General features: G+C 40.8%; 1 protein-coding gene across 1 annotated transcript; it reads right to left on the reverse strand.

The window, feature by feature from the left end:
• Positions 1-9,110: 9,110 nt before the first annotated feature.
• Positions 9,111-51,280, reverse strand: UGCG (UDP-glucose ceramide glucosyltransferase). Its single transcript, XM_066367433.1, has 9 exons — positions 50,760-51,280; positions 27,279-27,420; positions 17,963-18,065; positions 17,153-17,254; positions 15,583-15,695; positions 13,745-13,923; positions 12,702-12,788; positions 12,016-12,205; positions 9,111-11,633 (listed from the first exon to the last, which is right to left on the reverse strand). The coding sequence occupies exons 1-9, from the start codon at positions 50,855-50,857 to the stop codon at positions 11,463-11,465; spliced, it is 1,185 nt and encodes a 394-aa protein (XP_066223530.1). The 5' UTR covers positions 50,858-51,280; the 3' UTR covers positions 9,111-11,462.
• Between the last annotated feature and the right edge of the window lie 20,809 nt (positions 51,281-72,089).

Raw genomic sequence — 72,089 nt, forward strand, 5'->3', positions numbered from 1 at the left:
ATGCAAGCATCATTTACTTAGATCCTGACTAGTAAGTATAAGGTGCATTCTTCACCACGGCTTTCTTGTGTTGTCTTCTCTCATGCAGAAATGTTTGTTTGTGGTTATTTTCTTGAGTACTTTCTTTACCTACTTCTACAAGTAGAGTAAGTACATGGGTGGTGGACTTTCTGAGGCCCTCCATGTCCAAAAATGCCTTCTTTTTGCCCTCATATAATAATGTTTTGACTGGTTATGAGATTTTGAAATCATAATCCATTTTTGCCCTAATAGCCTGTAAATATCATTCCTTTATCTTCCAAGAGGACTCAGTATTGCTGACAGGGCTTTGATGTTCTGATTTTCTTTCTTTTTCCAATACACTGTTCTTTCTGGCTGATGAGCATTAGAATTACCCTGGAAGCACAGAAATTTCACCAGGACACGCTTTGTGTGAGTGAGAGTCTTTTCATTACACCCACCTGGGACTAGGGAGTCCTGTACCAAAGTCGCTGTCTTTCTTTCGTTCTCTTTTATCTCCTCCTTCCTCTTTCTGGAACTTCTATTAGTAAGACGATTCCATCTCCAGCTAATTGGTTCATTATGTCTTGTATCTGTGCATTTTTCTTCACGTGTAGTGTGTTCTGTTTTGCTCTGAAGTATTGGGACACTCCCCACAAACGCGCATTTAGTTTTCAGAAAAGTGATCATTCTCTTTAATTTCTACATTGAACTTCTACATTTTGAAGTCATGCTTTTTAGTTCTATAATTTCATTTTTTATGCTCTAATTCTGTCTTAAAAGTTCTCTGTTTTTGCCCTCTGTTATATTTTAATTGAGTTTCTCTTCTGCATCTCCTATTAATTCTGCCTCATTAATATCTCCTGGTCATTCAGTTTGGCCTCTTTGCTGAAAATGACATGTTCCCTTTGTTTGTAATCTCTTTTGCCTGATAACTTGGCAAGTCAGCTGTTGGAAGCCCTCAAGCAGTGGTGGCCCGACTGCCGCTGTCATATGGGCCTGCTGTAATGGGACAGGAAACAGGGACTTTTCTGTTGAGGTTTCTGGGGGCGAGGTCGATGTTCTCAGATGCAAGAAAATGAAACCTTCTTTGTAGTGTTGCTGGCGTCAGTGGGATTATGTCAGTTTCCCCAGAGGTGATCACAGCAAACAGAAAGGCAGCCAGCTCTGGGTCCTCACCCTGTGTCTGGACTCTTCCTTTGGTGCCGAGTTATCCTAGCTGGGACGGATGGAGAGCTGGGGTGACCATATAGGTTGTCATTTTCCCAGAATTCCCTACGGATGGGAAGTACAGATCTGCCGGCCCCCACGAGTAGAGACTCGAGAACAGAGACTGCTTCCTGCATTCACTTGGCAATTTTGGTGCAATCTCATGAGACACAACAATGGGACTCCTCCACACAACTCCCCCACCCTTGGGCTAACCCAGGAAAACAAAGTAAAAAATTTCAGTTCCAGTTACCCTGGTGACGAAGTTCAAAAATGGCAGTTCCTAAGAAAAAAGAATGTTTAAAAAGGAAACTCTGTTAACTTTCCAACCAGTTTTCCTCTGCCTTCATTTCCCCCTGGTACCAGATCTTTTGCTTGCCAATCGACACTCGCTGCTCCGTGTGGCCAGCTCTGCAGATTCCTTCATGTTGCCGCAACTTCTGGTGATCACACTCCTATGGGGCCACTAGTTGGCTCCTGATAGAAATTCCAACATGCGAAGGCCTAGGAGGATTCCCCTCATGCCACTAAGCAATGCTCAGGGGTATCCAAGAGTTCAACTCATTTCTGACACTATCTGCCTGAAGGACAGCACAGGTTCAGGGTTCAGTCAGATAAGACTGCACCCCTCCCCCCACTTCAGATGTCATTGCATCTGAAGTCCAGGTTGTCACCTGTAGTTTTGACAGACCGGCTATGTCTATAGTAGGTTGGAGTTTCTCATATATCCTAAATCAGCTCACGGAACTCAAACATTTTATTTACTAGAATATTGGCTTACTACCAAAGGATGTAACTGGGGGACAGCCAGATGAAAGAAACGCATAGGGCAAGGCGTGCGGGAAACATCGCACAGCTTCCGGGCCCTCTGCAGAGGGGCCGCTCCCCCCAGACCTCAATGTGTCCACCGTCACCGACCTGCGGGAAACATCGCACAGCTTCCGGGCCCTCTGCAGAGGGGCCGCTCCCCCTATACCTCAATGCGTCCACCATCACCGACCTGCGGGAAACATCGCACAGCTTCCGGGCCCTCTGCAGAGGGGCCGCTACCCCCAGACCTCAATGTGTCCACCGTCACCGACCTGCGGGAAACATCGCACAGCTTCCGGGCCCTCTGCAGAGGGGCCGCTCCCCCAGACCTCAATGCGTCCACCGGAAACATCGCACAGCTTCCGGGCCCTCTGCAGAGGGGCCGCTCCCCCAGACCTCAATGCGTCCACCGGAAACATCGCACAGCTTCCGGGCCCTCTGCAGAGGGGCCGCTACCCCCAGACCTCAGTGTATCCACCGTCACCGACCTGCGGGAAACATCGCACAGCTTCCGGGCCCTCTGCAGAGGGGCCGCTCCCCCAGACCTCAATGCGTCCACCGGAAACATCGCACAGCTTCCGGGCCCTCTGCAGAGGGGCCGCTCCCCCAGACCTCAATGCGTCCACCGGAAACATCGCACAGCTTCCGGGCCCTCTGCAGAGGGGCCGCTCCCCCAGACCTCAATGCGTCCACCGGAAACATCGCACAGCTTCCGGGCCCTCTGCAGAGGGGCCGCTCCCCCAGACCTCAATGCGTCCACCGGAAACATCGCACAGCTTCCGGGCCCTCTGCAGAGGGGCCGCTCCCCCCAGACCTCAATGTGTCCACCGTCACCGACCTGCGGGAAACATCGCACAGCTTCCGGGCCCTCTGCAGAGGGGCCGCTCCCCCCAGATCTCGACGTCTTCACCGTCGCCGACCTGGAAGCTCTCCGAACCACATCCTTTTAGGTTTTGTGGAGGCTTCATTACATAGGCACGACTGATCGATCATTGGCCATTGGTGGTGGACTCAACCTCCTGCCCTCCTCCTGTCCCCAGAGGCCAGGTGGGTTCCAATCCTTTAATCACATGGTAGGCTCTCCTGGCAATTAGCTTACATCTTAGGTGCAGCCCAAAGTCACCTCGTTAACTTAACAAAAGACATCTTTCTTGCTCTCATCATTTAGGAAATTCTAAGGGTTTCTGGAGCTCTGTGCCAAAAAGGAGACAAACACTAAATATGTTTTTTTCATCATAAATCACACTATCACAGCCACCATGAGATATAATTCACATGCTATAAAATTCACCTTTTAAAATGTACAGTTGTTTTTTTACTATGACCATGAGGTTGTGCAATCATTTCCACTAGCTGCAAAATATTTTCATCACTCAAAAACAAAACAAAACAAAAACAGACAAACAAATAACACCCCAAACATCTTATCTGTCTGCATCTGTTAGGAGTCACTCCCCATTCCTTCTAGCCTTCGGCCTCTGGCAACCACTGCTCTCCGCAGGTCTTCATGGGTGTGCCTATTCTAGACATTTTATACAAATGCAGTCACGCACTATGCAGCCTTTTGTATCTGGCTTCTTTTACTGAGCACGTTTTCAAGGTTGTATCGTGATATGTATCAGCACTTCATTCCCTTCTTAGGGCCGAATAATATTCCATTTTGTGGATATACCAAATTTTTATTCATTCTTCCATTGATGAACATTTCAGCTGTTTCCACTTTTTGAGTATGATGAATAATAATGCTATGAACATTCACGTACAAGTTTTTGTGTTGATGTATGTTTATTCCCCATTTCCAATTCTTTTGGATGTATAACTAGGAGTGTTTTTATTCATGTTTCAGGTCTTCTATAGTAAATACATACTATGACTTGCCATGGTCACTTCTAATTCCTTCCAATATCCACTGGCTTCTTGAAGTAAACAAAGAAACAAAAATCAGAACCAGAAGATTCCCGAAGAAACAAAAATGTATGATTTTACTCATATGCAGATAAGTCCTTTTGTTAAGCAGAAGGAATGAAATAGCAAATATATTTCTAAGATAATGAACAGGTGAAAAGTGTTACACAGCATTTAAACCAGAATGAATGCGTTCCTCTTTGACCAGCAATTAAAAACATAGTCTGTGGAGTGGCTGTTATGTAAAAGCAGTGGAGGGCCAGGAGGAAGGAAGAGATAAAAAGGCACAGAAGCGACTACAAAGGTGTGCCAAGTCTGGGCCCTGAAGGAGCTGGAAATGTAACCAATGTTACTTACATCAATGAGGTCAAATGAAATGAGAAAAGGAAAGACTACCTCTGGTGGGACTTTGAGTGATGCTGAGGAACATGACACGGGACCAGGAGGAGAAGCCAGTCAGAGGTTAAGCTCTAGGTCCATGTAGAGTCAAAGCAGAAAGCAAAGGAAGAATAAAATAAAAAGGTGCAGACGGTGGGAGGGCTCTGGGGCCCCAGACTTCGTGTGGAATGCAGATCATGGCCTAGGCCAGGGGTCCCCAAACTACGGCCTGCAGGCCACATGCGGCCCCCTTAGGCCATTTATCCGGCCCCCGCCGCACTTCTGGAAGGGGTACCTCTTTCATTGGTGGTCAGTGAGAGGAGCATAGTTCCCATTGAAATATTGGTCAGTTTGTTGATTTAAATTTACTTGTTCTTTATTTTAAATATTGTATTTGTTCCCGTTTTGTTTTTTTACTTTAAAATAAGATATGTGCAGTGTGCATAGGAATTTGTTCATAGTTTTTTTTATAGTCCGGCCCTCCAACGGTCTGAGGGACAGTGAACTGGCCCCCTGTGTAAAAAGTTTGGGGTCCCCTGGCCTAGGTTAAAGTCACAGAACTTGAAGACTGGGATGGACAATACGCTTTCATTGTCTCTTCCCTTTTTTTTTTTTTTTAATAGTGAAATTTATTTTAATAACAAACATTGAAAGCTACTGGAAATAGAATACATGGCACCCTGTCAACTCAGCTTCCATGAAGGGGCCTTTCTTCCCAGGAAGAACAGGACTTCAGCCTCTGAACTGGCCCATAGTGACCTGCTGCTGAGCATAAGAAATTCTGCATGAGTGTGCTGGCCCATTAGGCTCACCACTGTATCAGTCCCCGCACACAGAACTGACGCGATACCTCCCGAGTGACAGGTTGACCACCTCTGGGGACTGACTGCCAGTTTTCCAACTCATGAGGTGGCTGTAATGTCATTCCTGAGACACTAAGAGACACAACGAAGAGGCCATCTTGTTACAGAGGAAAGGTTTGTGTGCTTCCCAGAAAAAAGGCCAATATTCAATAGGTTAGTTTTGGAGTAAGAAGAGGTTTATGAATTGAGAAGACCTAACTCAGGATGATGGGAGACTTAATTCTCAAACCCACTTTCCTGACTTGAATTTTTGAGAAGTTCTTTATAGCCTAGAATGACTGAGACCTTGGGTGGGATTGCATTCCTGTTGCAGTTTCCAAATATCTGTACCTTTAGCTTTCATTTCTTCTTCATGTGCTCCTTAAACCCAAAGAATATGATTTCTGCCCCTTATTCTCTATTGAACTGCCTTCCTAGGCTTTTTTTTTTTAATTAAAAAAAATTCTTTAAAACATTGATTTTTGGCCCTGGCGGGTTGACTCAGTGGTAGAACAATGTGGAAGTCTCGGGTTCAATTCCTGGTCAGGACACACATGAGAAGTAACCATCTGCTTCTCCAGCCCTTCCCCTCCCCCCTCCTGTCTTTGGCTCTTCTCCTCCCACAGCCATGGCTTCTTTCGAGTGCATCGACCCCAGGTGCTGAGGATTGCTCTGCGGAGCCTCTGCTTCTGCTAAAAATAGCTTGCTTGAGAGCATGGCCCCAGATGGGGGCTGCCAGGGGGATCCCAGTTGGGATACATGTGGGAGTCTATCTCCCATTCTTTCACTTGGAAAAAAAAAGTTTTTTAATTTACTGATTTTAGAGAAAAGGAGAGAGAAACATTGATCCACTGTTCCATCCATTTATGCATTCATTGGTGGATTTTTATGTGCCATGACCAGGGGTCCAACTTGCAACCTTGGCATATCAGGATGACATTCTAATCAACTGAGCTACCCGGCCAGGGCAGAGCAGCCATTCTTAAAACATTTTCCTTGCACAAGAGCCTGATGGGCAATCTCAGGGTCAGAAACAATTTCTGGCTCTACCTGAAAGTCCCACTCCTTTCTCTTTCACTGAAAATATACCATAATGTAAAAGAAGACACTCATTCATAAAGAAGCCGCTTCACCTATCAGTTCTGAGACAGATCCCAATAGACTGAGGTCTTGCAACACAGGTATCACCGCAGGGGGTATGTCTGCTCCCGAATCCACCAGCCTTTCATTATTGTCCATGACACCTCTCCTGACCATTTCCTTTCCTTCATGAAATCTGTCCAAGACTCCTGTGGCACTCATGTGACTTCTTTCTTTGAAAGGGGAAAGGACCTAACCATCACTATACATTATATACATTACTTCCCCATTCCACATGGTTACTGACTGAGGCTCAGATTAAGCTGTTCCGAATCCCACAGCTAATCAAAGGCCACGTGACCCTAGGCGCGGCGGGCTCATTTTCTGCTTTTCTCCCACTCTTATCTCTAAATAGGCCCCCAAGATTCTGTTCCTTGGCTCTCCTCAGTTTACACTGTCTTTAACTATCACATTTACTGTCACCTACAGTGTGTCCGTAAAGTCGTAAAGTCATGGTGCACTTTTGACCAGTCACAGGAAAGCAACAAAAGACGACAGAAATGTGAAATCTGCACCAAATAAAAGGAAAACTCTCCCAGTTTCATACCTATTCAGTGCAGTTCGATGTGGGCTCACACACAGATTTTTTAGGGCTCCTTAGGTAGCTATCCCATATAGCCTCTACAGACTTGTCACTGATGGCCTACCAGAACAGGGTTTCTCCACCAAACTGCCGTTTCCTTCAACTGCTTATCCCACCAAGTAATGTTATTCCTATGTGGTGGCGCTTTGTTATAAACGCGCCGATATTCACATTGCACTTTGGTCATGGATTCGAATTTAGCAAGCCACAGAACACCCTGAACTTTCCTCTGTACCGTTCACATCTTGACTGGCAGGGCCGTGGGCTGCTCCGCTGTATACAGTGTTACATCATCATCCGCGCATGCACACATGCTGCCACATCATCCTACAGAAACTGGGAGGGTTTTCCTTTTATTTGGTGCAGATTTCACATTTCTATCATCTTTTGTTGCTTTCCTGTGACCGGTCAAAAGTGCACCATGACTTGACGGACACACTGTATATAGAAATCACTCCCAAGTCCCCACTTCTAAACCCACTCCATTCTGTGCTCCACAACCGCACGGCGTCTGCCGGACTTCTTCAGCATTCTGCCTGTGCTCCCGTGGCCAGCCAGCTGTTGGTCAGTCCCAAAGGCAGATGACATACGTTCCAGGGCTGATGACAAGGGTAAGAAAACAAAGTAAAAATCCAGATGACAGTGGGAGGTAGGGAGGAAGCAGGGGAGGGAGGTACAGATACTTGAGTCCTAGAAAGAAACAATATCCTCAAATTGTCCTGATAATTTCAAGTCCATGCTGATGACTAATAGTCTAAACAGCAGAACCACATAAACTCATTTCACACGTACTCACAGTCTCTGCCGATCGCTCCCGGGACTGGGACGGGCCGTGCGAAGCGTTTAGCACAGTTTGGTTCTCAGGCAATGAGTTGCTTAAGAAACTGTTCGATCTGTCTTTTTTTTTTGTTTTTAGAATATGTGGTGATAGTGATTTTAAATTACCTTGCAGATATATTTATTTAGGTAAATGACTCAATGAAAAGCAGCTCTGTAGGGATCACTGCTCACCATTTTGCAATGTTGGTTTTCTTTCCAACAAAATGAAGTTGATATAGTCACACTGTCACTTGAATAAGTAATAATTCAAACAATATAGTGTACTAAACTTCAGAAAGAAATGAACTGTTTTTATCCATGCAAACACATTAAATACTAATCTTCTCTATCATATAAGTCCATCCTACATATAAAGAATTTTACCTTAAACTACATTTGTCATCATTTACATTGTTGTTCTGCAGGTTTGAATCTGGTTTTGTAGAAGAATTTTTTAAGAGTTAGAATACAGATGGTTACTAAAAATATGGACTTCCTTTTGAAATGGAGGGTTTATAACAAGTGGTAACGCTGCTGCAGGCAGAACTTTAAAGCAGTATAACATTCAGCATTGGCACCTGAGATGCGGCGGGCCACTCCCAGCTCTCCGGGAATTGTCAACCCCACCCATGACGTGATCACAGCTTTCACCACGGCCAAGGGCCCTTTGAGGTTTGCCCTAGCTATAACATTCTCAGACTGAACAACTCAAATTTTTGTCGATCACCTCTTGAACACTAGGGCTAGAGGCACACTTTACTGAGTGGGATGGCTGGGTCGCGGTGCCCCTGGGCTGGGTCTCCGGTGAGGAGCATCCTTCTTTCACAGACAGGTGGCGCAGCAGAGGAGCCAGGCAAGGTCAGAGTGAGGGGGGCCACTGGGTCTGTCCGCACTGCGGTCTCCCCTCCACTCCTCTCCATGGACCTGCCTTTCTTGGCTACTGGAGCCGAGTTCAGGCTGTGAACCCAGGTGGGAGGGGGTCACAGGTGCGAATGGGTCTTTTCTAATTGTTTCATGGGCTAGTGCTTCTGTCTACTCAGTAAACCATGAGTGGAGTTCAGACCCCACCCTAGAATAATTAAACCAGAACCTCTGTGGGCGGGTCCCAGGCATCTATTAGTTTCAAAAATGTCCTCTGGATAATTCTAACATGCAACCTATGTCAGAAAGCTCAACTTCAAGTCACTGGTCTGCCTCTAGCACAGGGACATGGAAGATGTCAGAATGAACACCTCACAGAATTGTTCTAATAATTCTGATACAAATGGTGGAACACATTAAGATTACTGATAAAAATATAAAAGGAAAGACAGGAAACAAAAATACATTATTGCTAATGTATTGATTGTATTCAAATTTTTATTTTTTGAACAAAAAAACTTAAGGACAATGATTTTAAATAATAAAACATGATATATTCTAGATACTTCTTAAAAGACAGTTTATTAAATTTGGACGCCCTACAGTTCTGTTGTGATGTTTTCATCAACATTTATATTATTTCTTACCATTTTATCATCACTCTAAACTTGCTAAACAAACAAAAAAAATCACTCTGTCTGCGTAAGTGAAACTTCACTTTAAGGAAATACTCCACTATCACGTAAGACACACACACACAGAACAGTCATTTATTTTTTATATATACAAAACACAAGAAGTCTGTCCAGCCATTGTGGTTTCATTGTTCCCTTGCCCATACTGAGATCAGCAAAACAGCTAAGTAATAAGCAAGATTTCACTTCAGCAGTGCAAAGGATGGCATCAACCAAACTTCAGTAAACAAAACCAACAAAGTACAAACATGGTCAGCAAAGTTCAACTTGTAGAATAGTGATTTCAAAACATAAACACAGAGTGGGTCACAACTAGACTGATTTCACTGTGCAGCTTTCCTTAGGGAACAATACCACCCATTTCAGAGAAAGGGTTGTGCATCCAAGCCTTTGTTCATAAAGATGCCCTTCAAACAAATTCATCATAAGGCAAAAGGGGGGGGGGGGGGAGAAGAAGAATGCAGCGGTTTGGCCCAGAGAAAAGCTTATACAGAATGTGTATACACAGTTGATACACATTTATAGATGTGTCACAATTTAACCCATGTTGATAGTCATTCAACAATTAAATGAATTGGCTCAGTGCAGTGAAAAAAAACGTTCATCTTCTATAAATATGTAGTTATTTATTGCTAATATGCTACACATTATGGGCGGACGTGGAAATTGCGGTGACTGAGAGTTGAAGCCGCCATATTGCCGGGGTCAGCCCTGCAGCAGGCACTCATACGGACAACATGCCACCCAGTCCTAAAGGAAAAGCAAACATTCCACTACCCAAAAAAGAAAAAGAAAGAAAAAGAAAACAAAAGGCTTATGCACTGTCCCTTACATATTTGCCTATTTAAAAAATAAAACAAAACAGAAAATAAGTCCAGTTCACCACAAGTGAAGCACAACCTGACAAGCCAGCTCAGCGGCATGAGGGGAAGAGGGAAATAAAGCATGCGCTTACAGGGAGCATGATCTAGTCTAACTGTCAAACAAACTGGACTACAAAAACCCAATTTAAATAAGACTAGACTAACTGTAATAGAAAAAAAAATAAAATAAAAAACAACCCACACACACGGTAGACTTAGTTTGATACTGATTAATTTGAAGAGTAAAACTCATCCTGCACCCTCTTAATACCGTACTGCGATTTATTTATTGATGCTGGAATATTTCCTTACTTAAAAAAGATATTAAATACCTGTATCATGAAATTACATTCTTTTTAACAATAAGACATACTGTGTAAGAAAATAGCTCATGTGTGAAATGTGTCTGAAATGCATTTTTCCTTACAACTATTAAAACATCCACTCACACTACAACAAAACCACCCCAACCCTCCCCCCCGCCCAAAAAAAGTTCCGGAAAGATGGGGTGGGTCAGGGGAGGAGGAGGGAAGGAAAGGTTTACCAGCACAGTGATTAACAATGGTTCAAGACAGAACCAACGAGAGTTGGTCAAAAAGATGCCTTCAATGCATGGCTATGATTAAAAACCAAACTCAACCACTTTGGGTTCACTGCAGTGAGACCAAGAGAATCTCTCTCACAGATTCACAGAAATACTAGACTCCAGCTCTTTTATTATTATTTTTAAAGGTTTTGTTTGTTTTTGCAAGGCCTAGCTACCTTATTACGATTTATATCTGCTCTGCAACAACTACGAGAGGTAGGCATAAAGCATGAAAAAGTTTCCCAGTTAGTACCTCGCTGTGGCTTGACTGTTCACTGCCTAAGATTGTCCACTGTAGACGGGAACAGTGACTGCCTTCCAGTCTCTTCTCAACCCCCGAACGAAGCTGCTGCCATCCCACAGATGTTCCAAAACAGTGTACTCACAAATGAGAAACTTTCTCTACTGAAGGATACTGTCAGTGTTTGTTGCAGAGCACTTATGTATATATATATTTACATATACATACATATATATTTATTTTTTAAAAAAATAAACAAAAAAAAACCAAACCTAGGTTCTTAGAACCAATTCTCTTGATTTTCTACTTCCACAAAATAAAGTACACCATTTGGCCAAGACTACAGATATGTTGGTTTTGTTTTCTGTTTTTTTTTTCACAGATGCAAATGCCATGCAAAATAAATTAAAGAACAGATACCAAAACATACGTGTGATAAAACTACTGAAGGTAGATCTTTAAAAGCATTTATATAAACATAATTTATAATACTTCTCTTTTTTCCTGTATATACAGTCACAAAGCTGTAGCTATACGTCTAGGATTTCTTCTGCTGTGCCCCCACAGCGCAGTCTGTAGCGACCAGTTCTCCAGCTTATTGTAGGGTCCCATAATGCCGACAAAAAAATGTATATTGTCATGGATTCCCGGATGAACCAAGCTACTGCATAATCGAGTTTTGAAAAACACAGTGTGCCACCCTAGGAATTAAAAAAAAAAAAATCAATTACCGTCACACTGAAGTGTTAAAAAATAAAATTCTTGGAATTCACTCTATATTTGTAAAGAAAATGTTAATTGTGAGTAGATAAGAGCATTAAAAAAATGCTAGCCTAATATATTCTGAGTTCAAATACTTTTTGTTTTTTTTGGCATCTGAATAAAAGTGACTGCATGACCAACTGAAAGTTGAAAATCAAGTTAAGTTTTGAGGTCACATTCCATTAATGGAAGGAACATTTAAACCCGATCTTAATAGGAAGCTAAAGAATGGCTCAGACAGATTTTCCTTCCACATTTCCTAAATGAAAAGGTTTAAGTCCCATCAAATGACCGCCAACCTTTTCATGCCTAACCACATACCTGGACACCCCTGAGTTGAATGTAGTCAAATATAAACCATGCCAGGCAATGACACATGAAAAATACCATAATATCCCATCTGAATACATAGTGGGCTGCCCATCCAATAATTAAACTGGCAACAAAGCATTCCGAAATCGGCTCACAAATTATTGTAGCAGGAAGCATGTTAATTCGTAATTTGGTCCACCTTAAAAAACAACAAAAAACAATTTTCTTAAACAATAGCTTGGTTACAAGATGAAATCAATTTTCTTCCCCAAAATATTCAGTTCTTTACCCTATTATATAAAGGCCTGCCTCTTTTAAGAGTATTTAATGAATCCCTCTTCCACGTTTATTTAGGATGTCAAGGAAAATAGTCTAGAAATTCAATGTATGGTCTATACTTTGATGAATAAAAAGTATAATAAGTCAAAGTACAGAAAATGAGAAAATAGAGATGAACATAAAAACAGACAGTTTCAACACCTTTTCTTTTTAATGCTTTCAATGTTACATACTAAAGAAAATATATTGAGGCATTAAATTTATTTTAACAAAGATCAACTTTCTTTTCTGGAATGGAACAAAATCTGATTTTAGATTAAAAAAACAAAACACCACCACCAAGTTATGCCACATAAAAATTACCCCCTTCCTTTTTCTTTTAACAAAGTGTAAAAAGAAGAAAGCTGTTGATTCACCTGATCATTCTGGACTGAAACTGAGAAATTGAGTACGACCCAGAGTTCTGCATGGCGACCTGAGTGGACATCGCAAACCTCCAACCTCTGAAAACCAAGACAATTATACAGTGAGCTACGATGACGAACACAGGCCAGCACGACAGGTTACACATGTACTCGTCACTTGTACACAGTGACCGGGTGGGTCTAGGAAGCGGGATTAGCATCTTGTTTAGAGGACGTTGGACTGATGGTGTTTCACCACTCAGGCGAGTCCCTAATGGTGCCGCCTAAGAGCTGGAAGAAACTAGTTTTAGAAACTTAAAACACAGCCGTTCTCAAAGTTCTAAATGGAATGGGCTCTGTATTTAAAAGTTTAGTCTCTGTCCCTACTGATCAAAAAAGGGGGGGGGGCAACGTGTGTGTGGATGTTCAATAGGAAATGTAAGCAAAAAGTGACTTTCTGTATCTCTTGAAAAACACTGTGAAACCGTAAACCACATGAACACTACTGATGAGACAATTTTAAAAACATATGTCAATATTTAAAATCACATCTTTAGTAAATAATCACATAAGGCAAGGAGCCCCTTTAAAAGCAAACAGTACCGTTTTGTGATAGGGAAATGTTAAGTCTGTCATGCGAACCATTAGGTGGCTTCTTAACAAAACCATAAAGAAGCCGAAAATTTCAAAATTTGAAATTATCTTCATTAAATTTTCACCTACTGGCTTATGACTACGCTATTATTTTTAATTCTTCTAAAACACACAGAAATTTACAACCATAATAATAAACATTCACAATCACAGAGACACTTTTTTTAATCACTTCAAACCACATTAATGTGAAGAGTGTAGATGAATGAGAACATTTATTTGCTTCACTACTATAACATTACCTATGAATAATTAATAGAAATTACTTTCTAAAAATATTAACCTATTCTGTATTCACTAGCAAATAAAATAGTCGTTAATCCATGGGTTTAACAAAGAGAATAAATCAACAAAGTTAGGTACCAAATATACTGTAGCCTAATGTAATTTAGTTTTCTTACCGATCAGCTATTGCTTTGGCCATAAAGTAATCTTCAGCAATGTATTGAGCAAAAGCTATAAGGCCTCCTGCTTGATCTAACACATCCTTTCTCATTAAACAAGACATTCCTGTTACACATTTGAAACCAGTTACATTGGCAGAGATATAGGACCTTGGATGAGAAGTTCCAAAATATACCTGCCAAAAAACAAAACAAAACAAAACAAAACCCAAAAACATGTATACAATTAGAATTTTAGGTATGGTGCTTATAAACTTTTATTCCTAATGAATTTCCTTTAAGTATGGCTGGATAAATATCCCATTATTCTTATATAAACTACCTGAATAAAAATTGGTACAAAATAATGTTTATATACACACACACACACACACACACATATATATATATATATATATATATCAGGCTGTCTGTAATTTATTTGGTTGACTACTCTTGTTATTATAATAATCTTATTATTACTTCTAGGGGAAAGTATATTCTATTCTCAAATAAATATATCTTCCCTAAAACTGCAAGATTCAAAGATTTATCCAAATAAAACTTAACTTAGATATAAAATGAGTAAAAATATCACTCAATGTCATACAAAATATTAACAAATATTTAACCTCTTGCTTTCAGAATGTTCATGTAAATACACACACACCTACATATAATGGATGTCTGTATATGCATCCAGTGCATGCATGTATATACAAATACCACCTATAGTTATACTGACATACAGGACACTCATGTTTAACTCCTTTGCTGTGTCCTTTCATAGAGAGCTGCTTCCTGCCCCTGAGTCACTGAGCTGCTTCTCAATTTCCCCAATTTTACTTTTCAGTGTCTTTTTCATAAACAGGGCAGACACTAAAATTCTGCCTCTCAATTTACTGTCTTTTTCCTAGATATGCTTTGAAGTCATGAGATATGCAAGCTGCTACATTAATGGTCGAACAGGATGGTCATCGCCCTCCTTAGTAGGCACGGAATCCTATTTGTTATTTACATCTTAGATATGCTGCCTTTTCTACTCAGCCTGACAGAGAGAGAGGAGCAGTGATCTTTCTAACGGCAAGAGCTACACACAGAGACAGGAAATTAATAGGACAATTAAGAATGTGAGTGTGAATATGAAGGGAAAGAGACTGGTGAAATTATATATACATAACACAGCGTTATAGAGAGCAGAAAAGCAAATTCTGGAGGGAAGGGGGGAGGGCGTTAAGGGGATGTTGAGGGGAACACGGGGGTGGGGGGATGTATTTGGTGGGACACTTGAATCTATGTAAACACAATAAATTAAAAAAAATAAAATAAAATAAAAAAGAATGTGATTCTTGCTACCTACCCCACGACCACACTGTATTGAAGCCCTTTGTGGTACTGAATTGAACCAAACTTCTAAGATCAGAAACATACACTTAATTCCTTAAGGAGTTACTAAGTAAGGTCTGAGGAATGAGGTGGAACTAGGGACTTGTTGGGAGTCTCCAAAGACTTCTTTACAGAATAGAGTAATTCCTCTGGCTTAATTCCATTCACTGTAAGTACGGTAGATTAAACCTAAACCTACCCTAAACGATGGGGGTGGGTGCAATGTGGGAGATGTTTACCATTGACACATAAACCAACTGGGACATTTCTAAAAAATATAACATGGCATGTAAGAATAAAAAGTATTTTATTTTAGAGTAACCATTCACAGTTTCCTTTACTAAACAAAAATTTGATTAGCAGACAATTTGTCTTGCCCAAAATACCATCCCAACTCTCAGAATAGTCTCACGCTTCTGGGCGATGAGGAATCTGATAACAAGAATATTATTTACGACCGCTGTACTTACCTGCTCTAAGGTGGCGGCAAAGCCCTGCCTGTCTGCTACGTAAGGAAGTCCGTGAACCAGGCCTACCTTCTCTGTCATCTGGTTCACCATGTCAGTGAGTGTGTCTGGAATGACTACAATGAAAAAGACAAAGCGGTGGAAGGGAGAGAGAGCAAAGATATTCTTTTTAGCAAAATGCACACTACTATAAAGATATTTTGTAAGTTGTTAAATTATTTAAAAAATTAAATTCTTTTTTTATATTTGGATCTAATAAAATACATAAATCTCAATCGCCTCTCTGAGAATACAAAATTTCAATAAGGCATACTTTATGGTAAGTTAATTTACTTTATACATTTTTAGGGCAGAATATACCCCCTCTGGAGCAGAAGCAGGCTATACTTGAAAACCTTACTACCCTGACTTCAGATCCGCCAAACTGGAATAATGGACAATGTGTCTTAGTTGAAAGCTACCGGAGCAGAAGTCAAAGGACCTCAGTTCTTACGCTGGCTCCTCCATTCTTCAACCACAGGAAGTGAGCCTACACTTACCAGAGGGTAGGAGACCTCCTAGCTCTATTCATAAAACTGCTAACAGGAATTGAATAACATTACACTTGACAGAGATTCGCGCACTGAAAACCCCACCGGAGTATGACAGTACAGAGCTTCAGACGGTAACTGTGATAGGCACAATCTCTAAGAGACATGTGACAATCCTGACTAATTAATTAGGAGTGCTACACTTCTGTTCATTTCCAAAGCTGCATTGGAAAGCTAATAAAAAATGTAAAATCATTGCCCCACCTTTGTCTCATATTTTCACTTTTATTTCCTTCAAGTCTTTAAGAAATATCTCTGTGATATGAAAATGTATCTAGACCTTCAATACGCATATTCTGTGGTGGTGGCTCTGTTCTGCCACCCCGCAGGGGACACCTGGCACCACCTAGAAACCTTTCTGGTTGTCACACTGAGAGAGAGGAGCCACTGGCACCAGGTGGGGGGAGCCCAGGGGTGCTGCTAGACACCAAATGTCAACAGTGTGGAAGCTGAGACATTGAGGTAATTAACAGAACAGAACAGAATAGAATACTACAGAACACTGACATTACTGTAACTATACACATTTAACAATACAAATTATGTATTCAGTATATAAAAGGCTTCCCGTTAAAAATCATCTAAGTAAAAAGCTGTTTTCTAGTAAAACACTCACCTATTAACTGGTCCCTTTGTGTGAGACAGTATATTATGACACGGACCGATAAGTAAAAGATAAGAGTCACATGAACAAGGGTAAATTTACACCCATGAAAAGGCTTACAGAATGTACCATGGACCGTGGCTATTTTTCTTAATGGCTAGAAATTTCTCTTCAAAATGAAAACATTTTTGCATGTGTAAACTTACCAGGTTAGCATAAAAAAGTCAAAACCTTAGTATAACTTGACATATTATATGAAATAATAATGAAATGAGTTATTTTATTAGGCAAACAGAAAGGATTGATAGACTTATTTTTATATTGCTTTTGGCATTTTGTCGAATGAATAGTTTTATCAAATAAATAAGAAAAACCTCACCTCTTATTCCACTATCACAAATCCAGATAAGATCATACTTTGCAACTTCATATCCTGGCATTAGATTATTAATTTTAGGATTAATGCCAACCTTTTTGCCACCTAAAATTTTAAAGGTACAGCAGTGAAAAATTCATGCAACATTGGGAATATTTTCTATTATACAGATAGATGGTAGACAGAAGTGAAAAACACTTGCATATTTAAGAATTTAAACATACTTTAACATTGTTTTACATTCCTTATTATTCACAATGATATATGGTATTTAGAAAAAAACTGTTCATTCTCGAGAGAATTACAGCATTTATCTTTAAAAATTTACTAGTTTCAGTTTTCTAATTCTTAAGTTCTTTTATTAATAGTGAGCATGAATCAACATTTAATGGAAAATATACTTCTATAAAAGTCTTTAGACTAAGATAATAAGCTTTTGAAAAAATACTTCTTTTGCAATAAAAGTGAATTCTATTGCTAACTCCAAAGTACAGTGCAAGATACAGAACAGGCCCCACAGTAGAAACGTTTAAGAAGCAAAAATAAAAGATTCTTAGGTCTGATTGATGAGTTAAACATAATTTGGGGTTAGTTTTTGTTATTTTGTTAATCCCAGATATGGATTATTTTTATAACTTAAGTTTTCTCATAAAGAGAGAAACATCTTTTGCTGTTCCAACAAACACACATAAATTAAACACTTTAATGGGTGGCTAACACCTTAATCTATATATATATATATAGTTTTAAGCAAAGCTTACTGCCACCTAGTACAATGGAAGCCAAATGGTTATGCTGGAATTTGTTACTTACCTATAAACAACCTGGCATCAACATTGGGGTATTTTCCAAGAAGCTTCTTACACACATCAATGGCTGGATCGTCATGATCTTGTACACATAGGAGGACTTCATACTAGTCAAAGAACACGGTTTATGTAAATTAACCTCTTTTACAAAAAAGAAGCATTTGTTAGTATTTACCGATTGATCAAAAAGCATTAAGAAAAACAAGCAACTGTATATACACAGAGCTTAAAAGTTAAGCGGGCACTCATAATGGCTGTGAATACTTCTTTTTTTTTTTTTTTTTTGTATTTTTCAGAAGCTGGAAATGGGGAGGCAGTCAGACTCCCGCATGCGCCCGACTGGGATCCACCCGGCACGTCCACCAGGGGGCGATGCTCTGCCCCTCCGGGGCGTCGCTCTGTCGCGACCAGAGCCACTCTAGCGCCTGGGGCAGAGGCCAAGGAGCCATCCCCAGCGCCCAGGCCATCTTTTGCTCCAATGGAGCCTTGGCTGCGGGAGGGGAAGAGAGAGAGAGAGAGAAAAGAGAGGGGGAGGGGTGGAGAAGCAGATGGGCGCCTCTCCTGTGTGCCCTGGCTGGGAATCGAACCCAGGACTTCCACACACCAAGCCAACGCTCTACCACTGAGCCAACCGGCCAGGGCCTGTGCACACTTCTGATGTTGTGTTGGCTGTAAGTCACAGCAGCTTCTCTGGGAGAGGGACACGTGTGCAAGCAGAAGTGATCAGGACGAGAGTGGTGGTGCCCACAGTTAAGCCTTGCCATTCCCAGAGAGGCAAGGCCCGGTAAGGAAACGGCTCTCGAACTTCGCCGTGCCCTTCACCACCGAAGACGGACTAAAAGTTCGCACGGTGCCTGGCACTGAACTTCACTGGGGAAAGGGAACAGAACAGACACACCCTCTGTACTCTAGACCTCTGTCTCTGAACGTAACACTATTTCATGAAGGTGCAATAAAGTACATATTGAATCCCAATAAGGTCAGTTTCAAGGGTTCTGCTAAACTCTGCACGTGAACAGGACAAAGTGAGATTAATTTTCTGTATAATTTTTGAAATAAGACAGAATTTGATTTGATTCAAAATGTATCATCCTGAAAAGAATGCTTACATTTTTAATATGAAAATACTCAGGATTCCCCCCCCCCCCCAATGCTATGCTTACTCTTTGATAGTAAATTAAGGAAGTAATTTCTTAGCATTTAACTAGCGGTGTTCAAGCTACCCTGGCACATCTCTTTTACAAAGAGAATACTGGGCCCTGTTATCAGACTTTTGAACCAGAACCTCTGGGCTGACCTTGACATGTAACCAGGTTTATAATATCTTGAGCTCTAAGTTACCATGTAGTAAACTACTAAATTACAAAAAAGTTTGCTTTCACATATAAAAACGCTACTTTAGTATTTTGTGGGATATGTATTCTAAGTAGTAATTTTTTTTAAGTGATGATAAATTCATGCAGATTCAATAACAAATTTCCTACATATTCTCTTTCTGAAACAGGTTGGACATTTTTAAGCCAGAGAGGGAGGTTAATTATTTGCGCACGCACACACACCCCACAGAGCTATATGTTATAAAAGATAAAGAGCTAAGGACACAACTTTGAAAGTGTCTAACATACAGGGACTAACTCGGGTAAAGGGACGGCCAGTTTTATCTACTTCCATTGATAAGCATACACACACAAAAAGTGGAAATAAAATGTTTACAGTGCCCTGGAACACCATAATTACTGTTAGCCTAATAGACAGTATTTCAGCAAAAACTGGCACTACAGAAATTAGTGGTCTGAGCACAAAAGAGACAGGACTAATGTCCATGAAGAAGATAAAAGTAAAAAAAATTTTCAAGCGAAAAAAATGTTTTCTCATATATCCTATCCAGTATCTACCTTTAACACTGACTGACCAAACTGCCACTCAAAGAGGGGCTGAAACTGACTTTACAGCCACCTAGTTTCCAGAGACCAGATAACAATCTGAGACGGGGGAAGGCCTCATGCCCGCCATACCCCTGAAATTTCACAACAGGGGATGACTCTAAAACTTATAAAGTGTCAGTCATCATCCCAACTTGACTTTCAAAGCAATGTTTGGGTGAGCTGCCAAAAGGCATTGATCTTAACAATGATGGTTAGAAAGGTTAAGTGACTTTCTAAAGCAGGGGTCGGGAACCTTTTTGGCTGAGAGAGCCATGAACGCCACATATTTTAAAATGTAATTCCATGAGAGCCATACACCGACCTGAGTACGTTAGGCATCATCCAATAAAAATTTGGTGTTGTCCTGGAGGACAGCTGTGATTGGCTCCAGCCACCCGCAACCATGAACATGAGCGGTAGGAAATGAATGGATTGTAATACATGAGAATGTTTTATATTTTTAACGTTATTATTTTTTTTATTAAAGATTTGTCTGTGAGCCAGATGCAGTCATCAAATGAGCCACACCTGGCTCACGAGCCATAGGTTTCCGAGCCCTGTTCTAAAGGGTAAGAGAAACAATTAGCTTTCCTACTATAGCTAGCTGCTCAGCCAGGTTTGCTTTAAAAAGTTACTTTTTATCCAAACAGAGCATAGTTTCTTTAATGCTTTCATAAATTATGCTGTTTTACAGGTATATGAGTGAATATAGTGAAAGGAAATGTTTATTAATAATATAATTTCATAAATAAAAATTAAAAAGCTAATTTTAGCCTTTTTTCCCAGCAGAAAAATACTTTGTAAAATACAGTACTAGAAATACAACTTAATGGGAAGAAAGAAAGCCCTATTAGATTATAGCAAAATTTTTTGAGAAGTATATGGTATAGGCATGGTTTACCTTTATCCAAATTCAAGGTTTAAAGTTTTTGTTTTTATTGATTACACCCTTAAACTTAATTTCAAATAAAAACTAATACCTTCTGATTTGCCCAGGTGCAAATAAACATCTTCATATTATCAAAAATATGTTCAGACTTTTATTATAAAACATATAACTTCCACTTAATTGTTTCTGATATTGAAAATTACACCAAATTGGAGGTAGCATTCCAAATGTTTTCTCGAGTATTAGATTTTAAACCAGGAACCTTCATTTTTAAGCTATGATAATCACAGATCCGTGTCTTCACAGTTTGATCAAACATTTTATTTGCTAGGACTCTCTCTCTCTGTATTTGAATAGTTAAATGGTTCTAACAATTGGCAAAAACTAAATATTAAATTGGTTAAAGATTTTCTTAGCCCACACAATAATAATTTTTCAGATGCTTTAAACTATTCTAAAGAATTAGGCATAAATACATATGTTCAACAATAGTGTTTATTAAAATACTATACTTGACAAATATCTTAAGAAAACATTTACTTCATAAATCTGAAAGGGATATAAGGGATATAGTAAATTCCAGTATAATACAGTATGAATACAGAGGATCTAGAAATAAACCCCAGAGGACTTTAGGTAGGAAGGTTAACTTCCGTCAAATCTTTAGTAAGACTGCTATACAAATAGCTAAACTGACTAATTCCCCACCTTTTCCCCCAACAGTGAGATGACTTAACGGCTGAGAAACAGAGGTACAGAAACCCACAAACTATGATTCAGCCCTTTGATATTTAGGAACTGAATATCTGAAACCACAATAATCATGAATGCTTTTTCTGCTTTTGAATAAAAATATTAATAAAAATAACATTAGAAAAAAATGTCTTCTTTGATTTCACCCTGTAGACATTAGGAATGCAAAGTTTTTACTAAACAACATAAAACATCCTTTTAAAAATTGAAAATATTTTAATATATGTTAATCAGTTGTACTGCATATTGAGTAGGAACATCTTGAATTATGTAAAAATAACTCATGTTTACAGAAAAATCTTAAAACATATGGATTACAATAGAATATAAATTCTGCGACAGAGTGAACTTAGACCTCAAATGCCTAGAACATTCTCTGGCACAGAGTAGGCAATGAATGTATTTGTTAAACTATGGCACTTATTCTAGGGTAATTTTTGAGTGAAAGATGGATGCGAGGCAGGAAATGTTTTTTAAGAAAATCACTCTGAATTCAAAGTTCTGACAACATGAAATACTTACCAATTTTAAAGAATTAAGTTATACAGTTTTTGAAAATTATTTGAACAGTTCCTGACCTTTCTTACTTAGGTTCATTACATACATGTATTGTGCTTCATCTTTTGATAACTGATCTCACTTTTGGTCTTTAATCCTCTGTTGGAAGACTCTTCAGTGAAACAACATTTCCTCTTAAGGATAGCTACATCACTGGCAATAAAGAATTAAGCATGCACTGACTGTAGGTGTAATGTTTTCAACCAATTCTGTGTTTGCAAAAAAAGAAGAAAAAAATCCTAAGTACAACTGCCTAACTCTGTTAATAACTCTGATCATTAACTTAGCGAATCCTCGTAAGACCAGAGTTCACTGAAGTGAAGCCATCAAACCGCGCGAGATGCAGATGACAGAATTTTCCTGCCACTGCTCCCTCTCTCCTCAAACGCCTTCTCTGCTGATGACAAATGACTTCTCCATTTCATGAAAAAGGAACTCTATCACTTTTTCATTCTTACATATTTTTTCCCAAGGAGTAATTTTTTTTATTAAGCAATACATATCAATATTAGGTGGATTTGTAAGATACTGAAATCACAGAATTCTTTCAAGCTAATGTGCATAGTAATAATCTCACTGAAATTTAAACGTAGAAATTCAAAACAAGTACCAGCAGTAACTTTCACACATGTCCAAAATGAAATACAATGTCAGGGCCTGACCAGGCGGTGGCACAGTGGATAGAGCGTTGGACTGGGACGCGAAGACCCAGGTTCGAGACCCTGAGGTTGCCAGCTTGAGCGCAGGCTCATCTGGTTTGACAAGGCTCACTAGCTTGAGCCCAAGGTCACTGGCTCAAGCAAGGAGTCACTCGGTCTGCTGTAGCCCCCTGGTCAAGGCACATATGAGAAAACAATCAATGAACAACTAAGGTGCCGCAACGAAGAATTGATGCTTCTAATCTCTCTCCCTTCCTGTCTGTCTGTCCCTATCTGTCCCTCTGTCTGAAAAATAAATAAAGAAAATTTCAGAATTTCAACGTATGTTCCATTTTCCCCCCCAAATGGCCTAAAATGTTTCCAAATCAAATAATGGAAGAAAATATTATGTTCAGAATGAAAACATTTTCATACTTCTGTAAAACACTGGTCACACTGGACAAAATGCAGAGTGAAGTGCAATGGACCTGGCAGTCACACAAATGTTCATTTCACAACTACATGTGTCCTTGGTGAGACAAACGACTCTTCTGTCCACATTCAGATTTGTGTGACGTTTCAGTGAGTGGTTAACGTCAGTCTGCTGTGGAACCTCTGCCTTTGTGTTTGGTTTTTTAGAAAGCAAATAAAATGCTGTGAAATCGACATTTTCCTTTAGATTGCAGGAAAATTCCTTTGTACTTTTCCTCTGCTTTTTCATTTCTTTTCTTTTAAGTGAGAGGAGGGGAGATAGTGTGAGATAGACTCCTGCATGTGCCCCAACAAGGATCCATCGGAGGCCAATGCTCAAATCAACCGAGCTATTATTATTGTATGAGGCTGACACACTTAGACCAACCGAGGTATCCTCAGTGCCTGGGGCTGACACTCAAACAAGCTACTGGCTGCAGGAGGCAAAGAGGGAGAGAAGGGGGAGAGGGAGGGAGAGAGAAGCAGATGGTCACTTCTCTTGTGTGCACTGACCGGGAATTGAGCCTGGGACATTCATACGCCAGGCTGACACTCTATACACTGTGCAAATCAGCTAGGGTCCTAAAATTTCTATTTATACAGCTAACAATATTTTTATAATTAGAAAATAAAATTGTGATCTAAAAAGGAATAAAAACAACTCTTTGCATATACTGTTACTCATTTTATAAAAAAGTATCAAAATAACTTTCTCCTAAATCGATGTAAATGGCTTGATGACATAATTTTTTTTTTTAATTTTTATTTATTTATTTATTTATTTTATTTATTCATTTATAGAGAGGAGAGGGAGAGACAGAGAGAGAGAGAGAAGGGGGGGAGGAGCTGGAAGCATCAACTCCCATATGTGCCTTGACCAGGCAAGCCCAGGGTTTCGAACCAGCGACCTCAGCATTTCCAGGTCGACGCTTTATACACTGCGCCACCACAGGTCAGGCCTGTGACATAATTCAAGTAAGTGAAAACTAGAGTTCTTGAGATAATCCCGAATTATAATTTTTAAAAATTCAGAATAAGAAACCAACTATTGATTCATCCCAAATGTTCATAATTAATGGCTACATATGTTCCTGGAGTTATTTTTAAAAACTCTTACTACAATTAAAACCCATACTAACTTCTGCAACCATTTAAAATTCCGCGACTAGAATCTCACAAGAGCTTCAGCAGTATAATCTCATTGATTAGGTCTTAAAAGTGTTTTAGTGGAAAAAAGAGTAGGATGACGGTTAAAAATTGAAATGTGAGATTAAGTTTCACAAGTATAAATTCATGATTCTTAGCTGTGCTTTGAGATTTACTCATAATCAATGAAAATGCTTTCATTCATAAAAATAAATTCTCCTTTGTATTAATTCATATAATATGGGGCTTGAAAAACTTCCATTTTTCTTATTGCAAAGATTATTTTACAATTAACTTTATTTATATTAATTCTTCCTGAATTAAAAAAAGGCCAATTTTTGCATGCTGAGTTTGAGAAAAGAGCAAGTACAACTAAGCCATAAAAATAAATAAAATACTGCTATTTGCAACAACATAGGAAGGATCTTGAGAGTATTACGTTAAGTGAAATAGGTCAGATGGAAAAGGACCAGAATCATATGGTTTCATTCATTTGTGGGATATAAAACAAAAAGCACACAAATGAACAAACAAAATAAACACACAGAGATACAGTCAACAGTGTGGTGGTTACCAGAGGGGAAAGGAGGGAGGGAAAGGACGGAGAGGAGAAAGGGGGTCTAATGCATGGTGACGGAAGGAGACTAGACTTTAGGGTGAGCACACAATGCAGAGGATGCATTATGAAGTTGCACACCTGAAACTCATTTACTGTCATTAACAATGTTACCCTTGGGGGGGGGGGGAGAGAAGCGAGGGGCACAAAGAAAATCAGATAGAAGGTGACAGAAGGCAACTGAAGACAATCTAACTTTGGGTGATGGGTATGCAACATAATCAAATGTCAAAATAACCCGGAGATGTTTTCTCTGAACATATGCACCCTGATTTATCAAGGTCACCCCATTAAAATTAATAATAATAAAAAAATGTCACCCTCCCAAAATTAATGAAAAAAATACAAACAAGAATTAAAGAAATACATTCCTTATTTTTAAAAATTATTTAGTCTACGGCCATACCACCCTGAACGCGCCCGATCTCGTCTAAAAATTATTTAATTTACTGGATAAATTAATCTATGCATGTAACTCAGATCTCTAAAGTTATTCAACATATATTAACACACATAAACTAGAAAAAAATATATATAATTTTTTGGTTTCAAATTAGCTTAAATACCTAGACTCCAAAACTCTGAAAGTGGTAACACTAAAAAATAACTGAATGATACTCTATGTCTATATACGTAATAAGGGCTGCACTGAGGCTATCATGCCTGTCTTTTCTGTACCTCTCATTGGTGCTGAGAAAAATAAGGGCTAAGAGAAAAAGAAAAGCATAAACACCAGCCATCGTGAGAAGTGTGGCCTATCATCTTCCTTCTCACTACTTTGGCTACAGAAATAAAAGGAAAAGAGTCTCTAAGTGGCAAATGCTACCGAAAAACTGAGGCAATCAGGGTAAAAATTAAGGCAAGTGAACAGAGTCACAGAGGGACAGGTAATCTGGACTGAAAATCAAGCAGATCGAAATGTAAAGAAATGTCCTTCCCATAAGTGATGGACCGCCACTAGGAAGCGCTTTCAAAAGCAGTGTCTCAAACAGGCAATTTAAAAAGCTGCAGAAAACTAACTACAAAAATCAAGGAATATCAATTTTTCCAAAGAAACTAAAGGGAACAGATAAAAAGAATACATACTCCCATCTCAAGAAAAGTCCCATCCCCTGGAAGTTCTCCAGTGGAGGGAGAATTTAACACTGCATTTACAGAGACTGTGTACAGATCATACAAACAGATGAGAAAAACAAAGAAACGGAAAACGAGGTATGGTGAAGCCCCACCTCACCACTAACTATAACCTCTTCTTGGCTCATGCCAGATGTTCAAGGGGATTTCCGTTTAGTTCTAGCTGTCCTGCCTCCCATTTCAGACCCAGGAACACGCTTTTTCACTCTCGCTTCCTCCTCTTCCTACTGTTCACACGGAACTCCCGTGAAACAAGATTTTATAGCCAAACCTCCAGGCACTTAACACTGCGGAGTTCCAGGAGGTTTACTCAAGAGATTTCTAATCCAGATGAACACTCAGGACGTTAGCAAAGGAATCTACATCCCTCCCTCACCCCATTTCTGTCCTGTGACTCCTGCTCCTACAGCATAAATTTTTAGGTTGACATCATCATTGGTTCTTCATACCTTCACCTTATACAGTGTCAAAATGCTTCTTTAAGTATTTACCGAGAGAGAGAGAGAAGCATGATGTAGCCCATTTCTTTATTTCTTTTTTTTAAATATTTATTTATTTATTTCAGAGACAGTGGGAGAGTCAGAGAGAGGGATAGACAGGGACAGACAGACAGGAACGAAGAGAGATGAGAAGCATCAATTATCAGTTTTTCGTTGCAACACCTTAGTTGTTCATTGATTGCTTTCTCATATGTGCCTTGACCACAGGCCTTCAGCAGACTGAGTAACCCCTTGCTTGAGTCAGCGACCTTGGGTCCAAGCCGGTGAGCTTTTTGCTCACACCAGATGAGCCCGCGCTCAAGCTGGCAACCTCGGGGTCTCGAACCTGGGTCCTTCCGCATCCCAGTCCGACACTCTATCCACTGCGCCACCGCTTGGTCAGGCCATTTCTTTATTCTTATTTTTCCATTGATTTGAGTGAAAGAGAGAAGAAGGACAGGGAGAGGGAGAAGGAAAGGAAGAGACAGAGAAAGGGGGGGAGGGTGAGAGAGAGAGAAAGAGAGACAGAGACAGACAGACAGAAGGGGAGGGAGAAGGAGAGAAGCATCAACCTGTTGTTCCATTTAGTTGTGCACTCCCTGATGGCTTTTCGTAGGCACCCTGCCTGGGGATTGAACCTGTGACCTGAAGCACACTGAGACACCCAGCCAGGGCCTAGCCCACTTATAATTAGAACAACACTGTACTTACTTTGGGATAATCCAACTCAAAGAATGTTTCCAAGTTGTTGATGAGGTTGGGATCCACTCCTTTCAGTGGTTTCAGAAGTGACACGCCTGGAAGCTTGCTATATGGCTGTTTGTCCGTTGCCTTCTTGTTGAGGTGCAATCGGCTAAAAAGCAAATGACGTATACATTATTTCTAGAGAACACATTAGTCCTAAATCTATACAAAGCATGTACCAAGTTACCAAGAATTAGTAAAATCTAAGCTAAATTATTATTATTATTATTTTTTTAAGTGAGAGGAAGGGAATAGGTAGACTCCTGCATGCGCCCTGACAGGGATCCACCTGGCAACCCCATCTGGGGCTGGTACTCAAGTATCGAGCTATTTTTAGCACCTGAGGCTGATGCGCTCAGACCAATGGAGCTATCCTCAGTACCAGGGGCTATGCTTGAACCAACTGAGTTACAGGTGGGGAAGAGGAGAGAAGGAGGAGAGGGAGGGGAAGAAAAGCAGATGGTCACTTCTCCTGAGTACCCTGACTGGGAATCAAACCCAGGCCATTCATACAACAGGCTAATGCCACCAGTCAGGGACACTAAATTATTTTTAATTAACATTTTTCTAAAGGGATATCTGAAAATGAAGTCAAGAAGAACCAAGGAAGCTTCCAGTTTAGGAAAACCAGAATGAATCAGAAGGAACATTCCAACGAAGGCTAGAACTGAAGATTGCTGTCCACTGCTGTACCCTGAGTGCCCAGGACCATGCCAGGCATAGAGTAGACATTCACTAAGTATGTAGTGAAAAAAATGAGTACCAGTGTTAGACCACATATTAACTGCTCTTCTTCCCTCACTGCCATCAAACTGGCCAAAGGACAATAAAATCTATGGGGGAAATCATCTGCACCAGAAAAATGTGGAAGGGTAACCAGGAAAATCTGTATAACAAATGGTCCAGATAACACATGACTGAAAGGAGTTCAAGCTGCCTACAGGGCAAGCAAGAAAATGGGCTCACTAGCAGAACTGCCAATATTCAAAAGCTCCAAAGGGCAGTGGTGGGTCAGGGTGAGGTTGAAAGAAAGAAAAAAAATCTCAGGGATGAGAAAAATGTCTATTAATGACACTGGAAAATATGCCAGTGCCACCAATGTACAGAGAAGTTAAGCAAGGTTCTCAGGGCTGGTACACCCCAGGGGTATTGCAGCACAAGGCTCCTAATGAGGGAAGTCATGCCATTAGAAAAGAGAGAATGTGCCCCAGTTAATGTCAGGCTGTCACAATCTAGAAATGAGATGTCACTCAGTGGAGTGGAAAAGTTTCTAAAGGAAGTCATCAAAGGGCACCTCCCTCCTTCTCATAGGCAAGTCTCCAAGCTCCCAACAGAGGCTAGAACAATCATGAGGCCATCTATCTGCAAGCTTTCTTAAGACACACATTCTTTCATATTTATAATCTGTGAAATCAATGGCATGTGACAATTGTTGGTTGGCAGCTAGATAGCAGTCCTAATTTAATAGTATGGAAAGCAACCAATGAGACCTTCTAGAACAGTGGTAGTCAACCTGGTCCCTACCGCCCACTAGTGGGCGTTCCAGCTTTCATGGTGGGCGGTAGCAGAACATCCAAAGTATAATATAAATAAAAAGATAGATTTAACTATAGTAAGTTGTTTTATAAAGGTTTATTCTGCCAAACTTAGTGAAAATCTGACACAAAGTACTTGGTAAGTAATTATTATTATATGCTTTAACTTGCTGTAACTCTGCTTTATAAATTTTATAAAGTAAAGTTACTTCCCTACTTTATAAATCACCATTACTGTGGGACCGGTGGGCGGTTAGAAAATGTTACTACTAACAGAGATACAAAAGTGGGCGGTAGGTATAAAAAGGTTGACTACCCCTGTTCTAGAAGATCAAGGTTTGATGAAACATACTCTTTAATTTTTCATTGAGTTTATTGGGGTGACATTAGTTAATAAAATTATATAGGTTTCAGGTGCACTATTCCACAACACATCATCTGTATATGACATTGTATGTTTTTTTTGTTTGTTTGTTTTGTATTTTTTTTTTTCTGAAGCTGGAAACGGGGAGAGACAGACAGACTCCCGCATGCGCCCGACCGGGATCCACCCAGCATGCCCACCAGGGGCGACAGCTCTTCCCACCAGGGGGCGATGCTCTGCCCCTCCGGGGCGTCGCTCTGCTGCGACCAGAACCACTCTAGCGCCTGGGGCAGAGGCCAAGGAGCTATCCCCAGCGCCCAGGCCATCTTTGCTCCAATGGAGCCTTGGCTGTGAGAGGGGAAGAGAGAGACAGAGAGGAAGGAGGGGGGGTGGAGAAGCAAATGGGCGCTTCTCCTGTGTGCCCTGGCCGGGAATCGAACCTGGGTCCCCCGCACGCAGGCCGACGCTCTACCGCTGAGCCAACCGGCCAGGGCATGACATTGTATGTTCACCACCCCAAGTCAAGTCTCTATCTGTCACTGCTCTACCCTCTTCCCCCTCCCCATCCCCTTTCCGTCCTGCAATCCCCACACTATTGTCCGTGTCTATAAGTTTTTTTCTTCGTTTAATCCCTTCACTTTTCACAGCCAACCCCCATAACCTCTGATAGCTGTCAGTCTGTTCTCTGTATCTATGAGTCTCTATTTCCTTAGTTTATTTTGTTCAGTAGATTCCACATATAAGTGAAATCATATGGTACTTGTCCTTTTCTGACTGGCTCACTTCACATAATACTCTTCAAGTCCATCATGCTGTTGCAAAAGATAATATTTTCCTTTTTATGGCTGCATAGTATTCCATTATGTAAATGTACTACAGTTTTTTTGTCCACTCATCTATTGATGGGCAGCCATGCTGCTTCCAAATCTTGGCTCTTATAAATAACACTGCAATGAAACACTATTAATGTATGCATGATTCATGGAGGTACACCAGTACTGTCATCCAGAGCAGTCAGCCATAGGCTTGCTCCCAGCTAATTAAGGCGGGGATGTACTACATAGTAAGTCCATACAAACACACATCTCTGCAGAAAGAAAACAGGTTACCTACAATGGAAAGAAATCTAAACCAACATGGAATTTAACCCTTTGAGTAGTAAGAACGTTCATGTATGTCCTCGTGCCTCCTGACCATCCAGAGTACGATCGTACACAAGGCAACATTAAAAAGAGGTAAATGTATGTTCTTCTTGTTTCCATAAATTGGTTAGCCAACAAACATTTTTAGTTAATAAAACTGTAACTAATTTCATTTTTTGAAAAGAAACTCACTCCCTCACTCCTGGGGGTCAGCGAGCATGTAAAAACTCACTACTCAAAGGGTTAAAAGATGGTGTATCGATTTCAAATCTAAAACTGCAAATGCCCAACACAGTGGAGCAGCACCTACAGCAGTGCTGCTCAGTGCGGTCCTGCACACGAGGTGCTTTTAACTGGTCTGCCAGAAGAAGGAATAGAGAGGAAGGACTTAAGAAACTTTCGTAGCAATTTGACATTGCCAGGCCATCCAAGTACATGATCACTAATTTATCTATCTACTTATTTAAGAGAGAGAGAGAGAGAGAGAGAGAGAGAAGCATTAACTCGTAGTTGCATCACTTTAGTTGTTCACTGATTGCTTCTCATATGTGCTTTCATGGGGGGGGGGACTCAAACTGAGCCAGTGACCTTTGAGCTCAAGTCATTGACCTTGGAATCATGTTGATGAACCCTCACCCCCCCCCCGCTCCAGCCGGCAACCCCACACTTAAGCTAGAGACCTTAGGGTTTTAAACCTGGGACCTTACTGTCCCAGGTCGACACTCTATCCACTGCACCACCACCAGTCAGGCTCAGTAATTTATTTTTATTGTAGTTATTATTATTATATATATAATATTATTTTCCAGAAGAACTGTAAGCCTACTTTTGCCCCACTCTGTATAGAAATCCTTGTATAATATTTATACTTTTCTTCCCTCTTTTTAAATACAAGTACACTAAAAGCATACTTTCAAATACATGACTGAACTGTTGAGGAAATAAAGGGTAGCCTCCAGACAGAAAGGAGACACCTGTAAGTCAGTGAGTGCTGTAGCCGTTGCTTGCCCTGGGGCCAACTGTTAGAATGACCTAGAGATGGTGACAAACCTGAGACAAGAATCATAGAAAATCTGTCCCAAGAACCTTGTGTAAATATGAAATTCCTGAAAAACAAAGTGGAAAAATTCTGGCCCACAGAGAAAAGATGGGGATGCTGCCTATCTTGGACTCAGTCTTTCTTTTGAGAGAGACAGAGAGGAAGGAAGATAAGAAGCATCAACTCATAGTTGCAGCACCTTAGTTATTCAGTGATTGCTTTCTCCTATTGACTGGGGGGGGGGGGCTCCAGCCAAGCCAGTGACCCCTTGCTCAAGCCAGCAACCGTGGGCTTCAAGCCAGCAACCATGAGGTCATGTCTATGATCCCACCCTCAAGCCAATGACCTTGAGGTTTCGAATGTGGGTCCTCAGCATCCCAGGTCAACCACTAGGTCAGGCTTGAACTCAGTCTTTTTTTTTTTTTAATTTATTGTGTTTACATAGATTCTAGTGTTGCCTCGATTGCATCCCCTCTCCCCCGAATTCCCCTCTGAACTCAGTCTTGAGTAAAGAGGAATACAAGGAAAAAGTCTCTGGAGAACACCTAACCACATGGCTTGGAACCCAGGATGCAAACTTCCTGTGTTGCTTGAACGAAACCCACGAGATGGAATGAGAGAGACCATCATATGTGACCATGAGTATATGAAAAGAACCACACAATGTCTAGAAGTGAAAGTTAAGATCACTGACATTATAAACTCAACAGATAGTAAAACAAGAGATTGCCAAATTAAAAGAGAACTGGAGAATGGAAACTTGGATTTAAAGAAACTATCCATAATGCAGCCCAGAGAGAATGAGATGCAAAGACAAGATGTCATGGAAGAGTCTGAGAATTTTTATCTCTTGGTCCCACTGAATGATTAAACTGCCCCAGAACGGGCAGGTGCGGTGACGACCAATTACAGAGAAACCTCGCCCACTGACGTACTGCATTTGGCATGGTTTTAGATGAAAGAGGAGGATAGCTTAAACAGTGCTAAACAGTCAAAGGCTGATCCTGTTTCTCCTTTCTTCCCCTCTTCATAAAGACATTTCACTTTGAATGCTAACACAGATATGCTTCATCTTCCTTGAGAACTTTTGATATCAAGCATGCATTATTTTATCAGAGACTCATTCTGACTCACCAACAGCAGTGGAGCCCTCTTCAGGGTCATGGTGCAGAGAATTGATGATAAGCCCTCATCCGCTTCTCCCCCTTCCTCCCCTCCCTCTCTACACCCCCCACCTGCAGCCATTCAAACAAGCTGACCCCTGCACGCTGAGGATGGTGGCACCACGGCCTTGCCCCAGATGGGCAGACATCTCCCAGTAAAGGGCTTGCTGGGTGGGTGGATCCCAGTTGGGGCACATGTTGGAATCTGTCTCTCTGCCTCCCCACCTCTCAATTTAAAAAAGAGAGAGAGAGAGAGAGAGAGAGAGAATTGATGATAGTACCATTTGCCTGGTAGCTTAAGAGTGGCCATAGTGGTGCCGCCCTTCTAATTGGCCAGTTTTATGAGTGGCTCTGACAGGGCCCTACAAGGTTCACTGCTTTCCAAGAATCCTTCTGTTTAAGTCTCCCAGGTCACGGTTTCTGCATTACCTACCCAGTGTGAACTGGGCTCACTGCACCCACACAGGGCACCGATCTCTCCTGGGCGCCCATTTCTAGCCTCAGACCAGACCAGGTGGGATCCTGGGCACAGCACTCCCTCAGTTTCAGGTTACAGCTACACTGGGAATCCCATTCTACCTTCCTGTTGTGAATTTGGCTTACTGCCCTGACCGTTTTTTTCCCCTTTTGGGGGTGGGGGGTGGGGGAGCACTTTTAATTGATGTATAACATACATAAAGTCACATATACGTATACAACTCAAAGTGAAACGTCCATGTTACCAGTACCCAGATCAAGAACCAGTGTTCCCAGAACCCCAGGAGCCCCCCTTCTACTTACTCCCCTGAAGGGTAACCACTATCTTGCCTTCTAACACCATAGACTAATTGTGCTGGTTTTAAAATTTTGTCTAAATGGAACCCCATAGGATGTATCTGTTTATGAGATTCGTCTTTGTGGTTACATTTCGTGATAGTTCGTTCCCTCTCGCTACAGCACGGTTATTTCTTGTATTAATCCACTGCACTTATCTCCTTTCTGTCCGTGGACATTTGGGATGTTTCCAGTGTTTGGCCATCACACAGTCTGCAGTCTTGTTTCTGTCGTTACATAAGGACCAAAACTCTGGCTCCTCCCTCCCACCACCCAGCACTTCAACTTTTGGACGAGATGAAGAAACGGACTGTTTACTCTCAAACCTGAGACCATTTTTAAAAATCAAACAAAATATAGGAAACAATTGTTTTTAAGATATCTGCTATCAGGTAAAGAGGGATAGTGATTCCTAAGACTCGGAAAATAAATGAGGTGAGCCCTCCAAGTACCCCGCTTACTGCTTGGAGATCATTCCCAGGCCAGGGTACAGGGAAGGGAAACCCGGGCAGAGCCCAGCAGATACCCCTGAAACAAAGAGATGGAGTCCAAGTCCAGAAATATAAAACTAGCCAGCAGCCGGCAAAGTTAAATGCAGAACGCCTGACAGCTAATAAAAAATCACCAGGCATGCGAAGAACCAGAGAAATATAATCAATAATAATATGATAATATGAAAAAGAAAAATCAATAATTAGAATCCAAGTCAGAACCATCACTGGGATTAAAATTAGCAGGTGTGGCCAACTCACTGCTTTGAGCTCCCTCTTCATTTCTGGGGCCTGGAGATTTTCCTTTATTTTCAAGCCATGAGAGAGAGTGTGTGAGTGTGAGTGTAAATGTGTGTTTGTGTGTGTATCTGTGTGTGTGTGAACATCACAGCATTTTCATGTGTTTAGACTGGATGTGGTTCTCACACGTGCGTCGACCACCTCTATCTAGCACAGAAAGAAGCAACTTCTATACAAGGTTCTATCAATGCAGTGTGATACAGACTCTAGGTTCAGACCACTTTGCGACTGGGGAAAGGAAGCATCTACCTTTTCCTAGGAGGTGGTCCTTTAAGACTTACATACTCCAAGTGTGGTCTGCGGACCAGCGGCCCTGGCATCCCCTGGAAGCGGGCTAGAAGTTCACTCTGGGCCGCACCCCTAGAACTACTGAAACAGAACCTGCATTTTAACAGACCTCCAAGTGACTCACAGGCACATGCAAGCTTGAGAAGCATTGCTTTAAGACTCATCTCTGCTAAATAAACTCTTCCCTTACTTCACTGAACCGGGCTGAAAAGGATTATAGTTCCTCCAATAGGCAAGACATTACCATGAAAGACTATCAGGAAGGAAGAAGGGTCATTTTTGTATTCACAGAAGTTAGGAGAATAAAGTAGAGGCGGGGAGATGGGAGGCAAGGGAAAACATTATAAAGGTCCAAAAGATAAAGACAGGTGCACAAAGGTAGCAAGGAAATGAAACGAGAAAGTAAGAATTCAGAATTCATGGGTCCTGGCCAATGGGCAATGAGGGGAGTGGAGAATGAGGGGTGAACGTAAATGACTCAGGTTCGGGTTGAGGTTAACTAGTGGTGCCCTTGGTAACATCTGGGCACAAGAGATGGGAGGCAGTGACAAGCATTATTCTGAGAACACCCAAGTTACAATTAAGACATCAAGTGGCAATGTCTCTTATCCAGAAGACTACTGTTTTTCAACAATTAGTATGCAGAGTGCCCATAGGGAGAAATCATAATTTAATGGACCAGTTGCAGAGCCCATGAATATGCATTTGTGTAAACATCCCAAATGATTCTGATGTAGGCTAGCAATGAACCACACCTGAAGACATACTATAATAATTCTCCAGGGTTCAGCAAAGCAATGATATACACAGTATGTTCTTAATTTTTAAAAACTGAGTAAATGAAGAATGAATAAATAGATATTTAGAGCTCAGAAGGTATGGTTAGTCTAGAGATAAAAATACAAGAGCTCTCTACAATTTGGTATATACCTAAGACTCTTAGGTATAACACGTCATTAGCAGGTGGCCACAAATCGATATAACCTATCACAGAACCGGTATTGTATGAAGAAGCCTAAGAGTAAGCAAGTGACCAGAGAAGTAGAAAGATAGGAAGAAAGTTAAGTCACAGAAGGACTTATCTGGCTAGGCTCTTTTGTTTTGGAAGAGTTCAGGAAAGAACAACATTGAATATCAAGACAAAAACTGGAATGTCCACTAGACTATGTACCTGGTAACCTTCACAGCACCTTGGGCAGGGGTAGGTAGATAAAAATAGGTTCAGAAATACATGACCGGGAGGTGAGTAGTAGTAAGTGAATAAACACTAGTTTCTCCTGAAACCTGACAGTGAGTAAAGGGGCCAAAGACTAACTAGATGAAGAAGGGGTTTCCAGTGTAACCTGTAATTATTTTTAACTTTTAATACTTGAGTATACATGGTAAGGGAAAAGAGCTAGTTAAAAGGTAAAAAAAAAAAAAAGGAGAGGTAATACCCAATAGAATACTATGCCACCATTAAAAAGAAAGAAATTTGGCCCTGGCCGGTTGGCTCAGTGGTAGAGCGTTGGCCTGGCATGCAGAAGTCCTGGGTTCAATTCCCGGCCAGGGCACACAGGAGAAGCGCCCATCTGCTTCTCCACCCCTCCCCCTCTCCTTCCTCTCTGTCTCTTCCCCTCCCGCAGCCAAGGCTCCACTGGAGCAAAGATGGCCCGGGCGCTGGGGATGGCTCCTTGGCCTCTGCCTCAGGCGCTAGAGTGGCTCTGGTCGCAACAAAGCGACGCCCCGGAGGGGCAGAGCATCGCCCCCTGGTGGGCGTCCTGGGTGGATCCCGGTTGGGCGCATGCGGGAGTCTGTCTGACTGTCTCTCCCCGTTTCCGGCTTCAGAAAAATACAGGAAAAAAAAAAAAAGAAAAGAAAGAAAGAAATTTTATCCTTTGTGACAGCATGGATGAACCTGGAGAGAACTATGTTAAGTGAAATAAGCCAGTCAGAGAAAGACAAGTACCACAGGATTTCAGGCAGACATGGAATCCCATGAGTAGCATCACTCATAGAGGGCAGGGCAGGCTGACAGCTGGCGGCGGGGGGTGTTGAAGGGGCTGGAAAGACTGAGAAAAAAGAAAAGGAAAAAAAGAGATAAAATTCACACAGACAACAGACAGTGTCTGCGGAGGGGGCCAAGGTGGAAGAGGACACAGGGGGATGAATGGTGAGAGAAAGACTTGACTGATAGGTGAACCCACAATGCAGTGTACAGAGATGTGTTGTAGAACTGGGTAACTGAAACCTGTCTAGTTTTGTTAACCAGTGTCACCTCAATAAATTCAATTAGGCCTGACCAGGCGGTGGCGCAGTGAATAGAGCGTCGGACTGGGATGCAGAAGACCCAGGTTCGAGACCCCGAGGTCGCCAGCTTGAGCGCAGGCTCATCTGGTTTGAGCAAAAAGCCCACCAGCTTGAACCCAAGGTTGTTACTCCATCTGCTGAAGGTCCGCAGTCAAGGCACATATGAGAAGGCAATCAATGAGCAACTAAGGTGTTGCAACGCGCAATGAAAAACTAATGATTAATGCTTCTCATCTCTCTCCGTTCCTGTCTGTCTGTCCCTGTCTATCCCATTCTCTGACTCAATCTCTGTCTCTGTAAAAAAAAAAAAAAAATTCAATTAAAAAATAATTAATGTCATGCCAGGATCCACAGTGTGAAGTAGGGGAGTTCTGGTACTCTGACAAACATGAGGGTAGAACTGTGAAGGTTCTGGTACTCTGACAAACATGAGGTAGAACAGCGAAGGTTTAGAAGAGGTCCTGCAGGTAATGGGTGACGGAGCTCAATTCAGAACGAAAGTCGGCAGGCGACACTGTGGGCCTGGCTGAGACCCGAGACCGTGAATGTGCAGTGTTACCAGCCCACAGGGCTGCACGGTCACCGTCTGCGGGACTCTGAAAGTACAGACGCTGTAAATCATGAGACGGGCTCAAGATCAGAGGGCAGACTGATATGAAGTAGGGCAAGATAATGAAGTGATGACTTGCGTGTCCTGGGCTAGATGGAAAATCAAATGCAGCCAAGAGGTGAGGGCTGCCACTGTGGACGAACAGCCGAGGGGAGCTGCTCTCAACCTTGACCGCGCAAAGGAAAATCACTTGTGGAGTTTAAAAAAAAAAATTCTGATGCCCAGACAATTCAATCAGAATCTCTAGGGTTGTGACTCAGACAGCAGGTTGTGACCCAGAGACCTAGAAAGCCTAGATCACCGGAGGATTTGAGGACTGAGGTGGAAACTCTTAGAAAGATCAGCAGTTATGGGATGGAATGGAAATCAGAAGCCTGTGAAGAAACACAGAGGAGGTGTGAGAATGGGGAAGAGTATAGGAGAGAATGAGGACGGGGCTCTCTCCACAGGTATCTAAATGCTGCCAATAATCAGGACCTTGGAGCAATTGCAGAAATGCCTATCCAGATAGCCCATCCCCACGGATTACTTCCGGGGTTATTTTCAGATCCTCGCTGGCAGTTTATTCCGAAGGTTGAAGGGCCCGGGCTGAGGGCAGACTGCCTGGATTTCTACACCCGCTTAACAGCTGTGTTAGCTGTGGGCAAGTTACTTCTTTACCCCCAAGTGTTGTGTGTTTGTTTTTTAAATGTACATAAAAATACCTACATCACAAAGCTGTTGTGAGAAACGAATGAGATTCAGCCACAAAGTAAACACAGCTGTTATTGGTAATTAAAAAAATAGTAATAACTCCGCTAATTTTAAGGACAATTTTCCACCAAATGTAACTTCTCTGAATTATCAGAGTTCTGATAAGAGAATTAGAGATGTTGCACACTGATGAGACTTATATGCTAAAATGGAAGAACTAGAAATCCATACATTAAAGATTCATATATATTTAAGTTTTAGGCCATTATGTTGGTGTTTCCTAAAAAAATAAGTAAATAAATAAAACCAACTCTTGTGTGTTAAAGATTTAGAGGGGAGGAGGGGAATCATCAAAAGCCCCAAATGATGGTTTAAAAAGTAAAAAACATGGCAGAAAACACATTTAACACAAAATTCCAATCCAATTACATCCAGTATTTATGGTAAAATTATAGTCAAAGTTAATATTACACCAACTGCCTGACCAGGCGGTGGCGCAGTGGATAGAGCGTTGGACTGGGATGTGGAAGACCCAGGTTCAAGACCCCGAGGTTGCCAGCTTGAGCAGCATGGGCTCATCTGGTTTGAGCAAAGCTCACCAGCTTGAGCCCAAGGTCGCTGGCTCAAGCAAGGGGTTGCTCGGTATGCTGAAGGCCTGTGGTCAAGGCACATATGAGAAAGCAATCAATGAACAACTAAGGTGTCGCAACAAAAAACTGATGATTGATGCTTCTCATCTCTCTCCGTGTCCTGTCTGTCTGTCCCTATCTATCCCTCTCTCTGTCCCTGTAAAAAAAAAAAAAAAAAAAAAAAAAAAAATATATATATATATATATATATATATATATATATATATATTACACCAACTGTTTAGGAACCAATTTAAAGTTCTATAGACATCACCCAAAAATGTAGGAGAAACATTAAATTTTATAAATTATCTACTGAAAAGGACCTGTTACTTTTTTTTCCTTTTTTTAAACTCCTTTCAAACTATGAGATGGGTGGTCAGCTGGGCTGAGTGAAAGGCAGAAACCACGGGATGATCCGAAAACATGAGGCTGGTGTGTTTCAAAAGGCAATTTTATTTTAAAAATCGCTTGGGCGCAAACAGACTGAGACCAAAGGGTGTCAGTCCCGAACTGCAGGAGGGGGCCTTAGATAGAGGGAATTTGCTGGCATGGGGGTTCGTGCACCTGGGCAAACTTAGATTAGCATATGATGGTGCTTGTGCCTTAGTTACTATCTTAACAAAATGAATTCTGCTGCAGAAACACAAGTTCTTTGATGTAGCACAGACTTGGGTATCCTTGGTAAATCCTGAAGACAGCCAAGAGGTCAGTGTCCCAGTAACAGCTGGGGGCCCGAGTCTGTGAGCCTGCTTTCACAAACAGCTATTGTGATTTAAAGCTCCCCCAATGGCCAGGTTCCTCCCCAAGTCGAGCTTTGCTACATTTCAAAGAGAAAGCCAGGCAGCTGTTGGGAGAGAGAATAGCAAGCAAATTAACTCTATCTTTACAAAACGTTTGGGTGAGGGGAATATGAGTTTTACAGGGGCTAATTTAACCCTAACACAGAGGTTCTGCACAATCCTGGCCTCTCTTAACTCTTGTCTTCAGAGTCTGACTCAAAACGTCGGATTGTGGCCTCACCAGGCGAAGGTGCAGTGCACAGAGCGTCGGACTGGGATGCAGAAGACCCAGGTTTGAAACCCTGAGGTCATCAGCTTGAGCGTGGAGTCGCTAGTTTGACTGAGCAAGGGGTCACTAACTCTGCTGGAGACCTCTCCACCCCCCACCCCCGCCATCAAGGCACATAGGAGAAAACATTTAATGAACAATGAAGGTGCCTCAATGAAGAACTGATGCTTCTCATCTCTCTCCCTGTCTGTCCCTATCTGTCCCTCTCTCTGACTCTCTCACTGTGTCTGTCAAAAAAAAAGAAACCAAACCAAAAAAAAACCCCATGCTGGATTCTGCAGCCACAACGATCCCCCTTCACTTGGCTCTGCTAGAGGGAGAGGCTGTCACCCTCAGAGCAGAGCGGACAGGTAAGATAACTTCCACAGGTACAACATACAAAAGTACAGGTAGGGTACAACGTACAAAGTAATTACTGTTTACTATGTAATCCAAACAATACCACTTTGTAGTATGGAGATATTCTGAAGGCTTCCAGTTCTGTTTTGTCCGCAGCGATATCGCCACACCCACCCCAGCACAGGCCCGACAGCCAAGATTACAGGCAGCCTTCCCACTCGGCGCCCCAGGGAAGGCCCCACCCCGCAACCTGGGAAGCGCTCCATCAGTGGCAGCACGTGCCAGCCAGCAGAACCCACAGAAACAGCGTTTGGAATTTTAATAATACTCTTAGCTGTCTTAGAGCAGGATCTCCTTGCGTAACATGTACCGACCTTCACCTGATTTTCAGAAATCTGGTTTTGTTACATTTTTAGGAACACACTGGATAGAAAATGAATGGACCTCTTCCTACATGGCTAGTCAACTGTTTTAATTTGTTTCTTTTTTTTTTTTTTTAAATAAAATGATCTTGAAAGGTAAGTGAGCAATTTTCACGAGATAGAAAGCACAGTAAAATTTCAATATGTGTCACTTTTCCTGAGGAATTCTAAGTTATATTTTAAATCAGGAGCTAGTATCACTGAAAAAACAAATCCCCTTCAGGTAAGGAAGGCCCATCACCTCAAGGACAAAGAGGGGAAAGTGCTCACAGCACGTTGCTGCCGGGCTGCCCCTGCCTGGAACGGGACAGGGACAGAAGTGCAGGTGCCACCTGGGGTGTTTCTCCAGAGAAACTTGAAGTCCAAAAGGTCACAAGGGATGAATCACAGACCAAAGAGAGAGGCCTTCAGGGTCCTGCATTTTACTGTGCGCAAGAAGGACATCTATTCGGGGAACACTTCAAAGAATTACCCAGGGGTTGGTTCTGCTGGACGTTAGAGATGCTTCCGCTTGATCGATACTAACTATCTCTCTTGCACAAGGCTTTTTGCCCCTTTCAAACTGATGGGATGGTCTTATTTTTCCTAGTTGATTTTTATTCCCTAACATCTCAGTCTCTAAAAGTGTTAAGCCTTTTTCATCATTTTAGCTTTTATTTTATTTTTTTAAATTTATTTAATCCTTCTAATCTTTTAGCACACCTCCCTACTCACTCAACAGTTTAACCGTTTGGACCATTTTTAAACGCTTTATTTTACAGTTTTGTATTCTAATTGAGTTTTGAGCAGGAGGGAAGCTTGGTAGGAAGGACAGCCCCTTGGAGAGAGGGTGGGCTGTGCTGTTCCCCTGCAGCCACAGCCATCTGAACACAGAGCAACACCTCCCACCAGGGAGGCAGCTCGGAGTCCTCCTGCTCCAGACTTCCAAGAGTCCGGATACTCGGAGGGCACAGTCTACCTTGCTTAACGGCCCCAGACTGTGTTTTCATACTTCTGCTGGGTGGTTCAGCTGGACGAATGTATCTGACTCTGGGAATCTGTCTCTGCTGCATGCCACCAAGCTTGTTAATATTTCAAGCAAAAATATAGGTGGACTGCTCTGTCGGCAGGCCTTGGACTTCATGTGCCCACAACTTCCAGTGATGAAAAGCTTCTGTTGTTGGTCCTTATGATGGAAGGTTGGAAGGCTGGAAGGTTGGTTGTTACTGTGTTTATCATCAGGATGTGTCAAGACTAATGTTACTTCCACTGAACACTTATCTTTTCAAAAAATGGTTACTGCATTGGAAGGGGCTTCAGCGGCAGCAGCACAAAGCACACCTTCCGGTGCTACCTGAATTCTGCACACACAAGATTCCCCAGGGAACACAAAACACCAACAGTGAGTTTAGTTTACAGGAAAGCACAAACGATTTCCACTAGATCATAGACATATACTACAGAATACAAAAGATCCTATCACCATGGAAAACAAATAGAAGATCTTTATTAATTCTGTTCTTCCCCTCTAAAAAAAACCCCACCCAACTCACTAAACCTTTGGTGACAACACTTAGCCCTCGTATATGGAAAACAGAGCATGGTATGTTGCCGACAGCAACCAAATAAGAAAGGCAGCAGCAGAAGATGTGGACCCACATCTTTAGGTCGCGCCCCCAAACACAGAAGACCCGCAAACGTACCGTCTACTCAAAATCTCCTCTTTCCCAATCATTGAGGAAAATATTGGGACTGTCCCGATCCTCTTCTACACAATTCCACAACACTGCCCCTTTAAAGCTGAATGTAATGTTTAAAGGAAACTATTCTGTGTATAAAGTAGGTATCTGTAGACGACGGAAAAGTGGGGGACACTTGCTATGATTTGCATGTCAACCACCTAAGGATGGCACTGGGCTCTGCGCTCCCCAGACGACACATCTAAGTGCAGATTACTGATAACAAGACAGGCACTGCCTTTGGAAAACCTTGTGGGGGGGCGATTCAGATTTGTAGGTAAACATGTTATTGATAGAGCCCTGTTTCTTTTTTAAGACTTTATTTATTTATTTGAGAGAGAGTATATATACAGAGAGAAAGGTGGAGGGAGGGTTGGGGTGGCAGGGGGAGGCGTGGGAAGAAACAGCTCACAGTTGCTTCTCGCATGTGCCTTGACCAGGCAAGCCCAGGGTTTCCCGAACCGGCAACCTCCACATTCCAGGTCAGCACTTTATCCACAGCGCTACCACAGGTCAGGCAAGAGAGTACTGGTTTTCTATTTACCTGGCAATTAACTAGAAATAGTGAGATAAAGTTTCTTTTTGGTCCAATCCAGTCCACTAAAATTTACAGCCACTAAAGTATCCCAAATTTTGACCATCTACCTCAAATCACAAAGGCCAAAAACACTGAATTAATAAAAGAGAAAAAAAAATCCACTATTACAACTAGAAAAGAATCTAAACATCATTTATTCAACAAGCAATAACTGAGTGCCTAGTTGACATAGGAAATACAACATTTGTAAATAAGACACCATCCCCTGACCAGGCGGTGGCGCAGTGGATAGAGCGTCAGACTGGGACATGGAGGACCCAGGTTCAAGACCCCAAGGTCGCCAGCTTGAGTGCGGGCTCATCGGGTTTGAGCAAGGCTCACCAGCTTCAGCCCAAGGTTGCTGGCTCGAGCAAGGGGTCTCTCTGTCTGCTGTAGCCCCCCCCCCCCCATCAAGGCACATATGAGAAAGCAATTAATAAACAACTAAGGAATCACAACGAAGAATTGGTTTCTCATCTCTCTCCCTTCCTGTCTGTCCCTCTCTATGACTCTCTCTGTCTCTGCCACAAAAAAAAAAAAAAAGTTTTAAGACACCATCCCTACCCTCAAAAGCTTACAATCTAATTAGAGAGACAACTGAACACATTTACAATTTAGATGGATAAAATCAAGGTACTATGAGAGGACAAAAGAGGGGGTGATAATCTAACAAGAGCTAAAATTACTCTTAAATGAGGAGTTAAACAAAAAGGAAGGGAGGGAGGGAGGGAAGGGGAGTAAAGAAAAGAAAGGGAAAGAAAGGAAAGAAAAAGAATTCTAGATAAACTATCCTGCATTTTTAGGGGAATACCAGTAATCCACTGCTGCTGAAGATACAGGTACAAGGCGGAGGCCCAGCTCCTAAGGAACTACACACGTCTTATTAAGGAGTTTACATTTTAAAGTAAAGGCAAGGGGGAGCTCTGGGAAGACTTTAAGCCCGTGATTTAAGATTAGTGTAGCAGTAGGATAAGGCTACAATAAGAAAAGCAAAATACTGTAGAAAGGGAACAGGCTGTAGGCAGATTCCAGTAAGCAGAGACAGTTTTAAACAATCTAAGGTAAAAAGACAAGGTATACTGAACCAATGACGTAGGAAAAATGCAGGAAAAGGGGGGGATGATGAATTTACAGAACAATTACTGAATATTAACACTGAATTGCAATTTTCATTTTGCTTTTTCAAACTGTCACAATCCAGTCCAATTCAGTATTTTTCCAGGCTCAAGTTAATGGGGCACACTTGCCTCATTCATTCACCACAAACTGGTTCTGGCAATAGAGACCTAGACCAGCAATTTTCAACAGGTGTGCCACAAAAATATTTTAAACATGCAATACCTGACTATTCAGTCAGGGGCACTGACCTCGTTTCCCTTAGACTGTCAAATTTAAAAATGACAACATCCAACACAACAATAGCCATCCCCATGTGAATGAATCAAAATTATACCTAGATTTCTTTTTGTCAGATAGGCAAAAAAATATATATAATATATATAATAAATTTTTGGGGTGTGCTGCAGAATTTTTGCAATTTAGTTTATGTGTGCCATGAGACATAAAAAAGGTTGAAAACCACTGACCTAAGACTGATCAACATCTGACCAAAGTCCAAATAAATTCTCATTTACATTCCACACAGGCCCACAACACCAATGCCTTAGTAAACTTAAGGCAAAATCAGACCATGTAAAAATAATATTTGAGCCTTGGCCGGTGGTGCAGCGGATAAAGCATCATCCCGGAGTGCCGATGTTACTAGCTCGATCCTGGGGTCACAGGTCAGGGTACATATAAGAAGCAATCAACAGGTGCACAATAAGTGGAACGAGTTGATGCTTCTCCCCCCTTTCACTTTTCCCTCCCCCTTTCCTCCCCCTCCTCTCTCTCAAAAATCAATGGAAAGAAAAAAAATACTTTATAAAAAATATTTGAAATGTTAAAACTTACATTAAAATCATGAGTTTTTGAGAGGTACTTTGTCACAGTTATAATAGTGACACTACTGGGTATCTAAATTCCGCTCAGAAGCTATGCAGCAGGTATCAAAGTTGCAATACTAGAAAAGTTAGAAAAGGTAGAATTAATTTGAAAAAAAATCTCCAGGAAAAGGAACTCTGGTTTCCTAGAAGGTAATTAATACTTACAGATACAAAATGTATTTCCACACAGGGCTGGCACCCCCAGTCCACTAATGGAAAAGACAGCCTAACACTACACATCAAGACATTACATAGTGTGTGTGGGGGGGTGAGAATCTGAAGGGGAGGAATGGGGGAGAGAGAAGAGGAGAAAAAGAACGGAGATGGAGTAGGAAAAAAGTCAAGGAGTCTTGTTTAGATACCCCTGTCATCCAGCAATATGGCTCCTAAAGGGCTAAGGTGGGAAGAACACAACTGTTTTCAGGGTTTCACATGACTTTACTGCAGCCCCCACGCTATCAACACACTAGCTCTCAAAATAGAAAAAAAACTTATAAAGATCCCTTACCAACTCTGCCTACTGAGGCTGTGACATTAATTCCATTAGGAAACAAGACATTTTGGGAATATGAGCCTTGAATTTCAAATGCTCTCATCTCAATATTACCTTTAACATTCTAAATAGAAATAACACAAATGTCTGCCATCGAAAATATGTTATAAAATGACTAGCATCAGTTTAATATTAAAACTGGTAAAGAGCAAAGTGGTAGGTAGAAATACCAGTGAACGAAGATAGTTTTTAAATATTAAAAATGATTTTCTAGTTTGTAGATTATCTCAGTTTTTTAAAATGCAGACTTATAGGAATTCTAAAGACATTTGTGAAATCTAAACAAATAATTTTGTTAAATAAGAACTGTTCATTGTACTGAAATTCAGCTCCATTTTTTTTTAATTAAGTGAGAGGCAGGGAGGCAGAGACAGACTCCCACATGCACCCCAACCAACCCTTGCTGGGCAACTGAGCTATTTTAGCTCCCTGAGGCGAGGCCATGAAGCCATCCTCAGCACCTGGGGACTACCTGCTCCAACCAAGCTCTGGCTGCAGGAGAAGAGAGGGGAAGGGCAGGGTGGAGAAGCCAGATGGTCGCCTCTCCTATGTGCCCTGACCCGGAATCAAAACCAGGATTTCTATTCAACGGGCTGATGATGCTCTACTGCTGAATCAACCGGCCAGGGCCTCCATTTTTCTTTTTAATACAGGTCAATACTTAGCTCTTTATCTCATTTTAAGAAGATACAAAAAAATTGAACATCAAATCTAAATTAACCAGATATCATTACACACATTTAATTTTTTAAAAATAACCAATTGACTTTTTAAGTGTTTTTTGTTTTTTCTCAGCAATTTTTCTACATTATTTGTATCAAACATTTTTTAACAATTAGGAGCTTACAGATTATGCACCTTACTTTTGAAAACCAGATATGGAGCCATATTAATTTTTAAAAATAGGCTCAATTTCTACCGGTTGCATACAGAAGGTTTTAGAAGGAGAGTATTAATAAATGCTTATTTCCATTTATTTATACGTTAACTTATTTCAAAAGGATCTGAGGACACAGAATATGTATTTAGAAAATATTCTTCAATAAAATACAGAATGCTTAGCACAGTATTTTAAGCAAAATTGCCAATGCTCTTTAATTTTGCTTGTCAAAATGCTGAGATATCAAATTTGCAATTTTACTAAATACACTAGAGAGAGAGGGAAGGGGAAAAACAACTTAGTTCTCTGCTTAAAGACAGCTCAAATTAAGCTGAGAAGTATTTTTACTTGAGTAAGAAAGGAATCAAATCAATCGTAAATAATTTTAGCCTGACCAGGTGGTCCAGCGTCATACTGGGATGTGGAGGACCCAGGTTTGAAACCCCGAGGTCTCCGGCTTGAGGCGCAGGTTCATCTGGCTTTAGCATGGGGTTGCTGGCTTGAGCATGGGATCATAGACATAACCCCATGGTTGTTGGCTTGAGCAAGGGGTCACTCGCTCTTCTGCAGCCCACCTACCCCACCTCTCTGGGTCAAGGCACATATGAGAAAGTAATCAATGAATAACTAAGGAGCTGCAAGGAAGAATTGCTGCTTCTCATCTCACTCCCTTCCTGTCTGTCTGTCCCTATCTTCCTTCTGTCTCTGTCAGACATACACATAAAAATAAATAAATAAATAAATAAATAAATAAATAAATAAATAAAGGTCAGGATATAATTTAATCATAAATTAAGCTCTTCATTATTTGCTTTATGTTCAGTTATTCATTTCAGAGAGGTATTCACAAAATTCCTTTAATTAGCTAGTCATTATAACTTGTTATAATTGACCTGCATTTTCATTCTATTTTCATGTAACTTTTCAGGATCTCATTACTGTCAATAAAAAAAAAGGTAGCTTTGTGAGGTGTTAGAAAGTACAAAGCCTCTCTATAGTGTTTCAACTAAGGTGAATGATTGCATTATTCTAAAAAACATAGAAGTATTCTAAGAAAACTTTACTGGTTATCATTAAGCACAAAATAAATAACTTAATTCTGGAGCTGTCTCAAGTCTAAACACTCCAGATGGTTACTAGGGATATTAGGTTACATCACTAGTGTTAATTTTAATTAAAGAAGTGTGACTTTACCACTGTGTATACATAAAATAGAGGGGAGGGGATATATATCAAGGTGCTGTGCTGAAAGAAGTCAATTTTCTCCAAACTGAGCTGTAAATTTAATGATTCCAATTAAAAAACAAGCCTGACCTGTGGTGGCACAGTGGATAAAGCACTGACCTGGAATGCTGAGATCGCTGGTTTGAAACCCCAGACTTGCCTAGTCAAGGCACATACCAGAAGCTGCTACTATGAGTTGATGCTTCCCATCCTTTGTCTCTCTCTCCTCTCTCTAAAAATAATCAATAAATCAAAACCTTAAAAAAAAAAAAAAAAGACTACTTAGTCTAAACAGAAAGAGCCTAAAGTTCATCTTTAAATAAAAATGTGTAAATGCCAAAAAGTTTGCAAAAGAATAAGACGGAGCTTGCCTTCATAAATGAAAACAGCGGCTACTGGCACAAGAACGACTAGATCCGTGAGGAGGCAGCAGCAGCACTGAAACATACCCAAGTACACACAAGAATTTCGTTTGTAAGAACCACAGTATTTCAAAACTGGAAAAATCAAACAATCACTCAATAAATGATTCTGAGAAAAGTGGCTAAATATATAGGTTGAAACTAAAATTACGGCTCTATTTCTTATCATAACAAAATCAAATATTGAGTACATTAAAGGGTAAAATGTAAAAAAAAAAAAAAAAAACCAAATGGAGAAAACTCAAAACACTAAAATATCCTAACTATATAGTAACTGGGTAGAACGGAGAAGAAAACATTAGAAGAGGAAGACGTGGCTACCTAAAACACAGACACACTTTTCTCCCCATTAAATATGTGCACGAAATTGAAAGACAAAACAAATAAAACCTGGGGAAAAAACTGTAACATAAAAAAGAACAACACTCATATCAAAAAGATCAAGTCAGCAACAGATTGCAGGACAGGCACAGGATTATGAGCAAGTAACTCACAACTAAATGTAACTAACATAAATATATGAAAGCTGTTCAATAGAACTAGTAATTAAAGCAATGGAAGAACTATAAAACTAAGTATCCCTTGATACTTAGTAAGGGGAAATGGGGAATGGGGACCATCATACAATGTTACCAGGACTATGAATAGATACAACCTTCCTTGTAGAACAGCAATTTTCAACCTTTTTCATCTGGTGGCACACATAAACTGATCACTATAATTCCGTGGCACACCAAAAAATACATTTTTTGGCTCTCTGGCAGAAATAATTTTGATTTATTCACACCAGATGGGCTATTGTTGTGTTGGCTGCTGTCATCATTTTATTTCACAGTCTAAGGAAAAAGATGTCAGTGCCCCTGACTAAATAGTCAGGTATTTGCATATTTTAAACATTCTTGTGGCACACTGGTTGAAAGTACTGCAGTAGAGCAGTTATGTATAAAAGTTTCAAATGTGCACCACTTCCAGCCCAATAATACCTCTTTCAGAAATGTAAACTACAAAGATCTGTCAAACGTGTATGCATACAAATTCATCAATGTTTGTAATATGGATAAGCAACCTAAATGCCCCTCTATAATAACAAATACATACTAGTTCATCATAAATGAAAATGCCATGCATCTATTTAAAACAATGCAATGATCTTACATTTATTAGCATGCAAAAAATATTCATGGCATTTTGCATGGAAGTTCTATGTGAGCAGTTGGATGTCTTGTTCAATCTTATTTCCAGCACCTAGAACAGTGCCTTCAATAAAAGAGCTTCCCAAAGAGCATTTGTTAAATAGGTGAATTTTAAAAGCATGTTACCGAAAAATAATAATAAAGTCCCTTTCTTTCTCCGCCTCCTCTCTTCTTCTCCATTCCAAACAGAAGCACAGGGTGGAGCAATAGAAGGTCTACAGTTGTGAGTACTTGAAATGCAGTGCTTATTCTCATATTATTATTAATTATTGTATTAATTTCCATTTGAACAACTGTAAACCTGCTTTTGCCCCAACTTGTCTAAGTGGAAGGATAGTCATAGAAGGTTGACAAAGTAATGGAGTTTTGGTTGTGCTAAACTTTCTTTTTTACTCCTCTCTGTACTGTCTAAATTCCTAATATACAAAGCAGTTTTTAGTTTTATGAATGGAGGAAGAAACAAAATTGGTTTTTAAGAACGCATTATTTAAAATGAACTCCAAAATGTATTCAGTGACTACAGCTGGATAATATATTTTTCCTCTTCAAAGAAATATCAGTGTCTTGTATAATGTAGCCTCCTTCCCAGGTACTAGGAAAAGCCACACTATGCTAACTAATGCAGCATTTCCAAAAGAAAAAGAAATTCTTTTTCTCTAGTAATAAATGAAAAAATCTAAAAGTAATTAATGTCTTAAAGTCCTTCCCATCTCTTATATACCCTATACTAGTTGGTGTTAAAGATAACCATATACAATCATTTTCTCTTTTAAGCTAAAAACCCAGTGAATCCATATAAGTAATACAGCCTATATGATTCATTTCTTTGAGAAAGTCGATTTCAGTTTAAAGACAATCCAATTATCAAAACTAGCCACATACCCTATGTCACTATTCATTTAACCACCCTGTTTTATTTCATTAATAGACGTTATCGCTATTGGAAATAACCTTATTCAGACTTTTATTATGTCTCTTCCTTTGGAACGTAAGCTCTATGAGGACAGGAATTCTGTCCTGCTCATCACCGTGTCCCCAGTAAATGGCACCTAGTAGGCCTCAGGAAAATATATGTTAAATTAATAATGAAAAGGTGGGGGGGATGACACAAATCTAAACAAGATAACAAAGTACGGGGGGCCACACTGAAATGTACAAGCTGACATGACTCAAGACTGTAACGCCAGCTCGAAGGTTTGGTGGGTATTTTTTCAAGGTGGACAGGTGCTTCCCACCTATCTGAGGACATAGAGGTCTTCTAAGAAGAAAATCCACAGGGATGTCTCCAAGTGGCTGTGTGCACCTCCCAGAGGAGTGGAAACGATCATTACCATAATAAAAGTGTGGCCCAGGTCAAGAGAAAAAATAATACACCACACATCTTGGCCCAGATGAAAAATCACACGAATCCCTGACACAATCAAACCAAGCAAGCAACCCTCTGCACGACACGTAAGAAGAGCGTAGTCTCCTGTATTCTGGCTAGAGTTGCCTGCAGCCCAGCAACCCCCTCACTGGCTACTTTTCCCTCCCAAGGACCCTGCACCCTAGCTGGTCCAGGGGGAGAGGGTATGGGGGGGATTCTGAGAATTAGCTCGCTGAACCCCCACCCGAACCCAACCCCCTCCAAAGCGCAATCCCTCCCCTCATCGCCTGTCCCTGAGGCCCCGAACCCCGCCACGGGGTCTGCCAGCTGCCCCTCACTCACGTGTAGATGATGGCCATGAAATGCATCAGCCACAGCACCAAGAAGAGGACGAACCCGAAGACGGCCATTCCCTGCAGGGCCAGGTCCAGCAGCGCCATCCCCCGGCCCGGCCCGGCCTACTCCGGCCGCCGCCGCGGACAGCGCTCCCGCAGGAGGAGGACAGGGTAGGCGCCCGTCGCGGGGGCGCAGGAGGGGAGAAGGTGGGGAGAGGAAGGGGCGGAGTGGGGTGGGGACGGAAGGGGCGGGCAGGGCCTGCGCGCCCCCGCCCGCGCGCTGCCCTGGGCGCGTTCCCGGCCGCGGGCGCTGCGGTGGTCGGGCTGGGTGGGCTGCGTGGTCAGGGTGGCCGTGGCTCCCGGTGCGGGCTTCCCTCTCTACACCCTGGCGGCCGCCACCCGGACCCTGCGCGCCTGCGCCCCCGCCGCCGCCGCCACCGCCGCCGCCTCGCCACCGGGCTCCGCGCCGCGCTGCTCCTGCCCTGCTCTGCCGCCGCAGCTCCGTGCACTAATCGAAACCGGCGCTTGCGCCCCGACTCCCCGGCGCGCCCAGCTCCTCCCGCCCCCGCCCTCCGCAGCGCGGCGCCCGCCCTCGGAGGGGCGGTGCGCGCCTCTGCTCCCCGCCCACCGGGCCGCCCGCGGGCCGGCTGCGTCACCGTCGCGAGCAACCCCCGGGAGGCTTCTCCTGTAGGATGCCGGCCGGGCTTTTCCCCAGGCTCCTGCCTCGGGCTGCCGCCTACCTTTCCGCGTCGGGCCGAGGCGCCCGGGGCGGCCAGCGTTGCAGCCCGAGGCCAGCCTCCCTGGGCGGCGGAGGCGGAGTGTAACCCTTTGTCAGACTTGGAGGCTGCTTTCCCTCTGTCAGTCTCTGGTGTCCCACGGCGCTCCGGAAAAAGACCTGGGGTTCTAGGCAGCCTCGCGGGGTGCCTCGCCACCCGGCTTCCAGCGCCGCGTCCGCAAGCTCTCCGCCGGGCATTGCTCAGAGCGGATCAGGCCCTCCAGGCCAGGTTCCTGGGCGCCAGGGCTCCCATCGTCTTGCTCCTCACTGCTTTTAATGCTGCGGAATCCTTGATCATAGAGGACCTGACAGTAAAATAATTTCCTTGTGCCTCTCAGATCTCTAAGCACCTTAGAGACCGCGTGTAATATAAAAGCAAGTCTTTAACTCAGAATGTAAAGATTCAGTTATTAGTGAACTCCCCAAGATTACTGTTTAATTGGGTAGAGATGTGGCTCTTGAGCGCTTGTAATGTGGCCAGTACCGAATTCAGTTGTGCCATGAGTGTAAGCCATACACTGAAGTCAAGACCACCCCATTAATAAAATGTACATTTATTACATGTTGAAACAATAATATATTTGATATGTTGGGTTATATTAAATAAGTTATTAAATTAATTTCGCCATTCTTGTTTTACTTTTCAAATGTGACTTGCTACTAGGAAATTTTAAATTACACAGGTGGATAGTATGGCTCTAAAAAGGAAAAAAAAAGTACTTTGGATAGTAAGGTAATTTAGTGTTTATCTTCATTTAAAATCAGTCCAAGGAGATGTTTTAATCTAGTACTAAATGTTTCTGTTTGTTGCTTTAGCCTAGATGAGTTTATACTGTTCCACGATTGTTTCATGTTTAAACAATGTTTATTATTTCAAGTGATTTCCTTTTAAATAATCCATGACTTCCTTGAGAGATTTTAGAATTGAATTCAATTTTGAAAAGTTTATTTTCTCATTGCAATTTAGGATAGTTAATATTGATTAATTGACTTACCTCAATCTACCTGTTAAATCATAAACTACAATCAGGAAAGAGTTTAAGGTAATGTCCATATTGAGAATCAATCCTGGATTCCCTGTACTGTTTGTTTTATCCGCTTTAACGTAGATGAGAAAGAACAGAGCTTAGACCAAACTTCCATTGTTGATTGTTACTGGTTGATAAGTTAATGTTCTAGCAGGGTAGTGTATTAACATTGAAATAATGTTACAAATGGAAAATTTAAAACCTCACTGTTGCAGTTAATCAATTCTAAGGCATTAAAAACAACAACCCATTTTAACATTCTAAACTGGAAATGCAATGACATCTTACAATTAATCAGTAGGTGTTTTTTAAAAATGACATGTAAAATAACTGCGTTTTAAATTAATACCTTTGTAGATTTCACGAACTACATCAATTGGTCAATTTAAGCATTTTGTTATAGTCTGCATTTCTTCAAGACATTTTTTTTGAACCTTCTAAAGAAGGATTTTATACAGTATGATCAATTACATAGAAAATGAGGCCAAAGAAAAGTGAAAAAGCAGATATTCTTAAGAGCTAACAGATTAGCTATAATTGAGCATAATCAGAGGATTAAAGATCAGCTATGTTGTACTTGGGCCTGTGCACTTTGTCTATCCAAACCCTGATGCTGATTTTAAAGCAGAAGCTTTAGAATATGTAATCCTAACATTCTAAAGATACCATAAATGTGCAAATCTCTTCCAGGTAATGCAGCAACATAGGAGTCTAGTAGCAAAAATCATGTTCACTCATCACACTTTTGGTAGTTAACATTGTTTGGGTTGCTTTGTCTGAAGGGCCTCTCTTTTAGAAAACCAATTCTCCAAGGTCAGGGCTTCTGACTTTTTCCAGTGGCAATCCAGTAACATTAGGACATACTAGAATTCATACAGCTTGAGGAGCCGTTTTTAGAGCCAAACAAAATCCAAATCTGTCCTTTAATGGCCCTAGCTATTTTACTTTATAAAACCTAAACAAGAAAAGAATCCAAAAGGTCTGGATCAAACCAAATAATTTAATTATAGCTGATTCCGAACTGAAACTGAAATGAAATTGTATTGGTTTTAGTCCCATGTTCCAGAAAACAGGAGAGCAGAAAGAAGGCTGTGAGGACACAGGCCCATGAGTTATTTCAGCAAAACAAAAGTTATACTTTGGGAAGTTGATACTCTTAGTTGCATTGTTTCAGAATGCCTATAAAAGTTCCTATTAGATTTTTAAAAAGTTATAACATTTTCAATAATCAGGATTCTTGATTTAGTTGTGTCTAAGAAAAACATCATCTTTGGTGAGATTTTGAGATAAATCAAGTTTAAAACGTGACACTGAAAAGCTAGCTATGCACAGAAAAAAAAGACTGGAAGGAATTACACCAAACGATTATGAGTATTTGTCTTTGAGGAATATAATCTGTTGATTTTTAAAGTCTGCCTTTTTATATTATTGACTTTCTATAATGAGCATTATTGTTATAAAGAAAAGTGACTATTTTTCTATTTTACAAAAATGTTAATGATGAAAACCATATAGAAATTTTGCATAACTTATTTTTTAGAAATATGAGTGGTACAGTCACTGTGAAAGACAGTTCGGCAATTATTTAGAAAACTAAACCTACTTTTACCGTATGATCCAGCAGTCGTACTCCTTGAATAGTTACCCAAATAAGTTGACAACTTATGTCCACACAAAAACCTGTACAAGGATGTTTATAGCAGCTTTATTCATAATTGCCAAAACTTGGAAGCAACCAAGATGTCCTTCAGTATATGAATAAATAGATAAACTCTGGTATGTCCAGACAATAGAACAGGAGTCTGCAAACTACGGGCCCGCGGACCACATGCGGCCTCCTGTGGCCATTTATCCGCCCCGCCGCACTTCCGGAATGGGTACCTCTTTAACTGGTGGTCAGTGAGAGGAGCATAGTTCCCATTGAAATACTGGTCAGTTTGTTGATTTAAATTTACTTCTTTATTTTAAATATTATATTTGTTCCCGTTTTGTTTTTTTTATTTTAAAATAAGATATGTGCAGTGTGCATAAGGATTTGTTTATAGTTTTTTTTTATAGTCCGGCCCTCCAGTGGTCTGAGGGACAGTGAACTGGCCCCCTGTGTAAAAAGTTTGGGGACCCCTGCAATAGAATATTCAGCACTAAGAAAACCACAACAACAAGGTATCAAGCCATGAAAAGACATGGAGAAAGCTTAAATGCATATTATTAAGTGAAAAAAGCCGATCTGAAAAGCCTACATACTGTATGATTCCAACTACTGTATATGACATTCTGGAAAAGGCACAACTAGGGAGACAATGAAAAGATCTGTGGTTTCCAGTGAGGAAAGGGGAAGGTAAGGAGGGAGATCACAGAGGGTTTTTAGGGCAGTGACACTCTTCGGTACCATACTATAAAGGTGGATGCATCAAAACCAAGGCCGTACAACACCGAGAGTGAACCCCAGTGTAAACTACGGACTCTGTCTGGGTGGCGATGGGTCAGTGTGGTTTCATCAGCTGAAACAATGTACCGCCCTGGAAGAGAGTGCTGAGAGTGGGGGGGGGGGGGTTGCACATGCCGCGGCAACGGGGTAACTCCGTGCTTTCCGCTCAATTTTACTGTGACCCTATAACTGCTTTAAACTATTTTTTTATTAAAAAAAAAATTAGTGAGTGCTCCACTAGAAGAAAATTATTGGAAATGTTGTATGTCTGAATAAGTGAGATAAACTAGTTTGTCATTAGATCCCAGGACTTTGCACCTTCCAGGCAGTGATTTTCCACCTTTTTCATCTCATGACACACAACAGCTAATTACCAAAATTCTGCAGTACACCCAAAAATACATATTTTTGCCAATCTGACAAAAAATAGGTATAATTTTGATTCATTCACACCAGGTGGCTATTGTGTTGGATGTTGTCATTTTTTTTAAATTTGACAATCTAAGGGGGAAAAGGTCAGTGCCCCTGACTAAATAGGTACTGTATTACATGTTTTAAAGATTCTTTTTTCTTTCCTTTTTTTTTTTTTTTACAGAGACAGAGAGAGAGAGTCAGAGAGAGGGACAGACAGATAGGAAAGGAGAGAGATTAGAAGCATCAATTCTTTATTGCGGCACCTTAGTTGTTCATTGATTGCTTTCTCATATGTGCCTTGACCAGGGGGCTCCAGCAGAGTGAGTGACCCCTTGCTCAAGCCAGTGACCTTGGGCTCAAGCCAGCAACCTTGGGCTTCAAGCCAGTGACCTTTGGGCTCAAGCCAGTGACCATGGGGTCATGTCTAGAATCCCACACTCAAGCCAGCGACCCAGTGCTCAAGCTGGTGAGCCTGCCCTCAAGCTGGATGAGCCTGTGCTCAAGGTGATGACCTCAGGGTTTTGAACCTGGGTCCTCTGCATTCTAGTCCAACTCTCTATCTACTGCTCCACTGCCTGGTTAGGCTGTTTTAAAGATTCTTGAGGTACACCAAGAATCTTCCATATATAAATGTAAAGATCACAGTTCAGTTCCTTATGGTTATTTTTAAAAGACTGTAAATTTTCAGCCCTATGAAAACTTTTTTAAAATAAGGTTAAAAATAAAGAGATCTGGCCCTGACCAGTTGGCTGGTGAGTGGATGTCCCCAGTGTGATTCCAGTTAGGGCACACAGGAGAAGCAACCATCTGCTTCTTCATCACCCCCACACCTTACCCCTACTGTAGATATGGCTTGATTGGATCAAGCAAGTTGGCCCTTGGCACTGAGGATGACTCCCCTGCCTCTGCCTCAGGGTGCTAAAAATAGGTTGGTTGCCAAGCAACAGAGCAACAGCCCCAGATGGGCAGAGCATTGGCCCCAGAAGGGGGCTTGCCAGGTGGATCCGGGTTGGAGTGCATGCAGGATCTGTCTCTCTGCCTCCTCACTTCTCAATAAAAAAAAAAAATAATAATAATAATAATAAAGAGATCCTCCAGAAATTGGATAAATTTGCTATTTCAAAAGTAGTATCAATCTGAAAATTTTTAAATTCTTAATTCTTGTCCTTTTTTCCCCCAAGCATGGTTGAAATTAGAAAAATGTAAGTTAAGCTCAGGTGCTTAACTTACATTTGTTATCCATGAAATGGTAACTTTGTAAAAGCCTTCAGATCCTCAGATACTATGTTACTGTGAATAGCCTTCAATGCACAAAGGTTCTAGGCAAATTGTGGGTTCAAGGCCTCATCCTGATAAACCACTGTTATAGTGCTTTGGTATGTAAGGGTGTGGTCCAGGGAAGTACTGGAGTTTACTAGAGTTCATTTCATTCTCAGCTGTTTTGCTTACTCATATCCAAATGACTAATTAAAATGTTTTACCTCATACTCATTTGTATTTTCAAATTTCATATTTGATTTTGTTTTAATCCATAGTATACCAGGTTGAATCACTAGTGTTCCTTCTTAAACCAAGCTGAATTTAAAATACTCCCAAATAGATATGTAAATATAAACCATTTTTTAATGTTTTTGAATTTGCTTTATTTTTAGATATTTATGACTCAATTCAGTTTATTAATTAAAGTTTATAATGTTAAAACATTCACCTAGGTTGTGAATGTGTATAAAACCTGGTAGGTTACAGGAGAGAGAAGCTCTAATATTTATTGAATGCAGTTCAATAACTTAGAGAACATAAGTTATGTAGCAGGCAAATTTAAAAATATTAACTTGATTTTCAAAAAAGTCATAAAATGTATAATTGAACATCAAAAAAATTTAGTTAACTACCTAGGTAACACATCTGAAAAGTGAGGCAGCCAGAGTTCAGACCTAGGTCTGATTTCAAAGCCAAGGTTCTTTATATAAGCAAGTACAATATTAATTTACTTACAAAGATACATAGTAGATGAGCAAACCTTAAAGTTCAAACTAAAAGTAGATTTGCCTTAGCATTATTTAGTTTGGTAACCAATGTTCTGTATAGGTCAATTTCACCACCTGAGACATAGAGAAATATATTGAGAATAGATCATATGTTCTAAGCAAAGATACACTGGTAATTTAAACACCTTGCTCTCCTTTTATCATATCTTTTGCTTTGGTTAAGAGGAATTTCATAAAACATACTGTCATTAGCCCTGGCCAGTTGGCTCAGTGGTAGTTGGCTCATCGTCCCGGGGTGTGGAAGTGCCAGGTTCAATTCCTGGCAAGAGCACACAGCAGAAGCACTCATCTGCTTCTCCACCCTTCCCCCTCTCCTTTCTATCTCTCTCTTCCCCTCCTGCAGCCAAGGCTCCATTGGAACACAGTTGGCCCTGGGCACTGAGGATGGCTCTATGGCCTCTGCCTCAGGCGCTAGAAAGGCTCCGGTTGCAAAGGAGCAACACCCCAGATGGGCAGAGCATTGCACCCTAGTGGGCATGCTGGGTAGATCCTGATCGGGTGCATGCAGGAATCTGTCTCTCTGCTTCCTCACTTCTCAGTTCAGAAAAATACAAAAAAAAACCCCCAAAATACAAAACAAACTCATTTCAGAACAAGTAATCTAAAAGAGTAAACAACAAGTAGAAGAATTTTTTAAAAACCAAGAAAATGCCATTAAAATCTGTTTCCTAGTGCCTTTATCCCATAGTATTAAATGTGAAATTAAATTTAGGAACAAAGGCTGGTGAGTTAACCTGGACCTCCTAATTTTAGGATTGCTACAGAACATCTTCTATCTTAAGATGCTTTAAGATATAGTGTAGGCTATTGGTTGAAATCATGCACTGTGAACATCCAACTGGCTGGGTTTGAATCCCATCCTACCATTTCTTAGCTATATGGCCTGTGTGGTGAGGAATAAAGTTAACATGTAACATTTAGAACAGTTCTGCGAAAATGTAAATTCTATAATAGTTTTATTATTATTCCTTAAGAGTTCATTTATTCTAATTTCATCTAGATCACTAACTTTCATTTTCTCCATTTCTCCCTTTATTGTTTCTACCCATAAAAAAATAAAATTAACTAAACTTATAAGGATTTTTAAAGCCGATCTGTCTCTCTGTGACAGAAGCATACAACACTCCACAATTTTTGTTTATTACACAAACCAGAATATTGCTGACATAAATGGTTTAGTCAATTAGAAACAAATGCAGTGAGATGACAATTGTATGAAATAGAAAAATAAATACATAGTAAAGAGCAAACTTTTATTCCATGAGAAAAATAAATTTTAGGCCTTGAAATAAAATATTCAACACAAGCAAAGAATAAGATTTATTTTAACTTATTGTGTTTACATAGACTCTAGTATCTCCTTGAATACATCACCCCTCCCCCCCCATTCCCCACAACATTCCCCTTTCCCCTCCCCACAACGCCTTCCCCCTTTCCCTCCAGGATTAGCTTTTCTGCTCTCTATAACGCTGTTATGTGTGTATAATTTCACCAATCTCTTTCCCTTTTCTGATCCCTTCCTATTATTCCCTTTCCCTCTGTTCTCTTTTCCTCTGTTCCCTTTGATCCTGCCTCTGTCTCTATTCCGTTCCTCAGCTCACATTGTTCATTGGATTCCTCAAATGAGTGAGGTCATATGATATTTTTCTTTCTCTGTCTGGCTTATTTCACTTAACATAATAGTTTCCAGGTCCATCCATGTTGTCACAAAAGGAAAGATTTCCTTCTTTTTCACGGCCCCATAGTATTCCATTGTGTATATGTACCACTTTTAAAAAAGATTTTATTTATTCATTTTAGAGAGGGGGGAGAGAAAGAGAGAGGGAGGCAGGTAGCACCAACTCCCATGTGTGCTTTGACCAGGCAAACCCAGGGTTTCGAACTGGCGACCTCAGTGTTCCAGGTTGATGCTTTATCCACTACGCCACCACAGGTCAACACAAAGAATAAGGCTTAAACAGGTATTTAGATATACTAGGGGCCTCTGACATGTAAGAAACAGTGATATTGAATAAGTGCTAATATTATTTTTGGTAATAAATACCTTAAAATACTCAGAATAAAATGCATCAGGATATCAGGATTAAGAGAAGGCAAAGTTTTCAGAGTCTAGTTTACATGACAATATTCAATATTTTTTAAAGCTCAGAATGGATAAAAAGTAACATTTGCATGAACGAATGCCAAATTAACAATGAATTTGTGAAGACAAGTCCTCCACCAGTCTAGTAATGTCATGGTTCAGAAATCATATCAGATTATTTTCAAGCCTTTCCTTCATTGTGGGTATAAATTTGAAGTGTTATCTCAAATGTGAAGAAGCATGAGGCAATCCATTATGCAATTCAAAGAAATAAAAGCAATTATTGAGGCCTCTTCTATACTAATCTCATCTTTAAATTCAGTCGCCCATTTTAATTATTTTGAGATCATTTGGGTTCAGATGCCATCATTAATGGTTCACTTTACAGTGGAAAATACTGAGCAAAATTATCTGAACAGTCAAGATGACAAAGTAGACAAAGTAAACAAAGTAACAAATCCAATTATTTCTTTTCCTTTATTCTTCAGAACACGTCAGAAGCAACTGTGTTTCCGAAGCACATTGTCTTCCTGCTTTGGATACAACGTTAAACATGATAGAATCTATTTTCAGGGTAAGTCCACAGCCGGCTTTTGAAGATAAACACAAAAAGAGATCATTGTAATGCAATATTATGTTCAAGAGATATGAAGAGAATTGTTTGGGAGTTGGGAATGATTCTTTTTCTTTAGGAGAGTCTAGAAGGATTTCATGGAGAAGTGCTAGGTCCTGGTTAAAGAGTAAGAGATTATCAGGTGAAGAGTGAGAGAAAGCAGGATGTCTTCTGTGGTTACTTTTTTCATCCAAGTATTTTAAACACCAGTCTGGGGGAACATGCTGGGAGAAAATCAGGAAACTGCCTGGCTGGACACAGTTTGAGGAACAGTGATGTTGGTTCCCTGATAAGTTAATTGACGTGCAAGTGAAAATTTAGTTTAAGGGCATGTGACCATATAAATGATTGTCCAAATCAGGACACTTTTGAGACATACAGGGGGCACCATTACCAATCAGGTTAGGAGAACAGTGTACATGGAGACTGTCCTAGGCAAATTAGTTAGCTGGTCAAACACTATTTAAGGACACAGGTGTCAGGCAAGGCTCAGTCAGGGCTCCGGCTCCATTTTTCTGAAAGAGTCTTGGCTTTCCCCTTCTCCACGTGTCAGTTTTATCTTCAAACTGACCTCTCTCATGGTTGTAAGATGGCTGCTAACAGTTATCTGAACCTAATGGTTTTCCTTTCACACACACAGAGAGAAAAAATATATATGTATTAGTTGTTCATAACTACCTAAAAAAATCTTAACTCTCTCCACCCCACACTGGAATTTCTTTTTTTTTCCACACTGGAATATTCTTGATGCTACTTGTTAACTGGCTCAGGGTATAACAAGGAAGACTAGAATGGTCAGATTGTGACACAATGAAGCCGGTAGTAAGGACAGTCACGCCCGAACTGCGGGGCAGGGTAGCAGGGGTGGGGAGAGCAGCACTGAAGAGGCAGCCACATACCCACTCTATGAGTTTATCCAAAATAATGGACAATTTCTAGGAAGTTTTAAATATTAGAGATCCCAGTTAGCCTCTTTCTGCTATTGTTATTTATTTTAAATAACAGCTTTATTGAAATACAGTCACTTACCATAAAATTCACTCTTAAAGTATACACATCAGTGATTTTTAGTATATCACAGAGTTGTATGACTATTACCACTTAACATTTTCATCATTGCAAAAAGAAACCCCACACCCATTAGCAGTCATTCCCCATCTCCCCACCCCCACCCCCGCCCACGACAATCAGTAATTTAAATTTCTGTCTCTATAAATTTGCTACCCTGGACATTTCACAAGAATAGAATTATACCTTACGTGGCCTTTTTTGACGACCTTCTTCCATTCGCGTGGCAGCATGTTTCAGCCCTTCGTTCCTTTTCATAGACAAATGGTATTCCACAGTCTAGACAGACTACACTTGGTCATCCATTCATTAGCTGAGTTGGATTTGAGTTGTCATCCTTTGGCTCTTGTGAATATTCATATTAAAGTGGAGACCTATTTTTACTTCGCTTGAGTATAAACGCATGAGGGCTGAGCTGTACAGTAATTTTATTTTAACCTTTCGCTGAACTGCCAGACTCTTTTCTAAAGTATATTTTTCTTTCCTAAAGCTGCACCATTTCACAATCCCACCAGCAATATATGTGGATTCCCATTTCTCCACATTCTCACCGAAATCTGTGACAGCCATCCTAGTAAATGTGAAGTGGTGTCTCGTTATGGTTCCAATTTGCTTTCCTCTAAAGCTAATGATATCGGTATGGCAGAGTGTTTGCAACCCCCACCCCAAAGTCCTATGTTGGAATCCTAGCCCCCAAAGATGACGATAGGAGCAAGTGGGCTCTTTCACAGGTAAGTAGGGATTAGTGCTCTTCTAAAGGAAATCTCCCAGAGCTCCCCAGTCAGTCTCTTACACCACGTGAGGACAAGTCAGAAGGCACTGGTTTTGAACCTTGTAGACAGTTCTCACCAGAACACAACCATACTGGCACCTTGATCTAGGACATCCCAGCCTCCAAAACTGTGGGAAACAAATTTTTGTTGTTTATACGCCACATAGGTTTAGCAGCCTGAATGACTAAGGCAGATGTTAGACATGTTTTCATGTGTTTATTGGCTGTTTGTGTATATTCTTTGGAGAAATATTAAAACCTCTTGCTTTTTTTTAAATTGGGTTATATTATTATTATTATTATTGAGTTGTAAGAGTTCTTTATATATTCTAGCTACAAAGCAGATATATGATGTACAAGTATTTCCCCCCATTTTGTGGGTTGTCTTTTTCCTTTTCTTGATAGTGTCCTCTGAAACACAGTTTTTCAATTTAATCATCCAATTTATTATTTTTTCTTTTGTTACTTGTGCATTAGTGTCATATCAAAGAAACTGCTGCCTAATTCAATGTCACAATGTTTACACCTATATTTTCTTTTAAGAGTTTTATAGTTTTAGCTCCTATATGTAGGCCTTTGATTGATTTTGAATTAAGTTTTGTATATAGTATAAGATAGGGCTCCCACTTTATTTTTTTGCACATGGATATCCAGTTGTCCTGGCATCCTTGTCAAAAATCAGTTGACCACAGATGTATGGATTTATTATTAGACTTTCAATTCTATTCCATTGATCTATATGTCTATACATTTGCCAATATAATATGGTCTTAGTTACTACAGATATGTAGTAAGTTTGAAATTGGGATGTATGAGTTCTCTGATTTTGTTATTTTTTTAAGGATTATTTTAATTCTTGTGTGTATCTTGAGTTTCAATATGAATTTTAGAATCAGTTTGTTAATTTCTGAAAAAAGGTAGCTGAGATTTTGATAGAAGTTGCATTGGATCTATAGATCAATTTGGGTAGTATTGCCATCTTAATAATATTGTCTTCTGATCCATGAACATAGAATGACTGTCCATTTATTTAGGACTTCTTTTCAATATCATTCAACAATGTTTTCTAGTTTTTAGTGTACAGGCCTTACATGTTTTCTTTAAATGTATTCCCAAGTATTTAATTCTCTTTGATATGATTATAAATGAAATAATTTTCTTAATTTTATTTATGGATTGGCCATTGCCAGTGTATAAAAATAAAATTGATTTGTATATTGATTTTTGTATGCTAAAGCGTTACTGGACTTATTAGATCTAATAGCTTTTTTTGTGGAGTCATTAAGATTTTCTATGCTTAAGATTATAATTATTTTATAGACTTTTTCAAAATTGATTTAGAAAGAGAGGAAAAGAGAGAGAGAGCAACATTAATTGGTTTTTCCACTATTTTTTTTTTTACAGGGACAGAGAGAAAGTCAGAGAGAGGGATAGATAGGGACAGACAGACAGGAACGGAGAGAGATGAGAAGCATCAATCATCAGTTTTTCATTGCGACACCTTAGTTGGTCATTGAATGCTTTCTCATATGTGCCTTGACTGTGGGCCTTCAGCAGACTGAGTAACCCCTTGCTCAAGCCAGCAACCTTGGGTCCAAGCTGGTGAGCTTTTTGCTCAAGCCAGATGAGCCTGCGCTCAAGCTGGCGACCTCGGGGTCTTGAACCTGGGTCCTCCGCATCCCAGTCCGACGCTCTATCCACTGTGCCACCGCCTGGTCAGGTGGTTTTTCCACTTATTTATGCATTCACTTGTTGCTCCTTATGTGCCCTGACCGGGAACTGAAACCACGACCTTGCCATGTTGGAACGACGCTCCAACCAACTAAGTTACCCAGCCAGGGAGGATTATAATCATTTAATTGAAATAGTTTTATTTCTTTGTTTTCTATGCTTTTTACTTCTTTTCCTTGCCTAACTGCCCCAGCTAGAACCTCCAGTATAAAGTGAATAGAAACAGCAAAATCAAACATCATTGATTATCAGGGGAAAAGCCTTCATCCATCACCATTATAATGCTCTCTGTGGATTTTATTAGGGTGAGGAAGTTCCTTCATATTCCCAGATTGTTGCATATTTTTATCATAAAAGGGCATTGAATTTTATCACATACTTTTCTTTATCCACTGAGATGATCATGTGGTTTCTGTCCTTTATTCTGTTAATACAGTGTATTACATTAACTTTGAGATGTTAAACCAATCTTGTATTTCTGGAATAAATCCCCACTTGGTCATGTTTTATTATCCTATTTATATATTGCTGGATTCAGTTTGCTAGTATTTTGTTGAAGTTTTTTATGCCTATATTCATAATGGATATTGACCTATACTTTTATTTTCTTCCAATGCCTTCGGTTTTGATATTGGTAATACTGACATCATAGAAAATCTGGAAAGTTCCCTATTCTAAGTTTTGGAAAGTTTTTGAGGGATTTTTGTTAATTTTTCTTTACATATTTGGTAGAATTCACCAGTGAAACCATGTGGGCTTTTCTTTTGGATAAGGCTGGTTTTTTAAAATTACTGTTTTGATATCTTGTTATAGAACTAGAAACATATTCTACTTCTTCTTGAATCAGTTTCAGTAGTTTGTATCTTTATAGGGAAATACCACCTTCTGATCTAATTTTATTTATTTTTCTCCCTTTTAATTCCCCAGTTCATTTATTTCCGCTTTAATATTTATTATTTTCATACTAATGCTTACATTAGGTTTAGTTTGTGTTTTTTTCCAGTTTCTTAAGGTGCAGGTTTAGATTATTGTTTTGAGTCTTTCTTGTTTTTTAATTTAGGTGCTTATAGCTATAAATTTCTTTCTGCACACACCATAATATTTGGCATATTGTAGTTTTGATTTCATTCACTCCAAAGTATGCAAATAGGGAACAGGAAAATATAACTAAGCTAGCTGTTCTTACCTACATTCAGCCATTTTTCTTAAATAAATTTTCTTCAGATGGTAGATCTTTGGTTAATTTTCAGAGTTCTGAAAAACATTAATTTTGACAATTTTTGCTACTATTCACATTGCTTTTAGTGTTTAAAAATGATAGAAGTTAATATTTTTATGTTAACTTGGATATGTTACTTAATTAGAAGACTTAGGAGCCAAATAAAGAAACAGGTCAAAGAGAAGAACTGGATTCATTGCATCGATTTTTGCAGAGAGGTGCGACAAAATAAACCCTGAGAACTGAGTATTAGATATGACAGTAAGAAGGCCATTAGTGACCTGGATGGAGTGGTTTCGCCTTTTTTGATGTGATGTAGAAGATATTTTGAGTGCTGTAAGGGGGAGCAGTGAAACAGGGAACTACCCGAAAGGAAAACACTATTAAGGAAGACACTGTTTTCCTTTAAGAAATGAGATAGCACAGCAAGTTTTTAGACTAACGCAAGTGACCATGTAGAGAATAATAGCTATATAGGAAAATACTAAAATAAAGGTGAGTGTAGGGGATCCAGGTGGCAAATGGCAGTATTGACCCTAATCAATGTTTAGGGTTTCAGGAAAATGGCGCACCAAAATATAGGAACAATTAATTTTGAAATATTTTATGGTTAATATTTCTTTAAAGACTCAATGTGGTCATCATGGGAAAAATCTGAAATTTGTTGAACTGCCTTAAATATAATTCCTGGTTTGGTATTGTTTTGTATTTGAATGTCATAAAGAGAGAGGAACTTGATAAAGAGAGAGGAACCAACTCTCTAATGTATTTTTATAGAAAGGAAGGGAGAGAGATGAGAAATATCAGCTCATAGTTGCAGTACTTTTGTTGTTCATTGATTGCTTTCTCATATGTGCCTGACTGGGGGGCTCTAGCCAAGACAGTGACCCCTTGCTCAAGTCAGTGTCCTTGGGCTTCAAGCCAGCAACCTTTGGGCTCAAGCCAGTGACCATGGGATCATGTCTACGATCCCACATTCAAGCCAGTGACCCTGCGCTAAAACTGGTGAGCCTGTGCTCAGGCCAGTGACTTCGGGGTTTCAAACTTGGGTCCTCAACATCCGAGGTTGATGCTCCATCCATTGTGCCATTACTACCTGGTTAGGCCCAATTTTCTAATGTTTAGGGCTTCCTAATGTTTTAATCAAACTTGAGTACTCCAAAATCTGGGACAAAGTATACTTTGCACCAGAAATTCTTAGAATACCTATGACATGGAAGACTCTGTTTAACCAAATACACAAAGATAATGATGTGATATAGACACTAGGAGGCTAAAATAGAATAAGCATCTTTTAGCTTCATGTCCATCTTTTGAAGACAGAAATATTATGGAACTTTATTTTACTCCTTTGCAAGAAGCTTCCTGACTTCTCATATCATATCATATACCTGACTACCCAGGTCAAACAAACAACAAATAGAAAACTTGTCACCTTGTCTCTTAGTTTGGAGGAGGCTTTTGGTAAATATTAATAAAAAGTTAAGCTTAAATTGAAGGTGATATTTGCAAACAACAGCTTCAGTAAAGGTTTAATATCCAAAATACACAAAGAACTCACAAAGCTCAGCAACAAGCAAGTAAACAATCCAACTAAAAAATGAAGACACTTCTCCCAAGAGGACATACAAATGGCCAACAGATATAGGAAAAGATGCTCATCTTCACTAGCTGTTTGAAACCCTGAGGTCACCAGCTTGAGCCCAAGGTGGCTGGCTTGAGCAAGGGGTCACTCAGTCTGCTGTAGCCCCTCAGTCAAGGCACATATGAGAAAGCAATCAATGAACAACTAAGGTACCACAAGGAAGAATTGATACTTCTCATCTCTCTCCCTTCCTGTCTGTCTGTCCCTTTCTGTCCCTCTGTCTCTGTGTCACAAATAAATAAATAAATATAATAAAAATAAAAAAGGGTACCACATGTAGTTGTGCTCAAGGCAGTCCAGAATTAATGCCATTCGTATTAATACTTCATCAGAGAAAACAAAGATTTTAAAAAGGAGCTCCAACTCAATTGTGCTGAAGAATCTTTATGGTGGTTTACTGTTAACTTTGTGATCATTTTTGAGCCCTGAAATAGAAAAGCCTAAAGAAAGGTGCTGTTTCAAATTGGAGCTCATTACCAAATCCCCCAAACAGCTGATATTTTTATGATATAAGCAGTGTTCAGAATCCACACTAAAAATAATATGAATTTTAATAATAATTACAACTTTAGGGTCCCAGTGTATTTCCAAGGGGAGCAGTAAAGAGGATATCAGTATTTATCTCTAGGATATCCCAGTGTTTTGTGCTGGCTCCTTGGTTTTCAGTGTGCCCAGCCAACTTCTGTGTAATTCTGACAGTGGGTAAGTAACAAAGGAGCTCCGAAATGATAAGGGATGATCTGACTCTTCAGTAAGCAGCCTGAGTTGACTTCTGAAAATGGTTCTCTATTCAGCTGATGGGGAAAACCACACAAAATCATGCAAATCAAGATGTTCAGGCCCTGGCCGGTTGGCTCAGCGGTAGAGCGTCGGCCTGGAGTGTGGGGGACCCGGGTTCGATTCCCAGCCAGGGCACATAAGAGAAGCGCCCATTTGCTTCTCCACCCCCCCCCTCCTTCCTCTCTGTCTCTCTCTTCCCCTCCCGCAGCCAAGGCTCCATTGGAGCAAAGATGGCCCGGGCGTTGGGTATGGCTCCTTGGCCTCTGCCCCAGGCGCTAGAGTGGCTCTGGTCGCGGCAAAGCGATGCCCCGGAGGGGCAGAGCATCGCCCCCTGGTGGGCAGAGCGTTGTCCCTGGTGGGCGTGCCGGGTGGATCCCGGTAGGACGCATGCGGGAGTCTGTCTGACTGTCTATCCCCGTTTCCAGCTTCAGAAAAAAAAAAAAAAAGTTCAATTCCTCTTGGCCAGGTAGCTCAGTTGGTTAGAGTGTCATCCCCATACACCCAGGTTGTAGATTTGATCCCAGGTCAGGGCACATACAAAAATCAACCAATGAATAATGCGTAAGTAAGTGGAACAATATATTGATGTTTCTCTACTTTCCTCTCTTTCCCTCCCTTCCTCTTTCTCAAGTTAATTAAAAAACAAACAAACAGACATTCAATTCTTTTTGGTCACTTTAAAGCATCAAGGGTATACTTATCTGAAAAGCTACCACGTATATGAAGGATGCCACTTTACAGAGGCAATGTATGCCATTTTGTCGTTACCACAATAGAGTTGGTAGGTGTGTCCAGGACAAACAGTGTCTCAAAAAGAATTCTAAATTTTTGCTGCACATGCTTAAAAATGCAGAGAATAATGCTTAAGGGTTTAGATATAGATTCTCTGGCCATTGAACACATCCAGGTGAACGAGCTCCCAGATGCAGTGCAGAATTACAGAGCTCATAGGCACATTAACTCACACATGAGCTCTCCCTCACTAGAAGAAGAGAGATTGTTCCTAAACCAGGAGAGGAAGTTGCATAGAAGAGAAAGATATACTAGAAGAAACTGATGAAACAAAAATTTATGGCCTAGGAATGAATTCAGTATGAAATAAATGCTAATTAAGGTTAAAAAAAAAAAAAGGTAATGAATTGAAATCATGCTGCTTCTCACTGGAGCATATCAGTCTGGTATATTCCCAGTGGCGGTCATCTTGAAGGTCAGAGGATGCACTTCTCTGAAATGGCAACAGAGTGACTCAGTTATGAGCCAAGTTACACATATTAAATCTGGTTATGTGTGTGCTTATGTCATTTGTTTTTCACTTACAACTAAAAAACAAAGACTTAAGGTATATTTATTAGACACTAAGTTAACAAAAAACAGAATTTACTATACTGATTCTAAAGAAGAATCATTCATGTGCATGTGAGGAGTTTACTTTCAATATGAGGAAGAATGTGCATCCCATGATCATACAAACATGCGTGATCTTTAAGCTAGTGAAATTATTTTTCTGATTATAGCAGTGGCATGACTCCTAAAGTTACACGTTTCTTTTTTGCTTAATGGCTTCCACCATCAAGTCCAAAGTCACTCAGCTTTCTTTTTCTGCCAAGGATTTATTATAGCTGATTTCTTAACTTACAGATTTATCTCTTTATTTTTGGTCTCTCCCACTTGAGAATAAATGCTCTGTTCCATGAATGTAGGAACCTTGTCTGTCTTGTTTACAGCTGTTGCCCCCAAACCTAAAATTATGTCCAACATCACATAAATATTTATTGACTGAGTAAATGACTGAATTGATGAATGAGCATTAAAGAAAAACAACTGGTAAACTTCCCAGTTTATTATATAAACCTACCATAATCCTCAGACCAAGACCAGAGTCAGCACATACAAAAAGAATACCAGTCAGACCAAATTTTTATAGATGTGAAGTTTCGAAATAAAACCCTAGAATAACAAATACAACCACAGATTAATAGAATTATCCGAGTTAGGTTTCTCTTAAATTTTTGGTACCTATTTTTTTTTTATCTTTTAAAAAAATATCAGAGTAATACAGATGTGTTTTTTTTAAAATTTCAAACTAGAACAGAAGCACACAAATGAAAAGTGAACATATTTTATAAATTCTTACTCCTAAATCTTGTTCCACGTTTTTGTTCCAGGTAATTGTTCCATTTCCGTTACACTTATCTGTCCCAACTTAGGCCCTATACGCTGACATTGTCAAGGGTAGTAACATCTTATCCCCTGCATTTATCATAAATAGTAATTCTGTGCTCTGGGGCAGAAAGGAAGATCGGTACAACATGAAACCAGAGTGACAGAAAATGATCAGATCAGTTAGGGGCATATATAATGTTTAGTCTAAATTTAACTCTAGATCTAAAAGTTCTAGTCTATGTTGCAAGATGCAAAATAGAGATAAAAGGTACAACTTGGGAAAAGTGACAGAGAAATTTTAAATTATTTGTTTAAAATCCATGTTAAGCAATATAAATGAAAAAACAAAACAGAAACGGACGCATAGATGCAGTTAGAACAGACTGCTGGTCGCCTGAGGAGAGGGCGTTGGGGGGCTGTGTGAACAGGTGAAGAGATTGAGAAGTACAGACCGGTTGTTACAAAGAGGCCTGGGCATGGAAAGTCCAGCATCTAAAGTCTAGTCATTAGTGTTGTACATAACTCTGCACGGTGCTAGGTGGGTACTGGACATATCAGGGGACACTTTGTAAGGTATATGACTGTCTAACCGCTTTGCTGTACACCGGAAACTAATACAAAAAATATTGACTAGAATGGTCAAGGTGGCAGTGTAGGTAAGTGAGGTACTCGCCTCATCCGACAACCACATCAAAATTACAACAAAACTACAGAACAACCATCATTCAGAACTGCCTGAAATCTGGCTGAATGAAAGTCCTGCAGCTAGGGAATTAAAGAAGCCACATCTGGCCTGACCTGTGGTGGCGCAGTGGATAAAGCGTCGACCTGGAAATGCTGAGGTCGCCGGTTCGAAACCCTGGGCTTGCCTGGTCAAGGCACATATGGGAGTTGATGCTTCCAGCTCCTCCCCACCTTCTCTCTCTGTCTTTCTCTCCTCTCTCTCTCCCTCTCTGTCTCTCTCTCTCCCATTCTCTCTCCTCTCTAAAATGAATAAATAAAATAATAATAAAAAAGATCTCTTTAAAAAATAATAATAATAAATAAAGAAGCCACATCGAGACTGGTAGGAGGGGAAGGGACAGGGAACCCACAGCCATGCATGGTGGTTTAAAATCAGGCGGGATATCTCAGGAGCAGAGGTCCCCTCTGAGGAGTAGGGCCCCAGGCCCACACCAAGCCCCATAGCCCAGTGCCAGGAAGAGAAGTCCCCGTAACTTCCGGCTGTAAAAACCAGCAGTGACTGTGGCTGAGTGAGACATCAGGCTGTTGGAGTCCCAGGAAGGTCCTCTTAAAAGGCCCCTGCAGAGAGCTACCCTGACTTACTCCCTCTGAGCTCCAGCACTGGGGAGTTAGCTTGACAGAGACATACAGGGAGGAACTGAATTGCTGACATCAGGACAAGAGCTAGGGGACAGCATTTTCTCAAACAGAAGTGCTTTCGCATCGCTCTTCCGTGATCCCTGAACCATCAGTCACATTTCATTAAAAGTTATAGACTGATCTCCTCTGACTTTACACCATTTCCAAAGTGTGTCCCATACTTTGGAAATGTGGCCCTGTCGTTGATTGAGGTTCTATGGCGATAGCAGGTGTGATCCCCAAGAAAAATTCTGCAGCCACTGGCTCAGCTGAGACTTGTAGGCAGCAGAGTCTGCAGCGCAGCAAGTTCAGGAGGGGCCAGTTCCTGAGTGCACACAGGCAATACCCTGGATGCTCGGAAGTTGATAAGGAGCACCTTCCCTTCACGGAGTGCTCCTGGAAGCGGACCTGGAGACAGGGACTCGGATTCAGGTAATTGAGAGATGATCCCAGGAAGAACAGGGAGGCAGCAGGTGGAGTGCGACAGAGAAGGCATATGTGGATAGCTGGTAAAGACTGTGGGGTCTTCTTTTCTCCTCTCCTCTCCTCTCCTCTCCTCTCCTCTCCTCTCCTCTCCTCTCCCCTCCCCCCCTCTCCTCTCCTCTCCGAGGAAGGGAGGCAGACACAGATTTCTGCATGTGCCCTGGCCAGGACCCACCTGGCAAGCCCACTATAGGGAGCTACGCTCTGCCCATCTGGGGTGTTGCTCCATTGCTCAGCAACTAGCTCTTCATAGTGCCTAAGGCGGAGGCCATGGAGCCATCCTCAGCATCTGGGGCCAACATGCTCCAATCAAGCCATAGCTGCAGGAGGGGAGGAGAAGAGAAAGAGAGAGAGAGAAGCAAGAGGAGTGGGATGGAGAAGGAGATGGGTGCTTCTCCTGTGTGCCCTGGCTGGGAATCAAACCTGGGACATCCACTGGCCAGGTTGACACTCAACCACTGAACCAACCGGCCAGGGCCCTTTTTTCCTTTTCCTTTTGCTCAGATCATTCTTCCCCAGTATTCCAGGAGCCAGAAGAGATTTTTATACACATAGAGTTGAATTATTTGGATTTTGAGCTCTTGAGTAGACTTTTGTAAATCTATAGCAGAGGCAATAATTTTGAGAGTCATAATCTTCAACTTTATGAACCTGATGCTTAAGAGAAAAAGAATAAAAATTTGGCTTTAAAAAATAAGGGTAAAGCTGGAGGATTCAGAGCATAG

Source organism: Saccopteryx leptura, chromosome 2 (genome assembly GCF_036850995.1).
Source record: "Saccopteryx leptura isolate mSacLep1 chromosome 2, mSacLep1_pri_phased_curated, whole genome shotgun sequence".
Lineage (NCBI taxonomy): Eukaryota > Metazoa > Chordata > Mammalia > Chiroptera > Emballonuridae > Saccopteryx > Saccopteryx leptura.

Bases quoted from the DNA above. Each gene is read 5' to 3' on its own strand.
- UGCG (XM_066367433.1), bottom strand. From the start codon at position 50,857: ATGGCGCTGCTGGACCTGGCCCTGCAGGGAATGGCCGTCTTCGGGTTC. The intron at 12,789-13,744 runs GTAAGAAAACTA...CTTGGTTTTCAG, and splicing joins GCCAAAGCAATAGCTGATCG to AGGTTGGAGGTTTGCGATGT. The intron at 12,206-12,701 runs GTGAATCAACAG...TTGTTTTTTAAG, and splicing joins TTTCAGTCCAGAATGATCAG to GTGGACCAAATTACGAATTA.